Source organism: Arachis hypogaea, chromosome 18 (assembly GCF_003086295.3).
Source record: "Arachis hypogaea cultivar Tifrunner chromosome 18, arahy.Tifrunner.gnm2.J5K5, whole genome shotgun sequence".
NCBI lineage: Eukaryota > Viridiplantae > Streptophyta > Magnoliopsida > Fabales > Fabaceae > Arachis > Arachis hypogaea.
The window spans coordinates 11,170,089-11,242,177 of record NC_092053.1 but is presented as its reverse complement, the minus strand read 5'-3'; the positions used below and the strand labels follow the sequence as shown (position 1 = coordinate 11,242,177).

The following is a 72,089-nucleotide window of genomic DNA, read 5'->3' as shown; positions in this document are numbered from 1 at the left end:
TGACGAAGGATCAGTAGCGTCTCCAGCTCCACCAGTTCCACCAAGTCGGACACGACAGCTCCGGCCACCACAGCAGATCTCATCCGAGATCGACCTTCAGTTTCAGGTAACCCTCGGAACACCTAGCTAACTTAGTAATTACCTTAGTAAAAAGCTAGCGTTAGTGGAAACAAGAACAATTAACAATCCAATAATTATCACTAAATATTGGACATTACAACTCTAGTATCCCATATACTCAATTCCCCAAGTCAAGGAGTGGAAATTTACCTCATAATCAAAATTAACATTTTCACAAACACTTGGTGGGCATAATCATAAAACATGGCAAAATTGAAAAAATGCTTGAAACTATGAGCAATAAATGATCAAAATCAACAATTGTAACTCAAACAAACATGTAATAACAAAAAATCAACAAATTCATCTACTAGAAATCAAAATTGCAAAGTAAGTATATATTAACAAAGTGTCTTTAACTATAAGAAAATGTAACACAAGTGTAGTAAAGTGAAGATATAATTAAGAAATACTTACAATGGAAGCAAGCTAGAATTTAAGATCAAAATGAAAATTGCAACTTGTAATATAAACCCTAATAAAACCTTAAGAAAGTTGAGAGAAAACTTAACTAAAAAGCTTCCTAAACTATCTAACACTACTCCTAATGGTATGGTATGATTTCCTCAAGTTTGCCCTTTCCATATGAGCTCTAGGCCATCAGATTTGGGCCTCCAAAGCCTCCAATTCGCAAGCCACGTGGCTTTTTAATGAAGTCACGCAGTGGTACTTGTGCGTACGCACACTGGCCAATTTTCATTTTGTGCGTACGCACAAGTAGTTGTGCACACGGACACTCCGAAATGCTCTTCTCCTCTGTTTCTTCATGTCTTCTCCCACATACATGCTTCTCTTCCATTCTCATCAAATCATTCCTACCTATTATACCTGAAATCACCCATCAAAGACATCAAGATATTGAATGTAATATAAATAGAATAAAATTGATTAAATTAAGCACAAAAGAGCATGTTTTCATAATTAGGAGCAATTTAGGGAGATAACACAAAATCATGCTATTTAATGGAATAAATGTGGGTTTATATGATGAATTCCACTCAATTCAATTCAAAATTTATCATCAAATATAGATTCATCAATATGCCTGAAGTAATTGAGGATGGTGTGGCCCCTAGGACTGTTGTGGTGAGTTCATCATCATCATCCTCTGATGATGGATACGAGACTACAGAGGATGAGCCTTACAAGCCTCCTCCTCTTGGATATGAGATAGATAACAGCAGTAGTGATAAAGGGAAAAGAGAAAAAAAGAAAAAGATGGGGCTAAAGAAATCAGTGCTGGTAAGAGAAAAATGTATGAAGAGACTGCTGGTTATGAGACAGATGACAAGGATAGTGATGAGGAACTTAGGAACACAGATGGTGAAGGGAGAAAAAGAGTCTCAGCTAAGAAAAAGAGTGGGGGGTAATAAGGCTTCTTCATTTGGCACTAGTCCTAAAATTTTACCAAAAACTGCTAAAAAAAGAGGACCTCTAAAAAGTATTCAGGTGTTAGAAGAAGACATATACTAAGGGATGGGTTGTCTGATGGAAACATGGAAGGACGAAATTTTGGGCCTGGGCCAAATGTTGGAGGCCCAAGAGGAGGACAGAAACCAAGCCCTGTGGGCGTGACAGAGGGTGGTGACAAAAATAATGTGGGTGAAGGGCTTCATGAGTCTGGTTCGGTTCCAACCAATGTGGAGATGGATAGTGACTATGAAAAGCCGTATGAGTATGAGAGTGAGGCCTTCAACAGCCCAATCTCTTCAGAGGACGAGGGTAAGACAGCATTTGATCCATTTGATGAAGATAGTGAATATGGTGAGGTTGAGTTCAAGGTTGGACAATTGTTCCCAACAATTGAGCTTTTCAAAAAGGCACTAAAAAACTACTTTGTTTATGAAAGAAAGGACGTCTTATACATTAAGAATGAGAAGCATAGACTGAAGGCAGCATGTGCAGCTGAGGGTTATCCTTGGTTGATATTTACTTCTTGGAATTCTGCCACTAGATACTTCCAAGTGGAGACCTTATTTGATGAGCATACTTGTGCTAGGGACTATGGTAGTAACATGGCTGACCGTCAATGGGTGGCTTCTAAGCTAATTAAAAAACTTCTCATTCAACCCAACATGAAACCAAGACATGCAATGGAGCATATGATAGAAGAGTACAATGTCCAGCTGAACCCCGGAATGATCGCCAGGGCACTTAAAGTTGCTAGAGAAGTTGTAATTGGTAATTCCAGGGAACAATATGGAAAGGTGCGTGATTATCTGAATGAGCTACATAGGAGTAATCCCGGGTCACAGGATTAGTGGAGACAACCCCAGCCATATTCTTTTTCCCTATTTGATAGGTTATACATAAGCTTGGACACATGTAAGAAGGGGTTTAAAGAGGGTTGCAGACCTCTTATCGACCTAGACGGTTGTTTTCTGAAAGGGTACTACGGTGGCCAACTATTAAGTGCAGTGGGGCAGGATGCCAGTAACCATTTATTTGTCATAGCCTATGCAGTCGTTCCTAACGAATGCAAAGACACATGGAAGTGATTTTTGACACTCTTACAAGAGGACTTGGGAGAAGTGAGGCAGTTTGGTTGGAATTTTATTTCGGACCAATAGAAGGTAACATGACTAAGTTACTACGTTCCTATTGGTTGTTTGATGTTAGGTTTGATATTAACTTTTATGAGTTAAGGTTGTTAGGGTGTTATGCATAGCCTAGTGGTTGCTTGATCTTAACTTTCATAGTACCTTCATATGAGTTAAAGTTGCAAAATTATTAAGTTATATGTATGAATGGTGAAACCATGCTTGTACTCTGTTCTTGGTTGGTGCTCATTTGTTTTTTTTTTTAATTTATGATACATGAAGGGTTTGGAGTTGGCAATTAAGGAAGTAATGCCTAATACACACCACAAAAACTGTGTGCATATCTGGAAAAATTTCATCAAGCATTTCAAGGATCAGCAAACTAAACAATTGGTATGGGAATGTGCACGATGCACCACGTTCCAAGAGTTCAATACTGCTATGGAGAAAATGAAGAAAGTGAATATGGGAGCTTGGGAGTATCTTCAAAGGTTTGAGCCTGCAGTGTGGACTAAGGCTTACTTCAGTCACGGTCCCAAAGTCGACAACATCACGAAAAACATGTGCGAGTTATGGAACGCGAAGATTGTTGAATACCGGGAAAAACTAATTCTGACGATATGTGAGGACTTACAGTGCTACCTGATGAGAAAAATGGCCACACACAAGAGAAAATTGGAGGCTTATTCTGGTCAGTTGACCCCAGTACAACAAAAAAAGCTAAATGAGTTTGTCAAGCCTAGAGCCAACAAGTGGAGAGCAATTTGGGCTGGAGACAACGATAGAGTTCTTTTTGAAGTACATAGAGGAAACCACAAGGTTGGTGTAAATCTGTAGCAAAGGACATGTACTTGCAATGTTTAGCAACTCACTGGTAATTCTAACTCCTATGTAAATTCGGCTATATATTGTCTAGGGTATTATTTCCTAACTAAAATATTGTACTCTGCTTCAAGAATGCTTTGCAGGCATGCAGTTGTAACCATGTATAAGATAGGGTTGAAACCAGAGGAGTTTGTGCATAAGTGGCTGACCATGGAATCCATTAGGGCCACTTACAAACACTGCATCCAACCTGTCAACAGTGAAGAATACTGGATTCCAACTACTGCTCCACCATGTGATCCTCCATCAATAAAGAGACCTGCACACTGCCCAAAAATGAAGAGAAAGGTGAACTCAATCGAGAAAGAAATGCACACCAATAAAGAAAGGAAGTATTTTGAGGTCACATGCAGTAAGTGTGGACAAACTGGCCATTACTACAGGACATGAAAAAATGAAGCAAAGGATCCTAACTGGAGACCCATGACTAAGAAAGAGAAACGGGCAGCTAAGGGAAATGATTTGCAGATTGTAGTTGCCAATGACTCAAGCCAGAATATGCCACAGATATCTTAGGGTTCGATTTGTCATGCTATGCACATTGTTAGGGGTTTAAGTGTCATGTCCTTTAATGGTCAAGGTTTGATTTGTCTTATTTATGTTTCGTTACTCATATCGTTAGGATCAGCCATAGGAGGATTGATGCATCACTATTTCGTGGTACATTTTAGGCTGAATTGAGTGGATTTTATCCATTATTCTCACACTTATTCATAGAATTCGCATGTTTTACATTTTTCTTCCTAATTTTGTGCTATGATTGAAAACACGCTTCTTTGGCCATAAATTTGCTAATTTTAATCCTCTCTTATTACCATTCAATGTCGTGATATGTGTGTTCAGTGTTTTCAGGTTTTATAGGGCAGGAATGGCATAGAGGATGGGAAGGAAGCATGCAAAAGTGGAAGGAACACAAGAAATTGATGTTTTGAGAAGCTGGAAGCGACGCGTACGCATGGACGACACGTACGCGTGACTTGTGCAGTAGACATACGATGTGCACGTGTGGCTAACGCTTACGCGTGGCCAGTGCCGAGTTCAAGCGACGCGTACTCATGGCTAACGTGTATGCGTGACAGAGCGTCACGTGCTACAATTACCGAAAATGCTAGGGGCGATTTCTGGGCTGCTTTTGACCCAGTTTCAGGCCCGAAAATACAGATTAGAGGCTGCAGAGTGAAGCTGAAAGGGGGTCATTGAATCATTCACTCTCATTCACACAATTTTAGGTTTTAGATGTAGAATTATAGAGAGAGAGGCTCTCTCCTCTCTCTAGGTTTAGGGTTTCTTCTTTCAATTTCTCCTTAGGTTTAGGTTCAATCTTCCTTTAATTTAGTTTTCTCTTACTTTTATTTGTTTAAGCACTTTAGTTCACCTTCTTCTCTTGTTAATTTTCCTTTTTTGCCATTTTTATGTTTATGAGCTCTTGTTACGTTAGATTTCTTTTAATCCAATTCATGTTTTCCATGTTTACTGTTACTCTTTTTAATTGTTAGTCATTGATGCTTGAAAATTAGTTGTTTTAGATTTAATATTCTTTGTTAATTTATCATGCTTTTATTTTGTGCCTACCAAGTGTTTGATAAAATGCATGGTTGGATTTTAAATTAAATTTTTGTATTCTTAGCTTGGATTGAGTAATTTGCAAACTCTTGAATTGTCAAAGTCTCTTGTTAGTTGGTGATTGAAAGTTGCTAGTTGGCTTGAGCTTCACTAACTCTAGTTTTTGATTAGGATTTGTGAACTCAAGCTGACTTGCTCACTTGACTTTCCTTCAATTGTTAGAGGTTAACTACGTGAGAGCAATTTGCAATGACCATCACAATTGACAATGATAATGAGGATAAGAATTTCGATTCTCAACCCTTGCTAGGACTTTTTCTTAATTGTTAGTTATTTTCTTGTTATTTACATTCCTTGCTTATTAAACTCAAAACCCAAAAAGATACAATCTCATAACCAATAATAAACTACACTTCCCTGCAATTTCTTGAGAGACAACCCGAGGTTTGAATACTTCAGTTAACTTTATTGGGTTTGTATTTGTGACAAACAATTTAAACATTGACTGGGGCTAATTTGTTAGTTTAGAACTATACTTACAACGTGATATTTTTGTGAAATTCTTTACCGACATTTTTTCTCCGTCACATGCAGTAAGTGTGGACAAACTGGCCATTATTACAGGACATGCAAAAATGAAGCAAAGGATCCTAACTGGAGACCCATGACTAAGAAGGAGAGACGGGCAGCTAAGGGAAATGATTTGCAGATTGTAGTTGCCAATGACTCAAGCCAGAACATGCCACAGGTATCTTAGGGTTTGATTTGTCATGCTATGCACATTGTTAGGGGTTTAAGTGTCATGTCCTTTAATGGTCAAGGTTCGATTTGTCTTATTTATGTTTCGTTACTCATATCGTTAGGATCAGCCATAGGAGGACACCAATACAAATGCAGCTCAAATGGATCCTTTGGTAAATATTCTTTCACCTGTAGTGATATTGTTGATATTTTTGTTTGACTACAAAGTTGTTGTTCTAGGCAAAAGCAAGGAAAAATAAGAAGAAGCAACCTAAAACGTTTGAAAAGTCTAATCCTTCACATGATCAAGATCATGTAGATGAGATCCCCCTATCACAAACTGTACCATAGGCAGAAGAGGTAAAGTTGTATGCCGATATTACTTTTGCACTTGTTAGTTGCCACACATCTCAATATGTAACTATCTCATTTTGGTGTTTCAGCCTGCACCTGAAGCAATCAACATGAATCATCCACAACCTTAGCCCAACTTTACACCAGTGGTGAACCAGGATCAAAGGATGAAGCACCCTATTGTTAGGCCCCCAATGCCTCCCACAGCTGCTCCACCAACGGTTAACCAATCTGCTCCACCAACAATGGGAATCAGGTCGTGTGTTCCACCACCACCACCAAATAGCATATCTACTGAGACAATGAACGCAACAAGCTCTGGGATTGCTTCTAGGCTATTCAAGTTTATCCCGACTCCTGGGTTTATCCCACCAAGAAAGAAATAACATACGCAGGGATATGACATACTCATTTCATGTGTTTTGACTGTTGTTTTGGTTACGTAAACCAATGTTTATTTTGCCTGATACATTATGTCTTTTGTCACTTTTGTAAAGGGTTATATGTTGCCATGGAATGTGTGTTGCTACATTTTTAGAGCATCTTTTTATGTTGGTTGTTAACTGCAATCAATTAATATAATATATGACTTGTGTTTGCTTTTCGTAAGCCTATTGTCAACTTCATATACGTCCAACTAACAAGAATAATATCATATGAAAATATAGCTTCATTGACTCCAAACAAAATATCATAACATCGTATAAGTCTTAACATCAATTCACATAGTCATCCTCTAACTTAGTGTCCTAAGGAAGTTTGTAACTACAATTCCACAGAAAAATACAATAATGACTGAAACACTAAAACACCTATGACCATTCTGCATATGTTTGCATCTCTTAACTTGCAATTCTAAAGTATATACTCTATGCTCTAGCTCCCTCACTTTCCCAAAAAACATCTCATCTGCAGCCACATGATGATCTTCGTTTTGCTTCCCACCTTCAAAACCATTGGATTTTGAGCCTTCAACATCAAACAATGCAACGTAATCATCAAGCCAGGAAAAGTATTTACAGTGTGATCCTAAACTCTACAGTATACAAATAATGGCAAGAACATTCTAGAAGAAGTCACATTAAACAAAATTAACAATAATTCAAATCACCTTAAAGTTTGGACAACCATAAAACAACTTATTAGGGTTGAGCTTTGTAGAAGATAGAAAGAGAATCGCATTAGTTCCACAATGGCACTGTGGAGCATTGAACCTCTTCTTCTTTATCGTCTTCCGTGGTCCAACACTACCAGTAGAGCCAGTCGTTGCACTCCTGCCTCGTCGTTGCCTGCGTCTCTTCTAATTTCGCGAAAGGACATTTTACTGAGCTCTCTCATGCTGCTCATGGCGACCTAGGGCTTCACAAATTAGTCAAAACGAGGGGGACAAACACCAACTACGTATATGAAGTCTCCTTCCCTCAAAACGACCATGTTTTTTGTTGGCGTGGATAGGGACAATTAACCCCCTGACTATTGGAGGTGTCCACATCTGCAGCATTCATCCACATCAGCAAGGTAACACACGCTCACCGTGATAACTCAGCATTTTTCGTTCGTAGTTACCGGAGATTCACCTACAGGGTCCGCCTTGTGTCACGGAAATATGGAACAGGGACCGAAGTGGATTACAATATTCATCAGGGGTTGCTTTGTCATTCTGCGAAATGGTCAGGGGCTGGGTTGGTGGTTCACTCTATCAAGATAAATAATTGCTAGGCTCCATTATATTTTTTGAATCAATATATATATATATATATATGGCTCAGTTTACTTTGTTGTTGCAAATCATCAAGGATCTCATGACTATATATTTTTCAAAATATGTAACGAGTTGTAGATATTATCATATATTTACTTTATTTTATCTGTAATAACTGTATACTATTTTGCCAACGGTTATAGTTCAAATGACATAGTCTCTCCATACTCATCTAGAGGTGGTGGATTTAAATCTCACTTCTAATTTAAAATTTTTTTTTATCATTTTATAAAGGATTTGGAAAACCCTTGCTTACCTGATGAAAGATCTAGAAGCTCCCAAATGTTAGTATCAATTTCAAAATCATCCCAAAACCCTGGATCCATTTCCACATCACTGATTGATCCATTCACAAACCTCTTCAATCTCTCACTCACTCTTACCGCTCCAAATTGCTGCAATGCCGAAGGAATCTACATTAATCAAAATATAACATACAACATCATGCATTATTTTGGTTTGTTTAATTATTTAATTCTGCTTATCTATTATTTATTCTATTTGTTGTAATTGCATCTTTGTCTGTGTTTTTCTTGCTTGAATTGTATGTGTATATTTTCTGAGAAATCCCTCTTGGCAAAGATGTGGGGGGGGGTTGTTCCACCGGTGATTCGGAGGGTTGGAGGAGACAGAAAGTGAAGTGTTAAGTTAAAGTTAAATTTAGAACTTGAATACCTTAGATAACTTACCTAATTTCTAGTTTAGTTAGGTCTTTAAGTTGAAATCTGAGTGTCGAAGTTCTAGGAATACCTCTGGCTTTTCCGAGACCTTTTATATTAACAATGTGGGCACCTTTACCATGCTGAGAACCTTCGGTTCTCATTCCATACATATACCTGTTGCTTTTTAGATGCAGGTCGAGAGGCACCTCGCTGAGCGTCTGGAGTTTCCTGTGCAAGCGAAGTGTGGTTATTTTGGGATGTTGTATTTTGTATTTATGCTATGTATATATCTATATAGATTCTCCTCTATATATATTTTATGTTTATCCCTCCTAGAGGTTGACTTGGAGAAACATGTGTTTATTTTGTAGTTTGAGTTATATTTTGGGTTGTATAAATATATAATTATATACTCTAACCGGTCTTAGCTTCGCAGGTTGAGTTTAAAGCTTGATATCTGTGTTTTTGGAACTCTGATTGATTCGTATATTATGTCTTTAGCCTTCTTTTGATCTTACCTATCCGTTTTACGATTATCCATGCGAGTGTGAAACGATTTTCTGTTTTCGCTTTTACTTAACTTCTTCTTCAAGGCTCCTAGATATGAATTCTTTCAACTATATTTATATAAGACTTTTCTTTTAGAGGTCGTAATAGCTCGCCACTTTTGCCTTACGACTTAAATGTAAGGCACTGTGTGGTAGAGTGTTACATTTATAAGACCAAAGGGATAGAATAGTAACTTCACCCCCTCATTTATGACATGCATGGTTACCAAAGTAACCTTAGAAAAATGTGCAAATGATTACGAAAAGACGTAACGCTTCAAGTTCGTAAAAAAACGTCGAGTGTCCGACCTAATCCTTTGAAAGGCGGTATGCCAAACATGATGCACCAACACTACAAGAGATTAGTCCGACCTACGAATGCTTGAGCCCGACCTAATGAAGCCTGATCTCAAATAGGGACACTGTTCATACTCTAGCCGAAAAATATGGCCAGACCCAAAATGAATAAAGCCCAATTAAGATATGTGACCCAATTGGATCTACCTGACCTCATAGAGATGAGTTCCGTCCAATTTATCTAAACAAGTAACCAACCCCTACTATCTCTCCTACTCTTCTAGAAAGGAGATCTTAACAACCTCCCTAACAAGAAGGAAACGACTACCCACCACTAAAAGTGGAACTACCCTAAAAAGTGGTTATTGACTCTACCTCTACTATTATAAATATACTGACACCTTCATGTATACTTTGAACCCAATCTACTAAAAACCTATTAAAATCCTTACTAACTTAAGTATTGAAGTCCCTTACAGATACCACTCCCCACCTTCTCACGAGGAACTCGATCGGCAACATCTTGATACCAGTTGACGTCGGACGCTGTCCAAAAAATTTGGATCTCATGTTCAGACCCAAAACAACCCAGTTTCAGGTAACCCTCAGAACAAATATTATCATTAAAAATAAATAATAAAAAAATTATAAAAAAATAAAAATTATCATCAACAGAAAAAGGAAAAAATAATAATAAAAATACCTAAAAAATAAGAAGGTAGTTTTATTTGCATTATTTGTCTTGGTATATTCATGACAAGGAGAAAATGGGAGAAATTTTTTTTTTAATAATATGGTAATTTTTTTTTTGAAAAATAAATATTTATGTATTATTCATGTTGTGAATGGTTATTGTCATCATTATTCATGATGCAACATGGTAATGAACCATAAATGTTGTATATTCCCATGCATAAAACATGTGCATTCACTAGTACTATGTTACATGTAGGATTGGAAGTAATTATTATGCCAATAATAAATAATTAACCTGTAATACTATGATAATTTTCATAATATTTTGGTTAAAATGTTCAAAAGACATGATCTATTAAGCTGCAGAAAGAAAATAAGAAAAGAAAAAAATTAAGAAAGAGCATAGTATCCCCAATCTACAACTGTCAACGAAAATAATAATTAAAAAAAAATGTACATCTAACTAAAATATTGATATATCATTAATGAGTTGAACTAAACTTCTGTCAAAAATCAAAATAGAAGAATTTAGTAGGTGATATTAAAATTTGAAATTTTAAAATAGAAGAATTTCCTCGTATTTTACCATCTATTTTATATAAATTATTTCATAAATCTTTATAATGTTATTAATATTTCAGTTAATTTTTTTTTATTTTTGAAAGTTTGTATTGAAATTTTATATAAAAATAAATGATTAAATCTTTACTAACAATTTTGATTAAAAAATATAATATTTATTTTTTGAATATTCTATAATTCATCTCTTTTCGAATATAAAAATTAATATTCTAACAATATTCATTCTTTTTTAATATCAATTTTAGTTGATATTTACTAAAAAATATCTAATATAAAAATTTAACGGTAAACTTTTTAATTATAGTAAACTAATAAAAAAATTTAATGGAACCATAAAATCGTATATAATTAATAAAAAAGTTATTTATATACTAAAATATACATGTGTAGTAAAAGAATTATTATATTGTGTCACATATATAAGCCAGAGCAAAATATATATATATATATATAGTGTTAATAACAGTAACTTGTTTTTTTATTTTTTTTAAATTAAGAGTGAGATTTGAATTCGTAATTTCTAAGTGAGTATGGAAAGATTATATTATTTGAGTTATAACTCGTTGGCATATATATGTATTGTTTAATTTATTTTCAATGTGTATTTTATATTTCAACATATATTTTATACTAATAGATAATTTTAGTAGCTGATTTTAATATATATATAACTTTATTGAATAATTAATCTTTATAAAAAGTTTAGGTTCTTCTATCATGCTCCTGAAACTTATATATATAATTTTAGAAAAAGTATAGGTAAACAATGAAAATACTAAATAATGTGAAAAATGGATATATCGAATGTTCATTTTACTAGGTGTACGCATGATTATTCTAATATTAAGATTTAGATGAGTAATTTAAAGGTGTAATGTGTTTTGATTTGATTGGTAGTTGTTATGTTGTTTAAAAAAGTTATTGATTATCTAGCATTACCCAAAACTTTATGTTGGATCTAATAATGGCCGAAGAGATGATTGGAGAATTTTATTATGATTGATAGTAAATTTAATCATTTAGGTGTATAAGTCTAATAGTGATATAGGTTAGTTAAGTCAGTTAACTTATTAGTATATTAGTTATATAGTTTGTTACTAATGTTTCGTAAAAAATAAGTAGCCAACGAATTATAGGTCAAATGACATAATTTATTTATACTTACTCAGAAGTCGCAGCGTTATTTTATATATGTTACTTTGACTTGTATGTGACACAATAATAATAATAATAATTAGTTTTAATATTTATTTTTTTTATCCTCTCTTCATATCATAAATACTAATATAATATCAGGAGCCTTTTTATTGATTTTTTTTATTCTATTTTTTTTTACTACCACATGTATATTTTTTATAATATATTGCTTAAAAAACTCAAAAGACATGATCAATTAAAAAAACAAAAAAAAGAAAGAAGGTAGGAGGAGCATTAGTAGCCACAACCTCCAACTGTCAATGAAAATAATAATTAAAAGATATTTTTTTGATCATCTCTTCATATCATAAACATTAATATGGTATAGGAACCCATTTATTGATTCTTTTTTATTCTATTTTTTTTAATTTACTACCACATGTATATTTTTTTATAATATATTGGTTAAAAAGTTCAAAAGATATGATCAATTAAAAAAACAAGAAATGAAAGAAGGTAGAGGGAGCATAGTAACCCCAGTCCCCAACTGCCAATGAAAATAATAATTAAAAGAAAACATACAGCTATCTAAAATATTAATATATCATTAATGAGTTGTACTATACGTCTTTTAAAATAAGGGAACTTAACAATAACTCAAACCAGATATTTTTAGATTGAATAACTAATCCTTATTCATATATAAAAAAGGTTTAGATTTTTTCATCATTGTCAAAAGTTTAGATGTAATTTTATGTTTGACATGATGACAGTTGAAGAGATAATTAGAGAATTTTATTATAATTGATAGTAGGTTTAAATTCTTATACATTTAATTTGTTTTTTAAATTGTACTCTGACAAAATTTACAAAATTAATAATTAACTGTGATGCTTTAGATTTGGTTTTCATAAAAAAAATCCAAGTGAATCTGCTCTTGCCATCCACCACAGTAAAAAAATACCTATGTCCTTCATTGGAAAGGACAGAAATAGGACCCCAGATATCCATATGAACTAAGTCAAAACAATCTTTTATCTCAGTCGTACTAAGATTAAAAGATAATTTCTTTTGTTTTGCAAAATGACATGAATCACAAGGAAGTTTTGAAAAATCTATAAAAGGATAATACTTCTTCAAAAAAATCAATTTATGCATGGGTATGTGTCCTCATCTAAGATGCCAAATGTTGTTGTGCTCACTGTGTGAATGTGTGGTGGGATGAGTAGTAGTCGTAGTTGCTGCCAATGAAGCTTGCTTTGTTGGAAGAGGGGGAAGTGAGAGAATTTTGGTTCTCTACTCATTGTATATAACCCTTCTATACACTTAGCAATGTCAATCATCTTTGATGTAGATCGATCTTGTATCTCATAACACTTATCATTGATTAATAGTTGACAATATAAGTTTGAGGTTAACTTTGACACAGAGATCAATTTAAAATCAAAAGAATGAATGTATAAAACATTTTTAAGAAAAAAATTTTTAGAGAATGTGATTGTGCCAATGATGGTGCTAACAATTTTTGTCCCATTTGACAATATCACATTGATTGGAGCAATATTTTGAAAACTTGCAAAATCTTTTAAGTCAAAAGTCATATGATCTGTTGCACCAGAATTAATGATCCATAGTGCAAATTTTGGAGTGATAATACTCATAATTCTTGTATTAAAATGTAATGCAATGATTTTACCTGGAGTGGAAGTCTGAATCGAATTAGTCAAAATTTGAGTTGCATTATGAGGTTGTTGCTGCACACTTTTGTCTTTGATCAACTCTAACAAGGCAAATCTCTGCTGTGGAGTGAACCCAGATCTTGATATTTCAGTGTTCTCTTGGATACAATTGAGTTGGGATTGTTTGTCACTGAGTATGATCACGTGATTGATGGTGGTGTTATGTTGCTGCTTGATAGAAATGGGAGGAGTACCCATGCTTCTTATAACATATATCTTCTGTGTGGCCTTGCTTGTTACAATGAGAGCAAGCCAATGTAGCTCCACGGCCTCTACAATGGGAGGATCTGTTTACCATGTTCGCCATTTTGAGAAATCAATTAATCACAGAGTAATAAGAATTCAGATCTTCTTCCTTCCAACTCGTTGATCGGAACAGCTATGTTCACCAAGAAAGAATCTTGCGAAATAGTCTCTCGTCAAACTCTATTGGATGAGTTTGAAGGAAGAAGTAAGAATGGAGAAAGAAAATGTCGAAACAAAAATTAGGGATAGAAAGAAAATGGCAAAATTGGATTGGATCTCAATTCACAACTTTTTTTTTTTAATTTGATTCACAGCTTGGTTGCTCTCAATCGCTCACCGCACCATGAAGAAAATCTCATGTCCTAAACTATTCAAGCTGTAATGTTGATGGTTTGATGAACCAGAAGGGATTAAGAGAGGGAGAAAAATAAGTTCTTCTCATTGTTGAAGAGAATGAAAATTTTTCTTAAAAAATATTTGTTGAGTTATTACACATTATATACTATGTACTCTGTATATACTCTCACTACAAAATAATTACAATGGTAAGCCTATTATTGATAAAGAAATAATTTAGGTAACAATAAGTCTAATAGTAATATATGTTAGTTAAGTCAGTTAACTTACCCTATTAGTATATTAGTTATATAGTTTGTTATTAATGTTTCATAAAAATTAAGTAGCCAACGAATTATAACTCAAATATCATAATTTATTTATATTCACTCAAAAATCGCAGCGTTATTAGCAAAATATATATATATTACTTTAACTTGTATGTGACACTAATAATAATAATTATTAGTTTTAATATTGATTTTCTTTTCGATCCTCTCTTCATATTATAAACATTAATATGGTATTAGGAGCTCTTTTATTGATTTTTTTTATTCTATTTTTTTTACTACGGCATATATATTTTTTATAATATATTGCTTAAAAAATTCAAAAGACATGATCAATTAAAAAAATAAAGAAAAGAAAGAAGGTAAGAGGAGCATAGTAGCCACAACCTCCAACTGCTAATGAAAATAATAATTAAAAGATAACCGTTTATTGATTCTTTTTTATTCTATTTTATTTAATTTACTAGCACATGTATATTTTTTAATAATATATTGGTTAAAAAGCTCAAAAGATATGATCAATTAAAAAAATAAAAAATGAAAGAAGGTAGAGGGAGTATAGTATTCCCAGCCCCCAACTGCCAATGAAAATAATAATTAAAAGAAAAACGTACAGCTACCTAAAATATTAATATATTATTAATGAGTTGTACTATACGTCTTTTAAAATAAGAGAACTTAACAATAACTCAAACAAGATATTTTTAGATTGAATAACTAATCCTTATCCATATATAAAAAAGGTTTAGGTTCTTTTATCATTGTCAAAAATTTAGATGTAATTTTATGTTTGACATGATGACAGTTGAAGAGATAATTAGAGAATTTTATTATAATTGATAGTAGGTTTAAATCATTTCGATGTATAAATTTAGCAATAACATAAATTAGTTAAGTCAGTTAACTTCCTCTGTTAGTACTTAATTATATAATTTGTTACTAATATTTCATAAATAACAAGTAGCTGTTACTTGTCATATATATATGGTGCTCTTCTATATGAAATAATAATAATAATCATTAGCTTTAATATTGATTTTCTTTTCCCTCTTTGTATTATAAATATTAATATGGTATTAGAAGTTTATTTTTTATTTAAATATTAATTTCTTTTCCTCTCTTCATATCATAAACACTATAGTCACCAAAAAAATAAAAAAGTCACAAAAAAAATACTAATATAATATCAGAAATTCGTATTTTTTTTATTATTGATCCTCTTTCTTCTCTTTATATCATAAATGGTATCAGGAGTTCATTTTTTAATTTTTTTTATTCTATTTTTTTATCGTCACCAGTATAAATTTTATAATATATGAGTTAAAAAAAAGTTAGAAGAGAGCATAGTAATCTCAACCCCATAAAAAAATAATAATTAAAAAAAATATACAACTAATTAAAATATTAATATCTTTAATGAAGTGTACTACCGTCTGTCAAAATAAAAAAAATTAAGGAGATGATATTAAAATTTAGTGTTTGAATGAATAAAATTTATTATTTAACTATTAAAAAAGGTAAAAAAAATTAATTTTTAATTTATAATATAAAAATTAAAAAAATTTTAAATAGTTAAAATTTACTAAAATAAATAAATTAGACAAAAGTTGGACCTAAATATAAAATGCCATATGATTGATATTAAAATTTATGAGGCCAAAAAGTGTTTAATTTATCATATTTCGGTCTTCATTTCCTTACAAGATTTGCACGAAAATGAAAAGGAAGATGTTCTAGATTTTAGACTAATTTTTATATAAATAAATTAAATATTTTATTTATTAATATATATAATTCTAAAAGTATTTATAAAATTTTTAATATTATTTATTTTATTTATAATATAAATGAGATAATTATAAATTTATAACGAGATAAGTTTGAGCAGTTAGTACTAAAAAATAAGCGATTTTTTTATTTCACTCTTTAAAACAAGCGATCTCTTCACTATTTTCTTTATTTATTTCATTAATTACACGCTTTTTTTAATTTAAATCAATTTAATTTAATCTATAATTTAATTTAAAAAAAATTATATACTCTTTTTTGAGTATTAATTCAAATAAATTAATTTTCAACAGTATACTGATTTCCAAAAGAAGACTTTAAATCACTAATTCTAGTCTTTTAAATTGTTTTTTTTTTGAAATAATTAATCTTTATTTATATATAAAAAAGGCTTAATTCTTTTATCTTTGTCTGAAACTTATAAATATAATTTCATGTTCGACCTGATGATCGTAGAAGAGATGATTGGAGAATTTTATTGAGATTGATAATAGGTTGAAATCATTCAAGTATATAAATTTAATAGTGATATAGGTTAGTTAAGTCAGTTAACTTATTCTGTTAATATGTTAGTTATATAATTTGTTACTGATATTTTATAAAAAGCAACTATCCGTTACTAGCACTTTTTATATATATACAGATGGTGTTATATCGTATATGTGACACAACAATTATAATAGTTAGATTCAATATTGATTCTTTATCCTCTTTTCATATTATAAACACTAATAAAGTTATTGATAATTTTGGTATTTTATTTTTAATAAGTTTATATTCTGTGTTAAGCTAAGTGTGAAAGTGAACTTTTCTCCTTTTATGATCATACCAACTATAGAAAAAAATTGTATCCAAAAAAGTTGTCATAAGTCACATCATAACTATTCATAAAAGAAAAATATAAGTAAATATGATATCCATAAACCAAATTAGGTATAGTTGCAATATTACATTAAAGTAATATACTAGGACTACACTATAAAAAAATGATTTAGTGTTGGTTCAAACATAAAATGGAAAAAAGATATTGATTAAAGGATTTCTTAAAATCTCTCAACTCTAGACCCTGACCAAAGGGGAAGATGAAATTAAAATTTATAAAGCCAAAAAGTGCTAGCTCCACAGCCATGAACTGATTCATTTTTATTATATGTTGATCTTTATTTTTTTATTGGGTTTTCAATATCATAAGCGATGTAAAGGTGCTCTAGATCTTATAGTGGGTTGTACTCTTTAATAACTATTATGTCGTGTGTTATGTATCCGTCTTGTTTTATCATATACTTTACATTTATTTATAGGTTCAATTATTCCATAAATTTGTATAACTTTATTAATGTTTTAGTTATGTATTTTTTTTTTAAAAAAAGTTAGTATTGAATTTTTATATTAAATAAAAATAAAGCAAGTACATTCTTATTGACATTTTTTATTTTAAAAAATGTAAATATTTATTTTTTTTAAATAATTTATAATTTATGTTCCATCAAACATAGAAGCAAATATTCGAAAGAATGTTCTGCTCTTTTTTAATAGCAATCTTAGTAAAGATTAAAGTATAAAAGTTTATTTAATATAAAAATTCATTTACAAATCTTTTAATTATAAAAACTACTTAATAATAAAATCGTATAAAATATTTAATCCTTATTTATAAAAGAAATGGCTCAATTAAGTTTTTCCATTATTGTATGTATGAAACATATAGATGTTACTGACAACTTGATTACCCATGCCTTCATTGGCTGTCTACAACAACGCCGTTTGGTCATACTTAACGCTATTGCCGTGGTTTCTTTAAACAAAAAAAAAAAGACTTTGGCAACAAGTTAATTAATCGGATAGCAACTTGCTCTGACTCCAAGGCTATAAATGAGCACATGCATAAGCAAAGATGAGACATCCATCACAAAGTAGAAACTAACTAATTAAGGAAATTCAGGAGAAAAACAACAGAGAGAAAGCAGCAAAGCTTCACAAGTAGCGATCAAAGAAAAGTGAGATTATAATATTACCTCTCTCTCTTCACCTTGTTCAATTATTTGGGGTTTTATATATGTTAATTGTTCAATATCTCATGCCATTTATTTGTAGATTATCAATGATGTTTGAATAATATATAACGCCATTTGCATTATTGCAATTTACAAAGTTTTCTTTTGTGATGAGGATTAACAATGTTTGTGCAAAGTCTACAGCCATGATGAAAACTTCAAGAACTATATAAAGTTATAAACAAGTGTTTTTTATTATATTGTTCTTTAATATATAGTACTGTATTGCCTGCGTTGCCAGAGTATTTATCTAATGTAATAATCAGAATTAGTATATATCTGTTATAATTAACTTTTGAAAAATATTAAAAAACCATCAAAATTTATTATTTTTAGTTAATAATTAATTATTAATATTTAAAAATATAAGTTAAAAATATACTATTAAATTATTAGACTAAAATAATTAAATTAATAATTAAAAATATTAAAAAAATAATATATTAATATATTAATTTTTTTACTTTCTACAGTATTTATTTTATGGTAACCCAAAAGTGTATTTTAAATACAACGTGATATATATATATATATATATATATATATATATATATATATATATATATATATATATTAAGTGATGCACGAAAATTCTGAAAAAAAAAAGTTTATAGTTAAAAAAATCTGCATTGATTTTATAATTTTATGAGTAAATGCTCAATTCAATTTGTGTTTATTTTTTTAAAGATTAAGGTGATTTCTGTCCTAAAAAGACATTTTAATTCTTAAAAAATTATTTTAGAATAATACGATTTTTTGTTAAAAAATCTATTAAATAGTAATAAAAATTAATATCGTAGAATTTTATTTATAATTTATGATGTTTTAAATTTTTAGAGACTATTAATAAATTTTATTTATATTAGTGACTAATTTTGATAACTAATTTAGTGTACACATAGCATAACCCGAGCTCACCGTTGCTCTCCAAGCAAAAGAAAAATTTAGGATTTCAGCAAATAATCATATTACATATACATAAAAATTAGTTATTAGTATAAAATATATATTAAAATATAATAAAATATATATTAAAAATTATTTTAAATAATATATATTTATATATAAATATATAATAATTAACTTTAATAGTTAATTTTACATTTAAATATAATTTTTTTTTTGGGCAAAGGCAGAAGAGAGAACTAGAATTGCATAACCTACACTTATATTACCATGTATTTTACTACTAAATTCATATTATAATTAAAATACTTTATTTACATATATATATATATATCGAAAATATTTGGTAACCAAAGAAAATCAGCCAAAAACAACTATAACTTACCTTATTTAGTATTCATTAATTGTTACGACAATTAATAAATGTTAAATAAGGCAAATTCTAGCTGTTTTTTTGTCTACCTATATATAACTTTCTCAAAATCAGATCTATTATTATCTGTACCTTTACTAACTGATGTACAACTATCAGAACAATGAAGCATCTTCAAAATATTTCCAAAGAGAAGAATGGCGGGTTTGAGAATGATGACGAGAACTATAATGCTGCAATGCCGGTGAGCCCTATGGCGCATTATTTCAACAGCTCTGCGCTAAATGTGTTTGTTCTCTGCGTTTTGGAGAGCGAGATTCCAATAGACGACTCAAAGGCCATGCAACTTCTTGAAGGCTTGCTTCTCCCCCTCAACCCACGCTTCTCTTCTATCATGGTAATATAGTAATCTAACTACAAATTTATTAGCTATTAATGCAAACAAAAATACTATTTGTACACTAAAATCAGCAACCAATGTATTTGTGTATAAGTACATGTATAGTTTAATTTATTTTTAATATGTATTTATATTCTAGCATATATTTTATATTAGTAACCGACTTTAATAGCTGATTTTGGTGTACACGTACATAACTCTAATGCAAATCATACAAATACTAATCATTATTAACCATGTCGCTTTACTACATTTAAATACAAAGCATGTAATATGTTATATATCTTAATTTAATTTCTCTAAGAAAATAAGCTTTTCATTAGAGTAAGGATGTAGTAAGTCAACAAAACATATCTTAATAATTATGACCTATAAATTAGAGAATATTATAATAAATAATTGGATATCATATAACATAGGGGTGGCAAAACGGGTTGAACCCGTTAGGTCGACCTGCTAAACCCGCTAAAAAGACGGGCCAGGTTAGGATTTGGAGTCCGCCAAATTAAAAAAATCCGTCAAATTCGCACAGCCAAATTGACGGGTTTTGGCGGGGCGGGGCGGGTCTGTCGGGCCGAAGATTTTTATTTTATTTTATTTTTATTAAATAAAAGAATGATTATTATTATAAAATTAATAATTATAGAATTTTTAAATATTTCTTTTTGTTTTTATTTTTATTCTTCTTTTAGTTATTAACTTTATTTATTTTATTTTAAAATTTCATATATTTGCTCAAATTATGTGACTTATTTTTTAAAATAAAAATGATTCTATTAACAAATATCATTTTGAACAATTTTATTGAAGTTAAAAATTAAAAAAATATAATGAAAAAAGTTATATTATAATTTGACTATTTTTTATTTGTATTTTATTTTTTAATTATTATTTTTTGGTTAATTTTAATAAATTTTATTTAAAAAAAAAATCAAGTAAACTAGCCCGCCAATCCACCAATCCACCATAAAGTGGAGACAGGTTAGCATTTTGGACTCATCTTAGTTGACGGGACAGACTTAGACGAGACGGGATGGTTTGGTGCGGGGCGACCCGCTTTGCCACTCCTGAGTCATAGCTATTAGAGGCAGGATTAGAGTCTAGAGATATCTATTGTAAAGCTGGAACACTAAACCAATTCCGGCAAATAAGGACGCAGAATGACAAATCTTCGCAATTATTTAGTTCAGCTCATGAGATCTGGTTGGATCTGACTCATCGATTTAAACAGTAGAACGACCGTCGAATTTGAAGACTTCGCAAGGAGCTTATCAACTTGAAGCATGGTGCGATTTCTCGATTTTGCAATATTTCGCCAAACTCAAGTGTCTTTGGGAGGATATATCTCTGCCACTTCAGTCCAGTTATGCGTTGCACGAGAATTTCTTGCTCATGCTATGAGAAGTATGTTTTGGTGCTTCTAATGGGATTAAATCCTGTTGATGCGTCCCTTACCAAACATCTTTGAAGTTTTCTCGTTTTTAACGGCTTCTTTTCTGTGAGTAATGAGGCACAACTAGCGATTCGCACTGAAGAATAATGCACCAAATCTGCAAGAAGAGACAAGTCTTTGTGCTAACAACTTGTAGGTTATTTGCTAGGCCATTTTAGAATTGAGATCGGGTGAATTTAATTCAATTTTTAAAATTAGTTCTAGATATGAGAAATAATGCTCAACTTTATAGAGACTTTATTCTTAATAAAGATGGGATTTAGAATAGGCCATTTAATAAGTGTTACAAATTGCAAGATTATCCACCAAATTGCGAGAAGCAAGGACATGGAGTAGTGAGAATCGATGATGTCCGAAAAAACAATATGAATAGTTATTTCTCTAACACATTTTAAATAAAGACTTATTTTTATTTATTTTATGTTATTTTTTTAATTCACCAAGGATTGAACTTAAGACTTTTTTAATATAAAATTCTAATATTATATTATAATATCATATTTTTTAAAAAGTTAAAATAATAAAAAGAGATAATATGAATGGTTATATTTCTAACAATGTTAATACATGTTATTAAGATATTGGTAATACTAAAGAGACTAAAAATTAATTAGAACTTTATTTTATTTAGCATTTATTAATTATTATAATAAGATATTCTTCTATCAATAAACAGAAATAGACAACTAGTCAATAATTCGAATGAATTTGACAGATCGAAGGGAAGAAAGGAAAGAAGCAATGGAAGCCGGTTGAAGTGAATCTTAAAGAACACATCAAGGTTCCAATATTTCCAAGATCCAACAACCCAGCCAAACTATATGATGATGATTTTGATGAATATCTAACAAAAATAGCTGGTCAAGAATTTCCACAAGATAAACCACTTTGGGAAGTACATATAATTAAGTATCCAACAAGAAATTCTAAGGGTGTTTTGGTTTTCAAGATGCACCATGCTCTTGGAGATGGATACACCCTAATGGCCTCGTTGCTCTCATGTGTACAAAGAGCAGATGACCCTTCAATTCCCATAACCTTTCCTTCAAGCAAAAAATCAGCGGAATTAGATGATGATGGCAATAGTAATATTAAGATGAAATCCATGCTTAAGAAATTACCTCAAACAATATTTTCGGTGATTAAAGGTGCATCTGACTTTGGGTGGAGTGTGTTGAAAGGTAATTTGCTTGTTGATCATGAATCACCAATTAAGTCAGGGCATGAAGATGTGGGGTCTAGACCTATTGCTATCTCAACTGTCTGTCTCTCTGTGGATAGCATCAAAGAAGTAAAAAATAAGCTCAAAGTGGTAAGTGGTAACTGATTTTCCATTCTCTTAATTGTCCTTTTTTGGCGTCTCCTTTTATATATCTACACCCTTGTTAAATTACTAGAGACAGAGACACAAGTATACCAAGAAGAGTGGGGTGAATCATTATTTTATATCTCCTGAAAAATTGTGTTTGACAAAATGATTCTTGAATTTAAAAGAAAAGTTTTAGGCGATTAATATTTTTTATTTTATTTTATACTTAAACTAATACCAGCTAAAACTCTTAAAAATCACGAAGAAGCTTATAGTAGTAGAAAAACTCCTTTCTTGCTAATTGCTATGGGGTGTGAAACCCTTTCCTATTTTTTTAATTTTTGTTTTCTTTTTGGTTTTGTGTAAAATTTATTTTCCAGTTGTTCTCTCTATTAAACTGTTGCAAAATGTTTTATTTGCCTGCTGATCTCCAAACCCCTGCCATAACGGCCACAAAGTGGCATATAGCGGCATTTTTAAAATAGATTATTATTAAACTGCCGCTACCTGACAGATCTTTGTAATGATAAAAGTATGAATTTAATTTTGATACACTATCACTATAAAATAGTTTTACACATGTATTTAATTACATAATATTATATTAATAAAAATAATTACTTTTTACATTGACTACATAAATAATTATAAAAAATAAATGTAATTATACGATTGTGTAAAATATTTTATATTATCAGTATATCAAAATCAAACTCTAAAAGTATTGACTCCTAGTATTCTTCAATCTAAAAGGCAAACTCATGTTTTTAACATATCAAGACTTTTTACAGAATCCATTGACTTATATTATTTTGTTGTAAGTGCTAAGGTATTGAGTAGATCAGTTGTTGCCATTTTTTAAATTCATGTCCCGCCATTGAAAATTGAATACTTATTAAAAAGAATCTTACAAAATTATTAAATTAATAATAAATAAAAATTTAAATAGATACATGTCCAATTCTGATTAGTGGGACATGATCAATAGTCATTTCCTTCCGCTATTAACTGCTTATGTATACGTAACATGGCACGTTAGGACATAGGAGCCACATGTTTGCTTTTTTAATTCAGGGTCATTTTGTCAAACTCAATTTTTCTTTCACCAAAATTATTGTCTTGTACCCTACAAAGAAAAGAATAATTCACCTTGTTTAAAATTTTCTAATTAATTATTTTGTGGAGATTATAGATAAACTATAAAGTACGCAATTATTATTTCATTAATCTTCGCCTATATATATTATTTTATATGATAATTTCAGAGCATAAATGATGTCCTAGTGGGCATGATTTTCCTTAGCATTCGGTTATACATGGAAGCAAAGAATGAGGAATCAAGCAAAGCAGATGCAACAGGATTAGTGCTGCTTAATACAAGAAGAATTAGAGCTTACAAGTCAGTGAAGGAGATGCTTGATACTAAAACCAATTCAGGGGCTTCATGGGGAAATCAATTTCAATTCATGCACCTTCCTATTCCCAAAATGAGTGACCATTCCAATTCATTAATAAACCCTCTTGAATTTGTTTTGTCAGCCAACAAAATTATCAATAGCTTGAGAAATTCTCTGGCAATACCACTCAATGGTGTGCTTTTAGGCTTGGTTGATAAAATCAAAGGCCCAGAGGTTTGCATTTAGTACCCTCAACTTTACTTCTTATTAATTTACACATTGAATTTGTTTATAACATTTTCTAGCATTTTTTAATCCTAATTAATTTTGTCCTAAGGCATTGATTTCACACATACATTTTTTTAGAAAACATAATGTAATAATAAACTCTAGTGTGGAAATAAATCTGGGAAGATTTTTGACAAAGGTTTTTCTTTTTATGGAGATAAAGTGACTATAATGTGTTGTGAATATATAGGATATCTTATTTATTATAAGCTCGATATCTCAATTTAACAAAATGAATTTATTTAAAAATAGATTATCACACTTCATACTCATAGTAAGCAACATTTCTAGTTTTTTAATAATAGAGAATTTTTCTTATTCTTTTTATGTATACTTATTTAAAGACACTTCATCTTAATTATTATTATTACTACTCTTCGTATTAATTAAGGTTGGGTTAGATCATCAGGTTGCGGCAAAATATGTGCACAAAACATTGGCAAATTCAAGCCTTAGCATCTCACACATGGTTGGACCAGTTGAAAAAGTGGCTATTGATAATCATCCCGTCAAAGGTTTTTACTTTATGACTGTTGGTTTACGTCAGGTGCATGCACATCATACATCTTATTTATATAATTAATTTGTGTAGAATATGTTGCAAATATACTAATTAACCTTTTGTTTTCAAAATTTGATGCAGAGTCTCACGGTGACAATATTAAGTTACATGGGGTATTTACGCATTGGATTTGGAGTGGAAAAAGATTGGATAGATGTACACCATTTGATTTCGTGTTTCGAGACTGCCCAAGAAATGATTCTGAATGCTGCAAATAAAATATAATCATGTTTTTTCAGCAAAGTGCAAAAGCATTATATATATGTCTGTGTGTGTGTGTGTTTGTATGTATGTTCTTCTTATTATTGTATCACTAATAACTATGGCTCGTGGTTCTACAATTAAATAAAAAATAATTAAGTGCTGTTCTCCCATGCTAGTTCTAATTTCAGTTTTATTTTGAATTTTATAAAAATATTTGTAAGACTATATATTATAAATAGTGATCTGAAATTAAAAGTAAAATTTGTTCTTCCAATGTTTAGTCTTATTTGATTTAAAATTTTATATTATTTTTAATTATTTCATCAACATAATTATACGAGTGACAAAATTTTATTAGTTCTCCGTCAAGATAATATTGTATCTCTAAAGTGATATCGGTTTTATTTCATTATAAATCAACTTCAATGCAAATTTTAAATTCTAAATCAATTCACTTTTTAAAAATATAAAAATGATGATACTAAAAAAATACTCTATTAGAGATGCTCTTACTAACTACTTCTATCATATATATTTGAAAATAGTGCTTTCTTTTGCAAATTTTTTAGATGATATTCTTTTCTTCTCTAATTTTTTATGATTAGAATAACTTAATTTAGTTATTTCATCAAAATATTTTTCAATAATCATTATAATTATATATAACTTAGTAATAATTATTTAATCGATTCAAACAACAACAACAACAACAACAATAATAATATTATTGTTGTTGTTGTAAATAAACTTTATTTATTTTTGTAAGAGTTTTTGAGTTGAATATAGTTTCAGAGAGAAAAATAGAGAAAAGAGTATATCTTTTTAACACAATTCAATTTATGGTATGTCAAATAATTATTTACTAGAGGAAATATAAGGAGCCAATATATGTGTCGTACAATGCATATAATGGAGTTAATTTTAAATTAAAATTAAAGTATCGGATGTTTATTTAAAAATGTTCACATATACTTATTTTAGAATAGTAAAGGTGTATTTGTGTGAGCAATTTTAAGTATTTTAAATTGGATGTTCGATTCAGTAGGATATCAGATGTTTATTATCCCTGGTATCCGAATGGTTATTCTGGATAGTATGGATGTATTGTGTTTGATAAATTAGTAGTATTTTACGCTGGATGTTCGAACATGTACAATAGCGGATGGTTAATTTTTCATATTGAGCCAAAGAACACTACAAAAAAAAAGGTTAAAATGGCATTAATATTAAGGCGGTTTTAAAGAACCGCCATAATATCCAGCCATTATGGCAATTTTCGTTACTGCCGGAATTGGCTTTGTATATTTTGGCGGTTCTAGTGATTAGGGCGGTTTTGAACCGCCGTTTTCCCATGTATATAAAATAAAAGAACTGCAACACCTCCTCATTCAACGAAACACATTCGACGCTCTCATCTCCCTTCTATCTCTCCTTTTAGGGCTTCTCCTCTCTCCGCCATGTAAAGAAGCTCTCCGACAACGCCGTTCTTCCTTCTAGGGCTTCTCCTCTCTCCGCCGGTTACAATCCCTCCAGGTACCTCTCTCTCTCAAGTTAAGCTGAAACAGTTACTTCTCCTCTCCGACAAATGCTATTTTATTTTGTTTTTTCTGTTAGTGCTGTGGAGACGAAGATTCAGGCGAGAGGCAAGGCTCTGGTGGCTAAACCTCAGTATTTTGATTCCAGAAGGCACCGATTTCTTCGTTTTTGTTTGGGTTAGGGTTTCAAAATTGTTTTTGGTGCTGATTTATGGGGATTTTTGTTTCTCTACAGCTCCGCGATCGGGTCTTCCGTTGAAGCATTGGATTGATGTTGGTGCGGGGGTGATTGACGCCGATTACAGAGGACTGGTTGGGGTGATACTGTTCAACCAGTCGACGATCTCAGGTCTTCTTTCGTAACTTTACCCCTTCCTCTCTGTATCTCTCTCTCAACTCAGATCTTCTATTGCTTACTTCTATTAAGGTGTTTCTCTGATCTCCGATCTCAGATCTCAGAAAAAATCTGCCATAGCTTAGTTTCACAAAGCTTACATCCTTATTTGCGTTTACTTATTAAGGTTTGGATTTTTTGTGTTTAACTTTCTATGCGTTGTTATCTTCTTAAGATTATTCTGGATTGTTTATATTTGCGCTCTGTCTATCTGAGATGGCTAAATTTTCTTCTCTTTTTTTCCCTTGCAACTCTATAACTGACATAGTCGGCTGTTAGGAATTAATTAAAGTGGTTACAGTTAGCTAGTTAATTTGTTAGGTGCTTGGTTGGTGATGTAAGGAGTTAAGAGTGTGCTGTTGCAAGTTAACTAGATGATGGTGTTGGTGTAGTTGGCATAGCTTTTCCTCCCTTAAATATGAACTGTTGGCATCCATTTTTACTTAAATTTATTAGTGATGCTGAACATTCTGGTTGTGTTTAAAATATAGGCACTAAAGAAAACCTTTCAAGAAATTGGATCACGATTATACAAGATTTCTTGGGTTCAAGGTAAGTTATTGTGATAGTTGAATTGTCACTTTTTAAGAGCTTTTGATGGGTCTGACTTTGCTTCTTTTCCATCTTGTAGCAGTCAAACTGTGGAGGTACAATTTCTTCATAAACATCTCAATGATCATGATTAAAATAGCTTCATAAAATTTAAGTTGGAAGTTAAACAACAAAAATGTTCAACATGCAGGAATTAACTCATCAAGTAAGGCTTCTATAAATGTAGCTAACAGATGTACATCAGAGACTGAGGTGCAACTTTGGAGCTTTTGGTTGTTAAAGTATTTCTTTTTCTTCTTGATGTTATCTTATTGCTCTCTAACTGAATTATTGTTGATTTGACCTAGGCTTAGTTATTTGTGACCTGAGTCATTTTTCTGTGGATTAGTTGTGCTAGTAAGTGATATGGTGACTAAAATATTATAAATTGATAAATAATCATATAAATGGATGTGTTATGTATTGTATAGCTTTTTAGTAATGATTAAGATAAATCCACCCACAGTCCATTTGTATCGTGTCACGTTTTATACAAATCATGAAGTTGATTTATACTTTGGATTTTGTCACAATTTGACCACTATTTAGTATTTTGAACCGAAAATATATTGCTTTACTAGTCGACTTTTCTCGAAAGCCCCAGATTTTCTTTGTTAGCAGTTGGGTAGAGCTTGCTTAATAATTTGAATATTTCCTGTGATTTAAAATGGATGACAGTTTTTTATCTTTTAATTCAGAGTCTTCATAGCAGAAGCAGTTGCCCTGATTGCTCCTCCCAACCCCCATAGCAATAGACACACTGCTACCTCTTCTGTGCACATAATAGATTGCCATTTAGATATGAAATCGTACTCAAGCATAGCATTAAGATGGTTCCAAATCCAAAATGTATAAATTGATATTTTGGTTTATTCATATGGACACTTGTTGATCACCCTTCTAATGTTGGCATAATTGCAGTTTCCTGTTCTTGGCTGTATTGCTGTATTGCTGTATTGCTGTATTGCTGTATTGATCATCCATTAACGTGCATTTTCCTCCACGATCTGTTTCTCAGTTTGCGTTCTAACTTCTCACTTCTAGATCTGTAACTAAATTCACATCCTCTGGTTCTAATTACTTCAATGATTGTTATATGCTAATTGTTCTAATTACATTAACTCTTAATTATTGTTTTTAGCATTTCGCCTTTAATGCGGCTTTGATAATTGGCTCGATGCTCCTTATCGCTTATTTCTTCCTCGTAGTTTCATGGAAGTTCTATTTTGGTTCATTTCTTGTAATGTGTTGTTATCAAATTACCAAATTTAGGGTTTTTCTTTTCTCAATTTTGGTTTTGGTTCCATCCAATTTTGATTTTGGTCCACTTCCTGTAATTTTTAATTTTGTGATTGTGCCACTGTTTTAATTTTGGCTTTTAATTTTTTATTTTTTTTGCTCATGCAGAAGTACATAAAGCAGAACACTGACGTGACTCTCTGTGCACTCGAGATAGGTATCAATTTTCTTCACTTCTCTACTTTCTTTTGTTCGTGCACCTTATTACCTCATTACTTCCTTTTCTGTTAGGTTCCATCAAGAAAATAAACGGTTTTTGAAGTTTGATCTATGACATTTTATTATTTTTAATTTATGATTTTATTAACAAAGGATATCAGAGCTTTTCTTTGTATATTAATGTAGGGAGTGAGTAAGTTCTAATAATAAAAGAGGTTTAGATTGTGACTTAATTTGTTGGAAAAATGAATGAAAACCATATTTGTATATATATATATATAGGTTTAAAATTTGATTATGAAATTGATAATTCATATTGCTTTGTACCCAGGGAAGCAACCATATCAAGAATCTGCAGGTATATATAATTAGGTGCTATATGGCTTAGCTTGCATATTGCATGTTAAAAAGGTAATTAAAAAGCTTTGATAGTAGTTGTTATTGTCTACTACTAATATACATCAAAAGCTAATTAAAAAGCAATGATGGTTGTGAAAGATTTGGAGAATATATTATTAAGATTTCATTCCTACGAAAATATACTGAAGTATCTGATTTGTTTAATAAATTGAGTTTGCAAATTTTAAGGCTGGAGTGGTTAACCTTTTTGGTCTATATTCTCAGCAAAGGGAGCCAGATTGAGCCAAAACCAGGTACTAATTATTAGTATTTTAAGGTTTGTACTATTTGTTGATGGAAATTGCGAGAGAAAGTTAGTAAAATGGATTATTTATTTTATTATTAATGTTAGTTCTTTTTCTTTTGTTGTATTGATTGTTAGGAAGAGTGGTGTTAGAGGATCTTAATCAAAGTAAATAGGGCCTTTTGTTGCTGAGTGGAAGTTGGAAAAAGCAAAGATTTCTTTTTGTTATTTTTTTTAAAACTATTGGCCTTTTGTCATGAAAACAAAAATTCAATCCATATTTGAAGATCATTTCATTGTCTTGCATGTTTCTTCTTAGCTATTGTATTTTGTCAGAAACTGAAAGTATAGATTAATCCATAGAAAAAATTGTGTTCATATCTAGACACTTGCTTGGTTTAGAGCTTCTTTCTTCGATTCTGTTTGATCAGGAGTAAGCATTGCAGATTGTATTTTGTTCATATTTAGAATTTTGAAGACTTTACAGGAGAATTCTTCCGCTACCTTAATCTCATTGCAGACACATTAAATGGCTTGGAGGATCGTGATGGTAAGTTGGAGACTATATAAGAGTGCAAGAAATCGTATTATTTTTTGCCACATAAAAACTCAATACTTTTGATTATATTTCAACTTGCCTGTTTCTTATGTTGGACTTCTTGTTTAATAGCTATTGCGAGATTCGGGACAAGATGCTTATCAGCTGTCAGTGTGCATGATAATACTCTGGAGAATGTCGAGACGTTAGATGATGCACAGGCTAAGTTTGATGATATCCTTGATTCTCCTTCTATTGATGTAAGTTTTATTTATTTTTATATTTAATTATTTATGTATTTTTTTCAAATGAATTATTATGTCTGAAACATTTTTGTATTTGTAACCTGGACAAGTTTCCAAGCAAGTGCACAGTAGGTAGTCTTTGGTTTTTATTATATATAATAAGATGTTAGAGTGAGAGAGAAACGGTTTAAGTGTTGAATTGTGAATAAAATAATTTTATTTTTTTAATCCCTTTCCAATAAGAATAACTCAGGAGACACAAGTAGTTATTACTAGTTTAGTTATAAGAGTTAATAAGAATAAATGATTGATAGCGGACAAATTTAATTTTGTTGTATTTGTAAGATGACCAAGACAATACACATATATAAAATCGGAATTGCTTAGTATGTTATCTTGAAAATAATTATTGCATATATAAAGGGATAGATGAATGGTGAAGAGATACAGAAGTGAGTTTAAGAGGCGGTTGTATGAGTAGACTTTCATTTTCTTATCCCAATCAGGATAGATATATAATTAAGCACATGGAGTTGGGAAACAAACAACAATGGTGATTGGTGAAATTGATTGTTTATGGTAATGTATGTGTGTTGGGCCCACGCATGCAGCAATATGTAGTCCTTGATATCTATGGCTTTGGAAGCTTTAAAACCAACAGGTAATATGTAATTTTAGAAGTGCATCCACTAGACTTCATTAATGGAAGATATTGAAATCACCCTATGCTTGTTTTCAATTCTTTGTAACTCATTTTCAGCCTATCATGCTCTGCAGCTTTGAGCAGTTTTGCATTAGTTTCTTTGTAACTCATTTTCAGCCTATCTATGGCTTACTCATGAAGAGGTAATATTTTTGGCTTAGATTATGACACCCTACTGGTCTGAAACTAATTTGAAACAAGCTAATATATTATGCAAAACTGAAAGGCCCAAGTACAATGAAACTTCAGGGAAGCAGCAAGGAACTTTGAGTTCCTATTGTGACAATGGCAAAAGAAATAAAACAAAATCAGTCAGGGTGCCTCCAAAGGAAGGTTAACATGCTAAAAATCTTGCCACAGAGAGGAGATGAAGGTACAAAGAGTTGGTATTTCTTTGGTACTTGTTTATTCATCATAGACCTATTATGACATTTTTAACATGTTCACCAGATGCAAACAGAAGTGAATCATATAAGCAGAACAGAGTTCTTGCTTAAGGTATGCTGGGAGCAGAAGCCAAGTGGGTTTTCAAGGTTCATGGAAGCTATAAATTCATTTGGATTTCAGGTGAAAAATGCCAATATGACCACAATTGACGGAAAGGCTCAGATCATTCTAACAGTTGAGGTAAATATGTAATGTTTTATATGTTATGTTTTAAGTTACAGCTAATACACTAAGTTTAAAATAGATCCTTAATAACTAATTCCACCTTAAAGTCTATTTAACTTGTGTTAGTGTTCTGTTTTTGGCATATTTCATGTCTCTTTATAATCTCATGATTGCATCAGTAATGGATTGAGGGCATATAAAAGGAAGGGTGGAAGACAAGCACATTCAGGATGTCTCAGCTCACAAAATATTAGTTAGTTATACAAACTCGAATGATGATAATTAGGGTAATATTGTGGGGTGTCGTGCCGCAAACCACCTGGGCAATTTGTATATCTGAATTTTTCTTCTGTATTAAATTTATATATATATTTTTTATTGGGATGCTGTAAGCCATTACAATGTACTTCTGATTGTATTCTTGGCCTTGCTAAGATAGTGGTTCAATTCAAGTCACTCAATCATGCATTATCATTTAATTTACAAGGGTCTTTTTTTATATATATTTTTAATAACTAAAGTCACGTATAGAGATCCAATTTATAAGTGCAAAAGGTTTTATTATTTTTATATTCATTTATAATATTTTATATATTATATTAATATTTTATTTATGAGCTATATAATATTTCATTTATGGATTATGATTTTTTGTTATTATAAAATTTTAATCACAAAATTATTTATTTAACGCGATAAAAATGACGGTAAAAATTATTTTTTTAAACGATAAAAAATGTCACTATCAGGGTAAAATGGCGGTTCAAAAATGCCATTTTAACCAACTAAAATGCTATTGTCAGGGTAAAAATGGCGGTTCAAAAATGTCGTTTTAACCAACCAAAACGCCACTCTGTCAGGGTAATAACGGCGGTTCAAACCGCCATTTTAACCTATCTAAAAATCGCCATTTTAACCATGGAAATAATGACGGTTTGAACCGCCGTTTTAACCAACCAAAACGCCACTATGTCAGGGTAATAACGGTGGTTCAAACCGCCGTTTTAACCTATCCAAAAAACCGCCATTTTAATCCTGAAAATAACGGCGGTTTGAACCGCCGTTTTAACCTATTCAAAAACCGCCGTTTTAACCCAGAGAATTGTGGCGGTTTTCAGAAAACCGCCGTAATAACCCGAATGGCGCCCAGAATTACGTCACTTTACGAAACCGCCATTATTGGTAATAATGGCGGTTCAAACCGCCGTAAATATCCAAAAAACCGCCGTTTTTACCAGAATTTTTTGTAGTGGAATAAGTCCATTGTACACATTATATACTTACTTCATTGGCTCTCTAGCGGAATTCTATTTACTATTATTGATAATAATAAAATATAGGAATGACGCACGGGATACAACCAATAATTGTATATAAAAAAATAATCTTAAATTTAATCAGCATGATTATCAATTTTTTTTTCATTTATTCCATTTTCGTTGTGCAAGTAAGTTATTAAGAAAAATTAATTTTCATTAGGTTAGATGAAAATTTTCATATATATTTTAAAATATAATGACCTTTTGATGTCAACATATCTTTGATTCAAATTTTGTGATATTGTAGGAAAGATTATGAAAATGCAATCATAAAAAGCAATATATATATATATATATATATATATATATATATATATATATATATATATATATATATATCACATGATTTTATACCTGAATTTATTCATATTACTTACATTTTATTTCCATCTTAGTTATATTTAATTTCAATGTATTTAATGTGAATTTAGGAATTAAAATATGTTTTTATTTTAAAGTCATTCCTTGTTGTAAACAATATACTTTGAGATTCATTATACTTTCATTTTGTTCTCACTGATGACACTTAGGTATTGTAATATTTTTATTTACTCCTGTATTGTACGGATGTTCATGATTTTGGATGATTAATATATACGGTTGGCTATATTAAATTTTAACGGTTTATTAAAAAAGTAGATAGCTATAAATAAGAATGAGAATTTTAATTGTAGTGTATGAGTAATAATCACTTGTGTAGTAAAATGTGATTTTCACCAAAGTTTTATTTTCTTTTATATTCTCTTGTGTTTTTAATTTTTTTTTGTTAAATATTGAGAATTAGGATGATTTAGTTTTAACTCGAGAGATTTAGTAAATTCGAGTGCCAGCACGATAGTGTTGGAGTGTGTCCAAGACGTGATAATTTGGTATCAAAGCAAAATTCGAAAGAGAACACAAGTGGTTTATGGGTATGGTTTCTAGTGTAATTATGGAGTATGTTAAATCTCAAAGGAAAAGGGATGTTACTCATTTTCAATGTGAAAACAATAAGTATGTTCTTAAAGTGAGTTAAAAAGTAAGAACTCTAACTTCTTAGAAGAGAGAGTTTTTTTTTTTTTTTTTGTTGAAAAATATCCTATCCTCTATGGATGAGCGCTTTCAAAGGATAAAACATGACAAGGAAACCCTTAAACTCATTGTTGAGTTTGAAGTACTAACAACATATTATAAATGATGACTAAACATTTTTATTGGATTAAAAGCCAATTATATGTGTGATTAGCAAGGTTGTGAGAACCGGACCGGTCAATAAACCAGTGAGGTCACTAGTTCAATGGTTCACTGGTTCGACCGAGGTTCAACCGGTTTAATTAAATATTAAATAAAATTATTAAAAAATCTAAAAAAATAAAAATAATTTTAAATATATAAATTCAATAATTTCTAACTTAATAAAATTTAAAATTTCACATAATAAATTATCCATAAATTAATATTAGAGGTTCACAAACAACTTCAAACATCAAAGTTTATAACTAAACAACTTCATAGATCATTAAGGAAGAGAAATATAGTGATACTAAGAATTTGAAAAGTGCCACGTTTAACTCTTAAGTAGCAAGTTTAAAAACAGAGCAATTTCTAGAAATTTGGGCAGCAAGTAACAGCAAAATATAAGCACATGAATCCAAAAATTGCAATTAACATGAGAAAAGCATGAATTGCATGTACAGAGGCAGCATCAAACTTAATTTCACAAGTACAGTTCAGCAGGGCAGCAGGTAGAATCAAGTCACATGAAACAGAAACAGCACAGCAATGATCACACCAACATCTTTCAGCAAACAAGCAGTGTTAAGCCATATTGGATAATCAAGAACAGAGCAATTATCAGGCCTAGAATCCTCTAACCACTACCTAACAGCATATATATCTATCTATCTAACAAACAGAATTAATCAGCAATCTAACTAAAATTAACAACAGAATTAATAAAAGAAAGTAAAGAAACAGAACAAGAAGCAGGGATGAGGCAGGGGACCTGGAATGTAGCAGAGACAGACTAGGAAATGGAAAGGGGAAGAAGAGCAGAAGTAGTGCCGCCCAGAGTTGGTGGTGGCCGGCTGAGCTCGCGGCGGCACAGAGAGTGGCGCGAGCGGCGGAACGATGCAGGGAAGAGAGATTCAGCTTCTCTCTGTGGCAGTGACGAGAGCTGGGGGGCAGAAGCGTTCAAAGGGAAGAGGAGAGGCGAGAAGAGAAGAGGGAAGGTAAGAATGGTGGTCAGCTTGCCGGATGGTGGATCGCCGGACGGAGAGCACGGAGAGAGAGGAGCGGTAAGAGTGGGGTGAGAAGAGGGAAGAAAAATAGGTAGAGAGGGAGTGATTAATTTAGGGTTCAGCAGCTTCGTTTAGTTTACTAGTTTAGCCTTTCTTTCTTTTTTTTTTTAAAGAGACAAAATGACGCAGTTTAGGGGTAGTACTTTCAAACCAAAAACTCGCTAAAAAACCGGACGGTTCTGTCGGTTCACCAGTTAACTATCGGTTCGACCGATTTTTTTCACAGGTTTTTTGCTAAGCGGTTTCTGGCCTTACCCGGACTCGCTAGGTGATCGGTTTCTGATTATTCTGGTTGAACCATCCGGTCCGGTTCAATTTTCAGAACCATGGTGATTAGTTTGTTTAAATATGTAGAAAATTAATATAAAGTAAATTGGCCCAACAACTAGTTTCTGGGTGAATAACAAGCAATCAAAGCCCAACATTGGTTCAAGCACTCATATCATTATATTTGATCCAAAGAAAGAATGGCTAATCTACCAGAAAAAAGGAAAGAAAGAATTTGGCCCAAGAACAAGTAAACAACCCAAATAAGTGATCCAAGTCCACACACTTACTCACTCTAGTTGGTTGCAAACTAAATAATAGAACCATATTTTCATTTGAACTAAACCACAAAGCCATCGAACCAAATTCTTTCTTCTCTTTCTTCTCTCTTTTTCATCACCCACATGAAATCACAGAAAAAAAAATAAGAAAAAAGGAGAAGCTCTAATTAGGGTTAAATCAAAGTACAAAAAGTGGGTTACCAATTCAATAAAAAAAGGAAATCAAAAAAGTTAGGGCTAAAGGCAAAGATTACATTCGAAGGACTAATCACAAAAAGTATTTTTAAATTTATGCTTCATTGAAGCTTGTGGAAGAAAACTTCCTCTCTACATACACCGAATCGGAAAGCTCAAGGATTTGAAGATTATGGAGCTTTACAAAGAATCAACGGACAAGAAAGTAACTTGGAGGCAAAGCATAAATAAAGGGCTCGGATTCAAGAAGAAATTTGGAAAAAGGATGAAAGAGAAGATAGAAGGTATGGATGCATGTATGGTTCAATCACTGCTTCTACTCTATCTCTCTTCTGTGATGGCGTTGTTGCTGCTAATTTTTGGAGAGAAGAAGTCAAATGTGCTGAAGCAAAGTTTCAATTTTTGGAAGTTTTACTCTTCTATTAAAGGGGTAAACGACCAAGGATTGGAGTAAGGAGTGAGAGCACAAAGTTTGGAGTAAGGATCGCATATATTCGTGCAATTAAAGATATGTATGATGGGGCCACAACTAGTGTGAAGACTCAAAGTGGTGTGACAGAGGAATTTCCTATTGGTATAGGATTACACCAGGGATCATCCTTAAGTCCATACTTATTCACATTAGTCTTGGAAGTACTTACAGAGCACATCCAAGAGCCTGTGCCATGGTGCATACTTTTTGCCGATAATATCGTCCTTATGGGAGAGTCAAGGGAAGACCTAAATAAAAAGTTGGAGTTATGGAGAGAAGCTTTAGAAGTGTATGGTCTGCGCATAAGCCGTAGCAAGACGGAATATATGGAATGTAAGTTCAGTCCGAGAAGGGAAAACCCTAATATAGAGATGAATATTGGAGAAAACGCCCTACGAAAAGTTAAAAGTTTTAGGTATCTTGGGTGCATCATACAGGATAATGGAGAGATTGAACATGATGTAAATCATAAGATCCAAGCAGGGTGGTCAAAATGGCGGAGTGCATCTGGTTTTATATGCGACAAAAAAGTGCCTTTAAAACTTAAAGGTAAATTCTATCGCACCGCTATAAGACCGGCTATGCTTTATGGTACGGAGTGTTGGGCGGCTAAAGGGGAGCACGAACATAAGCTGAGTGTGGCAGATGTAACACCCTACCATACTTAATCTTATGCTTAAGTCATAAGACTGAGATAGTAAGGTATTACGACCTCTAAGAATAGTAATATATATAATAATAATAATAATAATAATAATAATAATAATAATAAAGAAAAAGATATTTAACTGGGAGCTTTAAAAAAACGGGTAAAATAAAATCGCAAAATAAAAAGCACAACGCTCAGGAAAGGATTACTTGCGTGCTAAGAAACTTAATAGGAACAAGATAAAGATAAGCAAAAAAATAAAGGACAACCAAGGAAGCAGCATAACTAGCCCTGACTCATCCTGCGAAGCTTAGGATGGCTAGAGGGTATATATATACATATAAACATACATAAGTGTTCTCAAAATATCCCAAAGTACCAAAATAAACTTCTAACTCTCCCTCAACCTCTAAGAGGAGCAGCATACATAAGTTACTTGGAGAGTAAGCTAAACATATATATACATATATACAGCCAGAAGCCAAAATACACCCAAGGACTACTTCGCTTTCCAAGATCCAGAAGCCTAGCGAGGAGCCTCTCGACGTGCATATGAAAAACAACAATATAATATGGAATGAGAACCGGAGGTTCTCAGTATGGTAAAAGTGCCATGCGTATAATAAATAGGGTCCTGAGAATGCCATAGGCAATCCTAGAACTCCGTTATACAATTATCCAACTTAATTACTAAACAAAAACCATAAACAGGGGTAGGTATTCTAAATCTACCTAACTTACTGAATTTCAATCCACACCTATCACCAAACCATTTCTCCATTTTCTCCATCCCTCCATCATCCATAATGCAACAGGAGCAAACAACCAAACAAGTTCAAGCACAAGTAATGAACAGATAATACAAGTAGCAAATATACAAGTAGCAGGTGATATATATCAATTAGGAATTCCCAATTAAGGCATATCAAACAAAGCACACATATGCATATGATGAATGTCTATCCTACTGGTCATGAGCTCACGTGTCGGTTATTTTGCCAGAACCCGACACATCTGGTAGCTAACCCAGACATTGGTCTCTAGGTTGCGCATCTCCAGGAGGATCATAAACGAAGGAGAGTGCCTTTCCACATTGAAGGAGTGTGCCTTTCCACGTTGCAACCAGAGAAGAATGTGGGGGAAACAATACGAAGGAGAGTGCCTTTCCACCTTCCCCACATCTGCATCATGACAAGAGAGGGAACTTCCGTCCTCTACTTGCCATATCGACCATTTCGACCACACACAGTCATTCCCAAATCTCATCATTTATCATCATCATTTCCTTACATTCGTTCTTTATAGCCATAACAACATGTATTCATTTAGCTTTCACATCATTCTCTTATAATTCATCACGTTTACCCTTTCCGGGTCCCGACCAAACCATTTATCAAACTCTTCTCAACCTCTTTAATATCGAATAATCTTAACATCAACCCAACTCTAACATTAAATCAATCACATCACACGAAGATTAAACTTTAACTTCTCGAACTCATGACTATCACTAAGACATCCTCGACATTCTATTTTCTTTTCTGTTTTTAATATAACAAATGAACTCGGAATTACGCAAACTTTATGTCCAGGCGTTCATCTTGAAATAAGATTTCTAACAAATCAAAGATCATAATTTTTTGATTTCTCTAGTCTCAGGAATAAAGGAAAAACCGTGACTTCTCTGCAGTGCATAAAACCAGAAAAACAGCAGCAGCATGTGATATTCAAAATTCAATATAAAATCCAAGTTAAATCCAATGACTTTAAAAATTAATGTAGTTAAACTTTACTTATCCAGGTTTCTTTCTCAATTAGTTCTGAGTTAACACCATTTTTAATGAAGAAGTTACATTACCTGAAAGTTAAGTAAAAATAAGTCAAAATCTGTTTTAGAAACCAACAAGCTTAGTACCTTTCAATTTTAATAACTTTTATTACAAAACTCCAATTAAGCTAAATTTTGGTTTTGGAACTCCTAGATTATCCAAAAACAAGTGTATCTTAGTTGCAACTCAATCGCTATTCAATTCTAAGAGTTACAAGTATTGGAAGTTGATGCATAGCTTGCTGAAATCTGTTTCTTTTTAGCTTTGACTACCAATATTCAAAAATTCACAACTCCCAATCCTCAACTCTTAAAATTTTGAAGTTTTATAGTAATAAATAAAATTAATCAAATTTTATAACAAAATTGGTTTCGCTCCAAAACTCAACTCGTAGAAGTCGCAGCAAGACAAACAAGTTGCTGCCCTGTTTGACCTTTTCTGCTGCAGGACAGATTTAACAACCTAACTTTAAAAATTTTCCATAAATTGTATATTTAACAAAAAGATCCCAAATTTTTCAGTTTAGTTCTTTATATTCCCAAGTTTAGCCCAAACTTGGTCTCATGTAATTCCGATCATTACATAATTAGTTACAGCATATGCAATACCACCACAACACAACTCTACATCCTTATTAACAAACACCAATCCTAATCCATCATAAATAAATATAAGAGCACATCATTAATAACTTCCAAACCTCATAATTCCAATATATATCCACCAAAAAATATATTCCAACAACATTACAAGGCTAATCATTAAATACAACCAACAATTCAACTTATCATATGGTTCCTCTAACCTAAGTTTTCACAACACCGTAAATATTAAACGTGCGAAACTTAAACCATACCTTGGCCGATCACTTAATTCACCCAAGGCAGCCTCTCAACACAAAATTACAGCCCCTCCAAGCTCAATCAAACAGCCCCAAAGTAAGCCTTGGTCACCAACAAATCTCCAAGTAATCCCAAATCAATTCCAATGCATAAACACCCACTTAACCTACACCTAGTACATATATATATGTTCCAAATCAGTTTTCTATCACAATTACAAGATTGAGCTAGGGTTAGGGTGTTCTTACCATACTCATATGCTCAATAGCTTGAGCCCACAAGTTCCGGAAGCTAACTTGAACCTAGAACATAGAAATTGGACAAGATTCACCATAGGTTTTCAAGTTTACCCAAGAAAGAGGGATAGAAATTTTGAACTTAATAGAAAGCTTGCCAGTGAAATTGTTCGGATAGAAAGGTAGAGCTCGACGCGCTGAGCGCGTGGTCGCGAACAGTGCGGCGATCAGAGCCCGGACAGAGGAGTTACGATGGTGAGAAGGAAAGGTGAGGGTTAGGTTTCTTCTCCTCCCCCCTTGCTGTGTGTTTCATTGCTTTTGTGAAATGGAAAAGATGAAGCTACTGCTTCATTTATGTTATGGGTCCGGTTGGACCAACGGGCTCGGTTTGGATCTCGGTTCAACCGGTTCGGCCTTTCCGGTCCTGGGCCAAATTTTTGAAATTGGTATCAAAATTCTCGTTTCGACGAACTCTATCCTATTTTGATATTAGTTTTGTATTTTTAGCTTTCCTATTAAAAATTCAATTTATTAGCTAATAATTTACCGATTTTAGCGGAGTTTACAGCAGAGATGAAGATGTTGAGATGGATGAGCAATCATACGCGATTGGATCAAATAAAGAATGAAGATATAAGGGAGAGAGTTGGAGTAGCACCCATTGTGAAAAAGATGGTTGAATCGCGTCTTAGGTGGTTTGGACATGTGAGAAGAAGACCGATAGAACATCCAGTCAGGAGGGTGGATGAGATGGAAGATGGACAAGGGGCGAAAGGCAGAGGAAGACCTAAGAAGACCATCCATGAAGTGGTCAAACGATATCTACATGTAAATGGTCTCTCTGTAGACATGACACATGACAGAGCACAATGGCATCATTTGATTCATGTAGCCGACCCCACTTAGTGGGATAAGGCTTTGTTGTTGTTATTGTTGTTATAGAGCTATTCATTCTTCTCCTTCATGGTTCTCAATTGAATATTATGTTTTCTCAATTTAATCTTTCTTTGTTTCAATGGTAAAAGACATTACAGTAAGGAATGTAAGAAAAAGTAATTAGTGGAAAAAGACAGAGAGAGTTAGACTTGGAAAAAGCCTATGTTTATTTCAGAAATTCTTTGTACGATTTTTTATTTTGTTTTCATGATCCTGAGAAAATTTTTTTACAAGTTGGGTGAGCACTTTACAGTTGAAAACTAGGGTGAGTTTCTAGTCAAATATGGCTTGGGTAGGAGCTGGGTTTGTCTCAGATAGGATTGGGTAAAATTCTAGGAAAATTGATGAATGTAATCTTGTTCAAAGATAGTGAAATTCTGTCATGGTTGTGATGGAGACTGGATGTAGACTACATTGCATTGAATAATTGAACCAGGATATATGGCTGTGTCACTTCTCTTTCTCTTCTCTATTTCTAGTTTTTCACTTTAAGAGACAAAACAAAATAATCTCCTATTCATTCTATCCAACTTAACGTCACAACTACCTGCATTGCACTTACTTTTGCTCTGGCTCTTCCTTCAATGAGAGACAAAATAAAATTATCTCCTATTTTTCATATGAAGCAACTCAATAGAATTCAAAAGTATTCATCTCTAAGATTACTCAAACAAAGTTAAAAGAGGCCTAAATTCAACCCTTTTTTCTAAGCCACTAATATCTATCACTTATGTGTTGGAAGAACTAAATGCTTTTAAGGAAAGCATGTTCCAAATGGAAGAAAAGTTTAAAAATGTCTTGAAGTTATTTGAGGAGGCGAAGTCTCGACCTACTGTTACAAGAAAGGTGACATAGATTGATCTCCCAAAATTCAAGAGTTAAATAGTAGATTCAATGAGGAAACCATGGAGCTTTTGACTTTAAGTACTGCTTTGGACCCTAAAATCAATTTTAAGTTGTTTAATATTCAGAATATATGCAAGTTAGATGAAAAGTTTTATCCTTCAGATTTTTCTGATCATGAAATGATTCTCTTGAATGCTCAATTGCAACATTATGCATTTGATATACCGAATCATCTAAAAGATGTTGGGACACTTTCTGAATTATGTCAAAGATTGAAGGAAACAGGAAAATCAAGAACTTATCATTTGGTTGATAGACTGATTCGCAATGTCTTGACTCTTCCAGTATCTACAGCAACAACAGAAAGAGCTTTCTCGGCAATGAAAATTGTTAAAACAAGACTTCGGAGTAAAATAGCAGACGAATTTCTTGCAGATAATTTAGTCATTTACATTGAGAAAGAAATTGCAGCTACTTTCAGTACAGATTCAATAATAGATGACTTTGAATAAAAAAAAAATGTCGAGCTCAATTGTCTATGTAAGTTGTAAATTTTAATTTATTTTAGTTCTAATAATATTGTTACTAATGTTTTTATTGCATAAATTATGGTTGTGATTTAAATTATTTACATGAAGGTTGAAGCATAATACATTTTTTTAATAATTTTGCAGAAAACGTCTAAAGAAGAATTGAATAGTAATTGAAGATTCTAAAAACAAGTATGTAACAACTTATATTTACAATATTTGAAATTAGTTTTGAGATATTTGTGTTTAATTATTTTAATATACAATATGTTCAGTTATCTTATAAAAAGTAAATTTTAAGTTTTAGTTGTTATTTTTAATTAAAATTATATATAGAGTTACTTTTAACTTTTTTTATTAAAATAAAAAACTAAAAAGAATATTGGCCCCTGATAAATATTATCTAGCTTCGCTCCTGCATTCACTAATACTATATTATATGTAGCATTGGAAGTAATTATTATGCCAATAATCAATAATAATTAACCTGTAATGCTGTGATAATTTTCATAATATTTTGATTAAAATGTTCAAAATACATGATCTATTAAGCTGCTGAAAAAAATAAGAAAAGAAAGAAACTAAGGAAGAGCATAGTAGTCTCAACTTCCAACTGCCCAACGAAAATAATAATTAAAAGAAAGCGTACATCTAACTAAAATATTGATATATCATCAATCAGTTGAACTATATCTCTATTAAAATAGAAAAATTTAGTAGGTGATATTAAAATTTAAAATTTTAAAATAAAAGAACTCCCTCCTGTTTTATCATCTATTTTATGTTTATTTATATAAATTATTTTATAAATCTTTATAATGTTATTAATATTTTAATTACTTTTTTTTTAATTTTTGAAAGTTTGTATTAAAATTTTATATAAACATAAATGATTAAATTCTTACTAACCATTTTAATTAAAAAATTTTAATATTTATTTTTTGAATATTCTATAATTTCTCTTTTTTAATATAAAAATTAATATTCTAACAATATTCATTCTTTTTTAATAGCAATTTTAGTTGATATTTATTAAAAAATATCTAATATAAAAATTTAATGCAACCATAAGATCATATATGATTAATAAAAAATTATTTATGCATTAAAATATACATTTAGTAAAAAAAATAAAATCAAAGAAGAATTAATAAACGGGCTTCTGATATTATATTAGTGTTTATGATATGAACAGAGGATCCAAAAAAATTAATATTGAAACTAATAATAATTATTATTGTATCACATACAAGCTAGAGTAATATATATATATATATATATATATATATATATATATAATAACGGCTTTAAATTAAAAGTGAGATTCGAATCAGCAACCTCTAAGTAAGTATAGGAGATTATGTCATTTGAGTTATAACTTGTTGGTATATATATATGTATTATTGTTTAACTTATTTTTAATATGTATTTTAGTTTATATTTTAACATATATTTTATACTAATAGATAATTTTAGTAACTGATTTTAGTGTATATTTAATTTTATTAAATAATTAATCTTTATAAAAAGCTTAGATTCTTCCATCATGCTCTGAAACTTATATATGTAATTTTATGTTAGCCCAAATAATGAGATGATTGGAGAATTTTATGTAACTTTATATATGTTACTCTGACTTGTATGTGACACAATAATAATTAGTTTTAATAATGATTTTCTTTTCGATCCTCTCTTCATATCATAAACACTAATATAGTATCAGGAGCTCTTTTATTGGTTCTTCTTTGATTCTATTTTCTTTATTACCACATGTATATTTTTTATAATATATTGATTAAAAAATTCAAAAGACATAATCAATTAAAAAAACAAGAAAAGAAAGAAGGTAGGAGGAGTATAGTAGCCCCAGCCTTCAACTGCCAATAAAAATAATAATTAATAAAAAATTTTTTATCCTCTCTTTATATCATAATTATTAATATGGTATCAGGAGCCCGTTTATTGATTCTTCTTTGATTCTATTTTTTTAACTATCACATGTATATTTTTTTATAATATATTATTTAAAAAGCTTAAAAGATATGATCAATTGGAAAAACAAGAAATGAAAGAAGACAGGGGGAGCATAGTAGCCCCAGCCCCAACTGCCAATGAAAATAATAATTAAAAGAAAGCGTACAGCTACCTAAAATATTAATATATCATTAATGAGTTGTACTCAATATTCTTTAAAATAAGGGAACTTAGAACAACTCTAACGAGATATTTCTAGATTGAATAACTAATCCTTATTCATATATAAAAAATGTTTAGATTCTTTTATCATTGTCAAAAGTTTAGATGTAATTTCATGTTCGACCTGACAACTGTTGAAGAAATGATTAGAGAATTTTATTATAATTGGTAGTAAATTTAAATCATTCAGGTGTATAAATTTAACAATAATATAAGTTAGTTAAGTCAGTTAACTTACTCTGTTAGTCATATATTACTAATATTTCATAAAGAGCAAATAGTTGTTACTAGTCCTATATATATATATATATATATATATGGTGCTCTTGTATATGACGTAACAATAATAATTATTAGCTTTAATACTGACTTTCTTTCTTCTCTTCATATTATAAATATTAATATGGTATTAGAAGTTCATTTTTTTTAATATTGATTCCCTTTCCTCTTTTCATATCATAAATACTAATATGGTATCAGGAGTTTTTTTTTATTATTGATTCTCTTTCTTTTTCTTATACCATAAATGGTATCAGAAGCCTATTTTTTAATTTTTTTATTCTATTTTTGTATGATCATCTGTATAATTTTCATAATACATTAGTTAAAAAGGTCAAAAGACATGATCAATTAAGCTACTAAAAAAAAAAAAAAAGTTAGGAGAGAGCACAGTAATAGCTCCGAAAAAAAATAATAATTAAAAAAAGTACAACTAATTAAAATATTAAAAAATTATTAAAAATAAAAAATATTTTTTAATTTATAATATAAAAATTAAAAAATCTTAAATAGTTAAAATAAATAAATTAGGCAAAAGTTTGACCTAAATATAAAATGCCATAAAATTGATATTAAAATTTATGAGATTAAAATGTGTTTAATTGATATTAATATTTTTCCTTGTAAAATTTGCACGAGAAGGAGAAGGAATATGCTCTAGATTTTAGACTAATTTTTTTATAAATAAATTAATTATTTTATTATATATGTAATTTAAAAAGTATTTATAAATTTTTTAATATTATTTATTTTATTTATAATATAAATGAAATAATTATAAACATATAATGAGATAAGTTTGAGCAATTAGTATTAAAAAATAAGCATTTTATTTCGTTCTTTAAAATAAGCGATTTGTTCCCTTTTTTATTTATTTCATTAATTATAGGCTTTTTTTAATTTAAATCAATTTAATTCGATCTATAATTTAATTTAAAATTTTTTTATGTACTCTTTTTGAGTACTAAATGTGTTAGTTGTTAAGAATATGCTTATCTCCAATGGAAGATTTCAAATTTCTAGTCTGTTAGATCATTTCTTTTATGAATAATCAATCTTTATTAATATATATAAAAAAGACTTAAGTTTTTCCATCTTATAAATGTAATTTCATGTTTGACTTGATGACTGCGAAAGAGATGATTAAAAAATTTTATTGAGATTGATAATAAGTTTAAAAAATAAATTATCATTTGTACTCATGAAATTTAAGGTGATTGTTACGGTACCATGATAAATTCATACGTATCGATATATTTAAAATACGGACGAGTAATAATAAGCCATGTGAAATTTATTTTTTATATCAGCATTTAATTTTTTATTTTTTAAATATATATTATATCACCACTTTTATTAATACACCCCTTTAATTAAATTAAAATAAAAATATATTTTTTATTTAATTTTATAAAAAGTCTTAAACATCCTTTCTTTTTTTGATTAAATAAAAATACTCTTTTAAATTAATCAAATTTTTGAATTCAATTAATTCTAATTTTATAGTTTCAAATAATTAAAATAACAAAATAAAAACATATTAAAAAAACAAAAATTCAAAATTATTCTTCATCTATGTTAAAAATATTAAAAAAATAAAAAATCAAAATTATTTTTCATCTAACTTCCCTCTCAGTCATGCCTCTGAAAGTTTCAGTATTCTTCATTTTCCTCTCTCCTCTTTCCATCCTCTCTCTCTCTCTTAACCTTTTTCAGAAATCTCCTTCTCTGAAATCCGTCCATCGAAAAGTTCAGAAACTTGCCGTCGTTGGAAGATCAACGCTTCTCCGTCGTTACCTCGGGGTTCGACTCTAGGATTCATACTTTGGGATCTGATTCGTGGAGAAGGATTCAACACTTTCCTCTCAGCAGCACTGCGTGTTGTCCTGGAAGATTTGTGAGCAGCATGCTTAATTGGTTGGATAAGAATCGGTTCATTGTTTCTCTCGATTTGGCATTGGAGTCGTATCGACGAATTTCACTTTCTGATTTCGGAGGTAACAATAGTGATGAGTTTGAATTGACATTAGAGGTCTTCAAGAACAGTTTATGTGTTCTCTCAAGCTATAGCCATTTCACTGATGTTTGGATCCTGAAGGATTATAGAATTGCAGTCTTGGACTAAGCTGTTGTGTGTACCTGATTTGATATATTATCCTGAATTCCTTGGATTCGATTTCAATGTTCCGCGTGCTACGAGGGCGATTTGTATTTCCGACGAAGATGATGAGATACTATTGGAGCTGTGGTTGGACATGGAGCAGAAGTTTGTTGTCTACATCGAGAAATTCGGCGGCCGCGTAGCTTCGGAGGTATATGTTGAGAGTTTGATATTGCCTTGTTTATTATGATGCATTTTGTTGTTACTTGCTGCCAAGGTTTTTTGAAGAATCTGCACATTTTTGCTTGTAGGTTTGTGAGAATTACTGAAAGCAACGTCACTGGTATGCTTGTTTGATTTAGCCTTGAAGAAATTATATTACTTTGTCATGGTTATTAACTTATACTCTATTATTATATGGAGTATCCCATAGAGTCCAAAATCTGTTAACCAATTCTGTTAATGTGAGTATATAGATAGATAGGCTCCCTTATGACTTAGCTTTTGTATTCATCTTCAATTGATCTATGAAATCATAGATGATATTCAGTCATTACAATATGTTTAATTTCTAATGTATTTTTGATAATGTAACAATATGTTTTACAACTTTAAACCTTAGTTTGTGAATCTTACTATTTTTACTGTGAATTACTCCATTGTTAATGATTCTGTTCAGATTTCCTATATTGATAGCTTATATGCAACCTTGCAGTTAAATCATATTGTGCAAGTAATACCTGCATTGATTTTTTGTTTATACTCTCTCTAACATGATCTCAATTGCAAGAACCCTAAGGTCATTCTTTAAATTTTTTAATTCTATCATGGGAATGGTAGGCATGTCAATGATCATTTATGGTTTATGGATAATCAAAATTTGGCTAGAAGAAAGAGAAGATGTACCACCTACTTTTGAATTTGTATCTGAGACATGGTAATCAATTATACTTCCTTTTATGTATTTATTTTATTCTCAAAATAAATCTTCCTTCTGTTATCAATATCATTATTCATTAGTAATAAATTAATAATGGCATTAGTACTAATGATTAGAACCATGTTATATATTAACTAAATTAGAGCTTTTGATTTGTAGTAGTGGTTTATGCTCCTATGCTTCACTTTTTGTTGCAGGTTTGCTTATACTTTAATTTGCACTGGTGTTTTCATGTGTGTGGTAACATGTCTATGACATATGGCAGCAGATAGCATGAATGGTTATTGTCTTTCATGTGTATCCTTTTTCATTGCTTATGTAAAGTGTATACGATAGAATGGAACAGTTAACAAATCGAATCACACATAATACTTCTCAATTTTGTGATTATTATTCTTGTAATTAAGTTATCAAAGAAAATATTAAAGAAAAAAGACTTTTTATTGGTCAACTAAGTGGAACATTTGGCTTGCTGCACTTTCCATAATTTTGAGATTAATGGCCTTAATTCAAAGCTAGTATATGGTGAGCATGATCATAATTCTTCTGCTGGAGGGTGCAGTAACAGCAGACATTCTCCTCAATTCTGATTGGGAGAAGGTACTCTCAATACTCATCATGGCAATGATATTTCTTTTTCTTTTCCATTTTTTTCAACTGCTAATGCACTTTTCAGGACTTGCCGGAGGACCCAACTGGAAAATTCAGCGACTTCAAGGATTTTGTGGAGTCAAATTTTGATGTTTGCAAATGGATAATGCTAGTGATCATCTCAGCACAGGTGTATCACAAACTTTTCGAACATTATGCTCATCTAACTTGTACAGAGACATTTCACTTGTGCACTTTAGAAGGTTTTAAGTTCTAAGTCTTCACTTGCAGGGATTATCAACCATAATTGCATTGGTTCTAAAAGCTCATGGTCCTGATCCTAACTATGACAGTGATTATGATTACTATACTCGGTCAAGGCTTTCCCTCCTTAACCATAATGCTTAGCCACCACTTTTTGTTCCTGATGACTCTCTAAATAACAACACATGCTGGGATGAAGGTACCCATTATTAACATTATTTAGATAGGAACTATTTTTCTTTTCTTTCCCTGATCATGATTTTCGTTTTAAAACTCTGGTAGGCAAATACATAAAGAATACAGTTGCAACTTTTCCAAGAGTGTGAAGTGGAGATATAGAGATATTAGTATAACTATATAATAATGTTGAAGCAAACTCAGAAACTTGACGAGGCTGTGGAGCAGAGCTATGGGATTTTATAGCATTTCATGCTGTTTATGCGAGTTAAAAGTTATAAGTGTACCTTTTATTAATATACAAACCGGGTAACAGACGTCTTGGCAAAGGAGGGACTTGCAACAATGGAGTCCAATTCTTAGATATCTATCCTGTTTCTGTAAGGCTAATTTTAGCCGATGAAGTTAGAGGGGATACCTTACCTGGAACCACAAATGTAATGTAATTTCAAAAAAAAAAATTGCTCTTATAGTTGGAATTAAGAGAGAATTGAATGGTTAAAAGTTGTAACAAAGCACAATTTACATTGCTCACTTCTCTCTCTGCTTTCTCTTTACCCTAGTAAGAGATGCAAAATGATGAACTAGCTAGTGTTTTTTCTTTTACTGAAAAAAAGAAAACCATAAATCCACATCAAATAAAATGTAATGCAATACAGAAAAACCACCTGACATTGTGTCAAGATACATACATTCAGTCGAAGATAAAAAAACAAGTGTTACTGAAATGGTACATACAGAATTAAAATGAAAAGGAACAGAATGTGCAAATCTCTTGTTAATAAGTAATTGGATTTGGATCTGTACAGGATATACAAATGAGCTAAGCTACATACAATTTACCAACATATCAACTTCACCACCAACCCAAAACAACACAGGACTGGATATTTCTGGTAGAAGTGGGAAGCAAACCACTGCAACTCTCTATAGATATATAGATATAGATATTTATAATATATATATATATATATATATAAACTAGATTTTGCAGAATCCGGGTTGAGCTTGGGCTTTTACGTTGCTAGAACTCCAACTGGAAGGGAATTAGTATCCACCCGAAGACAACATCATACATTAAAATCTGTCTGTTGCAGTCACACTTATCGTTACCTTATGTGAGAGTCATAGGCCTCAAAAAAGGAGTCCGGAACAACCAAAGGCAACTTGTCTATGTACATATAAAGCCTTCTAAGATTCTCCCTTGTTACTGTTGCCATATCTACTATGTCTCTCCTGTCGGTGAAAACCCAGAGATCGCCAGAGTTTACCCTCTTCAGACTGTCTCGGCAAAATGGGCATGACTGAGAGATTGTTCGCCTGCAAAAGGATACACAATTCTTTAAGCATCGTTTAACTGAGAGAATACATAAAGAGCACAATTCCAGAGGCACAAGACAACAGCTAAAATTTTGATAACCGGGCTACCGTGGGAGTGGGGTACAATAAATGCAACCTGGAGATATGAAGTCCCCGTTAGCCATCATGCACAGGGTACAGGGAAACTTTTGACCCAGATGCCAGCCCCACCTTGTTTGTTCAAAAGGCTAATTCCGCAACTCCTGTGACCTCCAGGTCACATGCCAGGTTGCCAGCAAGGCGTACCATCCAAAAATACGTCTTTTATCTCTCCATATCTCTCCATATTACTCCATTGTTAAAGAAATACTCCATACCCCTTCTCTGCCAAGGCCTTGCTCATAACCTTAACAATGATTTCCTCACGCAATCAATAGCCTCCTGTTGATTTTCTCCTTTTTCTTCTCCTCTTCCCTTATCAATTCTTCCAAGGTTGAGTTTCCTCCACCACTACTCTCTTTTCTCTTCAAACTATTTCTCGGATTCCTTTCCTTGTATTTATCTTCCTCATCCTCATCAAACACAGCCTTCTTCGATGAATTATCAGAATCATTAACAATGGAGTAATTCACACTAAAAACAGTAAGATTGACAGATTAATTAACACTTATTCAACAATTATTCAACCCATAACAAGTTCACAAATTAACTAACAACAATTATTTTATAAAAGAATTACCTAAAAGCTAGAAGCCCTAGAACAGAGCAGAGCAGATCCTGAGCAAGAGGGGGACAAGGGCACGATCGAAGGAATGACAGGTGGAACAGAGATAGCGTCGGCGATGATGGAACAGAGCTGCTCGACGGAAAAAGGAGGCGAGCCCGGCGACGATGGAATCGAGCTGCGTGATGGTGCTTTCAAAGCTGAAACAGTAGCTGCATGATGGTGGAACAAAGCTGCACGATAATGACGGTGGCTTCGAAGCTCGTTTCGGCGACGGCGGTGGGAGATGGACGGAGGTGAGGGAGTGAGATCGATGACGGAGAGAGGAAGGAGGAGCTCGAGGGTGATGGGAGAGATGGGTTCGCGTTTAGCCGTTGTGTGGAGCTAAGGTTGCTGGGTTGGGTAATTGACTAGGTTATCCCAACAAAACGATGGCGTCTTGCGTGCGACGCAGAGACAGATGAGAGAAATCGAGGAGCGGAGAGAGACAGAGAGAGAGGATAGGAAGAGGAGAGAAGAAGATGAAAAAACATGAAACCTTCAAGAGGCATGAATGAGAGGGTTTCTGAACCTAGATGAAGAACAATTTTGGTTTTTTGTTTTTTTTTAATATGTTTAAGATAGATGAAGAACAATTTTGATTTTTTGTTTTTTTAATATGTTTTTGTTTTGTTGTTTTAATTATTAGAAACTATAAAATTAGGATTAATTGAATTCTAAAATTTGATTAATTTAAAAGGGTATTTTTTGTCTAATCAAATAAAGGAATGATGTTTAAGTTTTTTTTATAAAATTAAATAAATAAATGTTTTTTATTTTTATTTAATTAAAAGGGTGTTTTAGTAAAAGTGGTGATATACTATATATTTAAAAAAGAAAAAACTAAATGCTGATGTGGAAAATAAATTCCACATGTCTTATTGTTATTTGTCTATATTTTAAACGTATCGGTACGTATGAATTTATCATCGTACCGTAGCAAACAAACGCTGATAAATGTACCCACAAAAAAACGAAAGTAACTTTGTACCCATAAAAGATAGATTTTTACAGACAAATATATCCAAACCTTAAAAAATTATTTAAAATTCCCAATTTGCCCTTTAAATATAATCTAATTTTAATTTCTAATTTTATTTTCCATCTTCTCTTCCCCAATTCCAAACCCTACGTCCCTAGCACCGCTCTCATCTCTTGCTACCACCATAACCATCAACATCATCACCACCACCACTTCTGCCGCCATTTTACTCAATCCCATCTTCATCATCGTTGTCTTCAATCTCATGCACCTCAACAACATCATTATCGTCCCCCTCGTCTTCATCTATCTCCTCCCCAGACTCATTATCCTCTTCATCAATTATGAAAAAAAAATTCAAACTTTAAAAAAAATAGGCACCCCACAAATCAGTAACACAAAAATCAAAGTGAAGGAGAAAAGGACCCGTGATTGAAAAACGCAAATATGAACGCTGTTGGTAATATTTATTTGTCAAATAAACGTTCTAATTTTTAATAGCATCTCTCTCTTTCTCTGAAAACAATTATTCAATTAAGCTAAGCAAACGAAACACCCATCTTTGTACAGAAGAGAGAGAGAACAAAAACAGCATAGAGACAGAACCATGTCTGCTTTTGATACCTTCAGCGTCGACTCCGATCACCACCAAAACCACGCCGACGAAGACAACTTCCCCAGATACGGTGGCTACTCCAGCTTTTCCGGCGGCAATGTCCCCGTCGTTGACCACACTTCTCCGTCTGCTTCACTGGACATCTTCGAGTTCAACGATCTGGATCCAAGCTACTCCCAGTCTCCCTTCGAACCGGTGCATGTAGTAGAAAATGGTAACGACAACGGCTACCACGACGATAGTGTTTTCATCTCAGACGAACCAGTGCTTCCACCGCCTATAGAGATGGGATCGGAGGAAAGTTACGCCCTTCGTGAGTAGCGCCAATGAGAAGTGAGAAATGATGAAAAATTTGAGAAATTTGGAAGATTCAAAAAACCTTAATAAAGATGGGGTTGTTGATGTTGACCGTGAGAGGAGAAAGAGGCTGTTGAAGAAGAGGCAGAAATGTCGAGAAGGAAAAACGGTGGGTCGAATCGACAAGTCAACGGATTCAAGGTTGAGCCTGTTGTGGCCTTGTGGGGGATGATGTGGAGGAATAGAGGGCAGTTTAGAAATTTTAAATAATTTTTTAGGGTTTGGATAGATTTTTCTGTAAAAATCTATTTTTTGTGGGTACAAAATTATTTTCGTTTTTTTATGGGTATATTTGTCAGCGTGTTAAATTTTTATGGATACAAATAGTAATTTATTCTAAGTTTAAATCATTCAAGTATATAAGTTGAATAGTGATATAAGTTAGTAAAGCCAGTTAACTTATTCTATTAGTATGTTAGTTATATAGTTTGTTATTGATGTTTCATAGAAAGCAACTAATTGTTACTAACACTTTTTATATATATACATATGATGTTATGGCATGTATGTGACACAACAATTATAATAATTAGATTTAATATTGATTTCCTTTCCTCTCTTCATATCATAACACTATAAAAAAAAATGATTTTTAGCGATAAACTTTTAGTGGCAATAGTATTATTACCACAATTTCTTTTTTTTTAAAAACAATTTTTTTACCGACAATAATATATTTACTATTAATATTATAACTTATAATGGCATTTAAACTATTGCCACTAAAAATATACTAAAATTTTAAAATAACAAAAACAGCTGAACCTGAAACTCTGAAACATCTCCCAGCTCTTAGCACCTCACTGCTTTCCCTCACTCAAACTAATCTCCCAGTGCCTCATTTTCTCTGGACTCTGAGAACCACGCACCGTTCATTCCATCTTCATCGCTCGAATTTCTTCCCACTTTTCATCTCAGTCTGAATCGTGATCTGAATCCTTTTCTCAAACAAGCTTGTGCTAATTTCGATTGAAATCTGAATCCTTTTCTCTTCCAACCTAGCTTAATTCTTTCGTAATTTTATAACTGCAAGTTCAGAAATTAGTGTTTACCTAGTTTTGAATTTTCAGAAACAAAGGTTCAGAAGAGAAGACATAGCTGATGTTTAGATCTTGTAGCGATGCCCAAACCTCTGAGATCGAGAGAAACCGCCTCTTCGCGAACAACGCTGTTGCTGTAACACCACACTGTCGCCGGTCTTACGCGTAGACGCACAAGATCGTCACCGCCGGTAGATCTTCTCCCTTTATGTTTTCGATTTTTTGTTTTTTATTTTATATTTTTTCTAATTCTGAAATTCAGCAGGATTTTGTTGTTGTTGTCACCATAGCCGATGGCTGTTGCTGCTCCTCTATTCCTCTTTGGTGGCCAAACTTGTTGCTCGTTGCTCGTTGCTCCTCTGCTCTTCTATTTCTCCATCACGAACAGAGCAGCTAAGTGAAACAATTTTGGTTGAACTTTTGCATTTGTGTCTTTAAGCATCCGACCTGTTCGACGAAATGCTTCATCCATCTAAGGAAATCAAGGTAAACCTTTATGCTTATTCCTTTGAGTCTCTATCTTAGTGTATGTCAAGTTTCAATTGTAGGGTTTGTGTAATCATGAAATTCTTATTCATTTGCTTGTAAACATAATATTTGTCTTGCAATATAGTTTGAGTCATGAAAATGTAAAAGCTTATTACGAGAAAGAATAAGGTGTTACATATATTCCTAATTTATATGTTCAATTAATCCTCTGCTGTTGTGTGTAATAATTCTTTTGTACTTTTATTTTAATTCTTAAAAGCAAATCATTGTTTCTTATCCTAATAATAGGTAAGAGATATAAAGGTAGCATATAGGATTGAATTGAATAGGAAAGTTTATTATTACTATAGCTAACTAGTTTATTATGTAATTGAAGTTAAAATGAACAAAACTTGAAATAAAATAGTAATGCAGACTTCAAACACGTTTGCTTTGCTTCATTTGATTTGGAGCTTTGACTATAAATAGAACAATGCAAAATGCTTTTGGTTAGCTGAGTGACGTGTTTCTTCTAGCTTTTATATGGATTTTTCAGATAGACATAGAAATCAAATCCTACAGAATGCTATTAGTTATTTGCCATGGTATTGTACCTTTTCTCTCATATATTTCAGGGTGAATTCAACTCCGGTAAATCAACGGTGATTAATGCACTTCTTGGGGAAAGATACCTGAAAGAGGGAGTTGTTCCAACTACTAATGAGAAAGAAGTAAGTCGGTTAATTTCTTGATTCTGTTTTGTTTCTTCCTTGTCCTGTACGAATATCACAATTTTTATATTATAGACTTACATAATATATTCTATGCAATTGTATATGCTCTGAGTAATTCTTTTACATTCTTTTTGAAAACAGATGACAATTGTTGATACGCCTGGAACTAATGTGATTCTTCAGAGGCAACAACGTCTCACAGAGGAATTTGTACGACGCACTGACTTGTGACACAAGATTACCGATATGCCAAGCAGGACTTAGCTGCAGTGAATGGTATTGTCAATAGTGTAAATGATTTTGCAATGGATATGGAAACCAAGAGCCTTTCTTGGAGGAGACAAACTTCTTCTTTGGTAATTGGTATGTTTTAAGTTCATAATTTTTTTAATCATAACAATTTGTTTCCCTCTTAATTGATTTGCTATTGATATGCTGTGGTATATTACCAGATTGAGACTACAAAATCACGTGCTGTGGAGCTCATTGAATCTACTCTACTATTGTCAAATCTTGATATTGTTGCTTCATTTAATTATTGGAGGATATTCCTTTTCCTCTTTTTCTTTTTTATCCTTAAATTGAAAATTTAATCATTAAAATAGTTTATTATAGCATGCACCAGAGTCCCTTATTTCACTGTTGCCTTGCTCATCATTGGCATTGCCCTTGGTTCCATAGGTACCTTCCCCTCTTGTCTTATTATAGTTGACCTTTTCTCTCAGTATTTATCTTTTAAATTTCAAGCATTAGGTTTTTGGTTTCAAAAAGAAACCCATATGGGGGAAGTTAATTTTTGCTGGATAAGGATAGGCTGCCTTGTCTGTGTACAAAGGGGTGAAGAAAAAAAGAGAGGAGACAACATATTTGCCTACTTTGCCATGTCATTTGGATCAATATGAAAATGATCAAGACGAACTAAGGAGTTGTTTTTGGGGGATATGGGGGGATCTAATAATCTATACACTGTTTACATAATAAGCATCTATTTGCCTTTCATTTTTTTATTGGAGTAGAAGTGCATGATTGATTAATTGTTAACTCCTGAACAGAGTAGGGTACTCATCATCGGCTGGGAAAGATTGGGGATGGAATTCGTATTTGTAAATTTGTTCTCTTTTTATTCAATTTATTCTGGAATTTGAGCACTTGCTATTAAAAGAAAAACAAGTGCTTTTCATTTTACTGCTTTGAAACATGCGTATTGACATGTTGAAACAAGGTCATTAAAACCTCTTTTTTCTCCGCAGAGAAGAGATGGTCTAATCTCTTACCATTTGTCGTAGGAGTTAAGGATGTGACATCCCTTTCTTCAAATTCCAGCTTTCTCACAAGCTGATATCGTCCCTCAAGCTTCACTTGGTCCAATAATAATGGTAATGAAGGCATATATTATTAGTTGTATGCTTTATATATTTTCTAGGATTCTTTAAATTTTTTATATGTATAAATTAAAGTTTTCAAACGTTAAGTAGTCCTTTATTTACACATATATTTTAATCTGCATAGTTTTTATAATAATATACACTCATTTTTCAACAATTTTAGGTTGTAAAAAGCAAGTTCTTATAGCTAACTTGTATAGGTTTATCTGGCTACAGGGAATGCAATGAATAAGGGTCAGGCAGCGAAAAGGGATTGCTAAAGTTTTCCTGAGCATTATTTTATTACTTTCTTTTTTCCACTGCCATCACTTTAATTCTGACGTATAGACGTATACAGTTATCATGACGGAACAAACTATATACGTAAGCCCAAATTCAAATACATGTTTTGTGAAAAGCTTTCATAACATAAAGATATTTGTTCAGGCTTGGAAGTGATTTTAGCTTTGATTGAATGGTGTTACTGTTTATTACTTTCTGTTAAAACTGAGATGCAGAACTAGCTAGGATGTGGATTGATGGAAGATAGTATTAGTTATTTAGATGTATGATCTGATTTGTTTCTTATCTGCATGTGATTCTTGTCATATTTTGCTGAAGAGTGTTCTGATTGAACCAACAGGTAGAAATACTGGCATCGGATTAGCTTTCATGGCCGTAGCCAAGGGTTACAAGGTCAAAATTACAATGCCTGCTTCAATGAGTCTCGAAAGAAGAATCACTCTGTTGGCTTTCGGGGCTGAGTTGGTTCTGACAAACCCTGCAAAGGGAATGAAAAGAGCCCTTCAGAAGGCTGAAGAAATTGTGGCTAAGACTTTCAATTCCTACATGCCTCAGCAATTTGTGTATATAATGTAGATTTACTCTTAAATCCTTTTTTTTCTTGTAGTATTTGTGTTATTTAAATTTGTATTATGTTTTATTAATTTTTAAGAGAAATTTTTGTATAAATATTTTGAATTTAATAAAATATTTTATTTTATAGTAATTAATTTTAGTATATTTATATTATGTACAATAATAATAATTGTTGGTAAAAATTTGAAATTTTAGAAAAAAGGATAGTGTTTCGAGGGTTACCTGAAACTGTAGGCCGATCTCGGATGAGATCTTCTGTGCTGGTCGGAGATGACGTGTCCGGCTGGCTGGTGGCGGCCGGAGCTGTTGTGTCCGACTTGTTGGGCTGGCTTCACTTCTGATCCTTGGTCACCGGAGGGTGGGGGGTACCTGCAAGAGACTCCGATACTTAAGTTAGCACGGGTATTAAGCAGGTTCTATTGTAGAATCAGAGTATGAGTTATACCTGGGTGCTCCAGTGTATTTATAATGGTGTGGAGTGACCTTTTTAGATAAGATAAGTTAGTTATCTTATCTTATCTTTGGGTGAGGTCAGCTTATCTTCAAGGGAACCGCCCTTATCTCTGTAGGCTCGGAATGCCTGTGGATTTGGGTCGTGTTCCTCTATTTGGGCCCTTTATTGGGCTTTCTTGTCGATTGGCCGAGCTCTTTAGAAGAAGAGGTTGGATAGTCTGACCTGAAGAGGTCGGTCGCTTTGTCGCCAATCATCCCGGGTCGGATAGCTCGACCCAGGGTATGAACAGTGCCCCTGCTTGAGCTCGGTCTTCTTTTTTGAGGTTGAGTCCTTTGACTTCAGTCCTTCTTTAGTGAAACCGAGTTCAAGCATTTTGTCGATTTCTTCCTTTTGTAGAATCTTTTGAATGTAGAACGTTTTCCTCTAAAAGTGCACGCTTTTATACCAGTGCCTTGTTCTTGGGAACGTGCGAGGGTTTAATACCTTCATTAATTGGTATTAATTGCCCCGTTTTCCCTTAGCTTTTTATTTTGAATTTCACAATCAAAAATGGTTTCTCTTCTCCGCTCTTCTTCGTAACTTCTCCCTTTACTCTCTCGCTTTCTGTTTCTTGCTTAGAGTTCGAAGGGTGGCTCTTTCGCCTGTCGCTTTTGCTTTTCTGCTTTCCTTTGCGGCTTTCTCCCATTTTCCCAGGTTTGGTTCTTCTTCCTTTCTCTTTCTACGTCACTTTTTGTGTCTGTTTTGAGAAATTTTTGATTTTGCTTGGAGAAAGTTTGGATCTTTCTGCCTTTTGCTGTGCCTGATCGTTGTGTGTTCTGGAATTTCTTCACCGTTTGTGTGAGTTTTTTCGCCTTCCCTGCTGCTCGATGCTTTTTAGGGTTTTTTTCATGTTGCCGTCATTTCTGTTTGTGCTTCTGATGATGGTTTTGGAATGATGATTTTGTTTGATTCTGAAAAAAGGTTTGTGTCTTTGACGATTTCCGCTTGGCCTGTCTGATTGTTGGTGATGCTTTTTGCTGATATACTGTAGAAAGATAGTGGCTTGGATGACTTTTGTATTTTTACTTTCTTTGTTTCATTTGAAACCTTTCTTTTCTTTTTTGATGAATGCTGGGATGTAGGCTGTAGGAATTTCTTGAAACTTTGCTTTGTTTCTGCCTCCAAAGGATGCCCCAGGACTTTGGTTTGAGTTTTGGGGTTTTCCTTTTCTGCTTGTTCGCCTGTGTCATTTTAGTCGAGTTATTTTGCCCCTTGTCCGAGATATTTTTAGTAATCCAATCTTCTTTTCTTATTTGTAGGATTAGTCGGCGTCATGTCTTCTCGCAATAACATTGTAGAGGTGTCTTCCAAAGTTCCCGAGGGGATGTCCGATTGGCTGGACTCCTTTGTCTTAATGTGTGTCTCTGTCGTGGATGCTGAATTTTGTGTAGAGCTGAGGAAACATCATAGAATTTGTGGTAGCAGTACTCAGGAGAGGGATTATGAGCTTGTAACTCCTGACTCTGATGAGAGGGCTTGTTTTCCTACTTTCGTCGAGGGGGAATGTCCCTTCTTCTACGTCTATGAATATTTCTTCAGCCAGTTGGACGTTACTTTTCCTTTTACTACTTTCGAGACCGACTTGTTGTGGTCATATAATATTGCTCCATCCCAGCTTCATCTGAATTCCTGGGGTTTTATCAAAATATTTCAACTGCTTTGCCAAGTGTTAGGCGTAACACCTTCTGAAACTCTTTTCCTCTATCTTTTTGTCTCGGCGAAGCCCGGAGGTTCTTCCAAAAAGAAAGCTTCCTGGGTTTCTTTCAGATCGGCCCAAGGGCATAAAGTTTTTGCCATGTATGATGAGTCCTTTAAAGATTTTAAGAATTATTTTTTCCGAGTCCGTGCTGTTGAGGGGGTCCGCCCCTTTTTTTCTTGATGAGAATGACGAGCCTGCTTTTCCTCTAGAATGGCAAAAGAATGTGAGAATGCCACGTTATACATGGGAGATGCTTAGTGAGGTTGAACGGGCTTTTGTAGTTGTTCTTGAAGATTTGTGGGGGGAACCACCCCATATGGATACAAAAAGATTCTTGAGTGATCCATCTTTGGTTCGAACTGCTTTGGGTACTATATGACTTGTTTTTATACTTATTTCTGAGCTTTTCCTATGTTGTAACTCGTCATTTATGGTTGGTTATGTATTTTCAGAGATGTCGAAAAATAATGATTCCATGAAGGCCTACAAGAAGGCGAAGAAGGCTGCTGCTGCTCAAAACATCTCGGCCAAGGCGGCCGGAGAGGGATCTTCTCAAGTTCTTATGAAGCCGCCCGTGCCAAGTTTTCCTGGGCCGAGGAAGGTGATCCCCACTCCTCGAGTTCACCTGACTGATCCTCCACAGACTTCTGCCATTGCTTCTGGTGCTCCTCCCAACAAGAAACAGAAAACAATTGAGGCCTTTAACCTTGACGCCCCTGATTTTAATGCAATCGAATTCGTAGATCAATAAATCGGTTCCTACGGTACCCTCCCCATGGATGATGTGTCAATCCTTCGCCATCTGGATTTTATGACCCGAAATAGTGTTAAAATGGCATATATGGGGGCTGCCCTGTACCGAACTACTTGGAATCTTCCTCTCCATGCTACCAAGGAGTTAATGGAGGAGGCTAAACAGGAGTTCGACCGAATGAAAGGCCTGAAGGAAGAGCTTGAGGTAAAGGTAGCCAGGTTGGAGAAGGATCTGGAGAACAAAAAGGCGAGTTCCCTTGCTCTGGCAGCTTCTGTGCGGTTGGCCGAGGACACGGCATTGAGGCATAAGGACAGTTATGTGACATCTTATCGGGAGGTGGTGCGCCTGACGGAGGAGTTGGAGAATGCGCGAGTGATGGTCTAGAATTTCTTCTTATAGAAGGAATAACTTCGTTGTAAGCATAGTTCCAAACCAACAAAAAATTCCCACATCAAAAATTTTGGTTTTGTCACAATTAACAAACCCCAAATGAAAATTTATCGGAGTATTTGGACTCCGGGTCCTCTCACGAAGAGTTGCAATGAAGTGTTTAATTATTGGCTATGAAAATGCAAAAAGGGGGGGGTTGATTTGATATTTGACAAGAAAACATAAATGACAAGAAAGTAAAACAACAAAAACTAATAAAAGAAATAGTAAGAACTCTTGGCTAGACATAGGTAATTGAGATCACCATCCTTGTCTACATACCAAATATTGATAATTATGAGAGGCCAACCCATTAAGTCTACTTCCAAAGCCTTAAGTACGTAAGATCTACTCCTAGGCTTGAAGTACGTCAAATAGGCTTGATCACATCCACCCATAAGTCCTAACCTATCTACTAATTAGCTTAGTAGTGGGTTAGCGTCAATGAGCTTCAAATTGATCACACAGGGTTCTCAAATCACCAATTCAATGAGACCCAATGACTCAAGGTCACTCAATTTCCTTAGCCTAGGCCAAGAGCAAAGAAAACTACTCAAAAACTAGAGGAAGCATTTTAACAAACACCTAGAGTGCAAGAAAATTAAACATCACAAAATGCAAGAATTAAAAGAGATCCTACTATACTTGGAAGGCATAAAAGCAAGCCATAGTAAATTTGTGACAAGAGTAAAAGCTAACAACAATTGAATGTAAGAAATCAATAACAACAATCAACGGAAACAAGATCTAAATGAATTACTTCAAATTACACTAAAAGAAATTAGGATGAGCAAAAGTAGATCTACAAACAAAGTAGAAGAAAATAAGAATTAAAACTTAGATCTAAGAACTAAACCTAATCCTAATCCTAATTCTAGAGAGAAGTGAGAGCTTCTCTCTCTAGAAACTAAGCTAAAGCATAATAAAACTATACTATGACTAAGTGTGTTGACTCTCCTTCAATCCTTGGCTGAAATAGCATCAGAAATGAGTTGGGTTGGGCCCAAAGTACTTCAGAATTCGCTGGGAGCGAATTCACTTTAGTGGGCCATGGCAGAATCGGTGCGCGCGCGCAAAGTGCGCGTGCGCCCCTTATTTCTAACGCAACTGAAACCGCCTCATTTGGACCTCTGTAGCTCAAGTTATGGTCGATTGAGTGCGAAGAGGTCAGGCTTGATAGCTTTACGGTTCCTTCATTTCTTCATGAGTTCTCCCACTTTGCATGCTTTTCTCCTCACTTTTTTTTTTCATCCGATACTTGCCCTATGAACCTGAAATCACTTAACAAATACATCAAGGCATCGAATGGAATTAAAGTGAATTAAAATTACCAATTTTAGGGCCTAAAAAGCATGTTTTCGCATTTAGGCACAATTCAAGGGAGAATTACAAAACCATGCTATTTTTATTGAATAAATGTGAGAAAAGGTGATAAAATCCCCCAAAATAAGCACAAGATAAATCACGAAATCGGGGTTTATCAAATCTCCCCACACTTAAACTAAGCATGTCCTCATGCTAAAATCAAGAAAGAAGCAAAGGGACATCAACATTTATTCAATGCAAACTAACTACATGCAACCTATCTATATGCAATCTAACTACATGAATGCACCCACTTAGTCAAAATAAATCAATTTCCAAGAATACATATACAAACACAAGGGCTAAGGCAATAGCAATCACTCAACCCATAATTGAATTGAATTATTAAAAAGATTTTACAAACTTGCAAGAAAAGAGATGATCATGAGTGGAAACATGTAATTGAGCAATCGAACCCTCACCGGATGTGTATTCGCTCTAGTCACTCAAGTGTATGGGGTTGATTCACTCAATTCTCCTCTAATCATGCTTTGCAAGATTTATTTTTCATCTAACAATCAACAATTATTTCATGCATGCATACAAATATCATGAGGGCTTTTCCATAGGTTGTAATGGGGTTAGGGTCAAGGTAGGATGCATATGGTCAAGTGGGCTTGAAATTTGAATCTTTGATTAACTTAAACTTCCCACCTATCCTATGACAACCTATACAATTCTAAACAAACCTAACTACCCATTCTTCACTTTTCACACACACTCATGCATTCTCTTTTGATTACCACACACATGCATTGACTTTTATTGAACCTTGACTTTGGGACATTTTTGTTCCCTTTTTATTGCTTTTCTTTTTCTTTCTTCTTTCTTTTCTATATATTTTCTTTTTTTCTTTATATATATATATATTTTTTTTCTCATTTTTATTTTTCTTTTCAAACTAAAATATATACAAGAACATCAATGCATATGGTTTACACATGATTAATACATGAGTATGTTCCCAATTCCCAAGATTCTCAACACAAATACAAAAATACACTTTTATCTCTACCCAATGTTCCCAATTCTCCCAAAATCAAATGATAAACACTCTCACTAGCCTAAGCTAGTCAAAGATCCAAACAAGGGACATTTATTGTTTTTCACTTAGGCTTGTAATGTGCTACAATTAAGAACAAATGGGTTAAGCATAGGCTCAAATTGGTTATCAATAGAAGATAAAAGGTAGGCTTATTTGGGTAAGTGAGCTATTTGAATAATGGCCTCAATCATATAAATGCATGTATACACAAAATATTGGACATATAGAATTAAACAAATCAAAGATTACAATCATAGGAAGAGAATAATGCACACAAGAATGAAAATAAGTGGTTCTATATGATGTAACCACACAATTAAGGCTCAAATCTCACATGCTTGTGTTCTTAGCTCAAGACATGATTCACAAAGTATATAATTCAAGCAAGTTCTAAAAAATTTTTTTTTTCAATCAATCGATTGGGGTGGGGTGCCCTATAGATAAAATCCTTGAAAAGTATCATGATTTTGACTAAGCTTAATATATACATATGCAAAATAAGAAAATGCGACTAAGATTCCTAAAATGAAATGCAAAAGTGTTGGGATTAGAAACTTGTCACCCAGAAATGCCGAGCGGTCGGACGACCTCCCCACACTTAAAAGTTTATACCGTCCTCGGTGCATCCAAAGATGAACAGGGGTTCGGCGACTTCCCTAGTTGCTACCTTCAGTTGGTAGGTCAACCGGTGCTGCATGTTCTTCTCCCACTTCTATTTTTGCTTATGGTGCATCGATCATGAAAAATAAAATAAACACCGTAAGATGAGAAAATACAAAAGCAAGGAAGCGTGAATTGTTGGAATGAGGTAAATCACTAGAATGGAGTGGGTGAATTGGTGTGACATTGATGAAAAATAGGTGTGTGGGTTCTAAAATTGCGTGCGGTTTAGAACACACACACACACTAGTATAAAAAAGCTATGTCACATTTACACAAAAGAAAGCATACACTTCACTCATTCTAGTGTGCTTGAGATACTTCAAAAGACTTGTAGGGTAAGGGCAACCAAACGAGTAGTGAAGAAGCATAAAAGCATTCAAGCAAAAATCAAGCAATTGTGAAATTGGATAATGCATGGACATTAATTGATATGTAAGTAAATTTTATGAACAAATTGGTATAGAGAGCTCACACATCAAACAATGACACATATTGAAGTTGTTGTAACACCTAAGTGACATAGAGGTGAAACACATGGATGCTATGGAGCTTAGGAAAAAGAAGATAGAAGTGAAAATCAATCACATAGCAAGCATGGTCCACAAAGCTTAAAAAGCTCAAAAATACGTCACTAGGTAAGCTTTCGATCCAATTTCACAATTTTACAATCTCAATGCATGAAATAAGTGATGTGAATAAGGGTGAATTATAAACAAGCATCACCTAAAAAAATGCAATGATAATATATAATTGCCTAACGATGGATGATGAATGCATGGTGGCCAAAACATGCAATTCAAAAGAGTTAAGAAGCTTAAAGGCAATGTAACATTCACTTGGTGCTCACAAATGTTCAACATAAAAATTCAAAACCAAGTAATAAATTACAACCTCAACAAAGGAATCCAACAATGATGATAACAACGATGATGTTAAACTAACATCTCATTAGTAATAAGCAGCAGTAAATGGTAAACAAGATTAGTAATCCAACACTTATAATGGAAAACAAAAATTAAACTAACTAACTAACTAAAATAAATGGTGTTACATGATGTTTGGTAGTGTTGGATGATGTTTGAAGGGTGGAAAGAAAAGAGGAGAAGAGAGAGAAAGGAAAGAAATGGAAAGATGAGAAGAAAAGAAGGTGAGTGAAACAGGGCAATCCACGCGTGCGCGTCATGTGCGCGTAAGCGTGGATGGATGAAATGGAAGCGACGCGACGCGTGCGGCACGCATGCGCGACGGTGGGTTATTTCGAGAGTGGCGCGTCCGCGCAAGCTGCGCGTGCGCGTACCTTTGGGCACAAAGTTGGCACACTCCAGGCACAACTCTCGGAAAAATGTATGGAGGGGTGGGAAAACTCAATCCACGCGTACGCGTACATGGCGCATCCGCGTGGATGGTCGAAAATGCTTGAGGCGCGCGTACGCGCCAGGTGCGCGCACGCACGGGTTGGTGCTCTGTTTTTCAAAAATTGTTTTCTATGTTTTTGCACCAAACCAAGCATTCCAAACCTCCAAACGACTACCAAAACATCAATAAACCTTATTTAACCTACTAGACTCCCAAACAAACTTAACAAATCAATTCAAAACATGAAATTAAATCTAAATTACCAATATTTACAAGGAGGAAAAGGGAAAGATGTTACCATGGTGGATTGTCTCCCACCTAGCACTTTTGTTTATTGTCCTTAAGTTGGACTTATGGGGAGCTCTTCATTAAGGTGGCTTGTGCTTGAATCCATCCTTGAACATCCACCAATGCTTGGACTTCCATTGTGCTTCATCATTCAAAGTTAATAACTCCAAGCTTTGATGGAGTTCTTCACAAACCATAGGCTCCCAAAGTTGGTTTTCCTTGTGCGATCCGGGATCCCACACTTTGTTTTCACACCCGTCCTTGAGTTGATCATGGTGATTTCCTCCGGGTGGCAAGAGAGATGAATTCTCATGAAGGCACCAAACTATCCTCCTAGACCCATCTAGGTGAGCACTACTCCAATCTTTATATCTCATGTTTGATGTATCAACCATAATGAGCCGTGATTTGCAACGCCAACCACGAAACATCTTTCTTTTACGCTTCATCCCACAAAGCATCCTAAGTTGGCCATCCGTTTCAAGCAAACCATATTCAAGTGGGATAATAAAGCTGATAGAAATGAGTTTCAACCACTCAAATGAAGGTGTAGATGGTAACCTAGGCAAAGGTGATTCCAAAGGTCTTGACAAAACATATTCAATTCCCATCCTCCTTTTTCTAAGAACTTCCACCTCTTCACAAGATCTCTTAATTTCAATCCTTTGTTCAACAATTTTATCTAAACCTTTTCCCTTACTCAAATCACAAATGGGAGGACGAGAGAGATTTACCTCCATATTGCTATCAAATCCAATGGGGGAAAGTTCTTCATGTTCAAAGGATTCTTCACCACTAAGACTTGGTGCTTGATCTCCATCACCAAGGAAACTCAATGCTTGGTCTATCCCATCCAAGACTTCATATGGAATATGCCTTGGAAGGTGTGCACTTTCCTCCCTAGCATCAATTTCAATCATCTTGGAGGGGTTTTCTTCAACTCTATGTTCCCAAGGAGGTTCCGAATCTCCTAAGTCTTCAACCACTTCTTCCTCTTGTTCAATAATCCCTACCTCCTCCTCTCGTTGCATGTCTTGCTTTAACTCCTCTTCTTCACCTTGAGCTTCAAGTTCACTCCCTCGCTAAGCTCCTTGGTTGCTCCTCCACATTCCACAATAGAAGTGCCTTGATCACATAGGCTTAGGCGGGATGAGACTATGTTGCTAATGGCTTCTACCATGATAGCCGTTTTTGCTCTTAACTCCTCAAATTTCTTTTTATCCTCCTCGTGTCGCCTTAAGAGATGAGATTCAAGATCTCTCAATTCTAGCATGAAGGCTTCATCGGGGGGTGATGGTGGAAGAGAGGGTTCATTGTTTGAGGGAAAGGTATTATAGTCGGGAGGTGGTTCTTCTTGGTAGGGTTGTGGCAGTTCAATATTCCCCATTCTTTCCACTTGTTGTACAAAACACTCCATGGTTGCTTGAAATTGATCCAATGTCTCCTTGAAACGATCCCTTGACTCTTGTTCTTCTTGGATATCATGAGTAGGATCATATAACTCTTGGATTGAAGGACATGAGTATTCTTCCATGGGAGGTTGTGGTGGAAAGTGGTATTCATCTTGTGGTTGGAAATTTTCATACATTGGAGGTGGTTCATCTTGAAAATGTTGATGTTGGAATGGTGGTGGCTCTATGCGTGGCTCATATGATTGTTGGTGTGGTGGGTATGGATTAGAGTCATATGAAGATGGTTGGTGAAAGGTGGCTTGTGAGTATGGTTGATGGTTATGTTGGGGATATGGCTCATAGGTGTATGGTGGTGGTTCTTGGAAGTCACAAGGGGATTCACCATAACCATTGGATTGGTATGCATCATAGAATGGCTCTTCTTCATAGTGCGTTGGTGGAGGTTGTTGCCATGAGGATTGATCATATGCATATGGCTCCTCCCACCTTTGGTCATCCCATCCTTGATGCACATCTTCATTGAAGTTCTCATTTCCTACAACATAGTTGTAATCACACTCAAAGCCAAAGTGAGAATTCATAGTGAAAGAGAAAATAAAAACAAAAGCTAACAAGAAATAAAGAAAACTAAGTCCTACAACTAGCAAAAATCAACAAACAGACCAAAAATAAAGCTATTCACAATATATACAATAACCAATAACATAACACCATTGCAACTCCCCGGCAACGGCGCCATTTTGATGAACGAGTTTTCGCTTGATGTTCTAGAATTTCTTCTTATAGAAGGAATAACTTCGTTGTAAGCATAGTTCCAAACCAACAAAAAATTCCCACATCAAAAATTTTGGTTTTGTCACAATTAACAAACCCCAAATGAAAATTTACCGGAGTATTTGGACTCCGGGTCGTCTCACGAAGAGTTGCAATGAAGTGTTTAATTATTGGCTATGAAAATGCAAAAAGGGGGGGTTGATTTGATATTTGACAAGAAAACATAAATGACAAGAAAGTAAAACAACAAAAACTAATAAAAGAAATAGTAAGAACTCTTGGCTAGACATAGGTAATTGAGATCACCATCCTTGTCTACATACCAAATATTGATAATTATGAGAGGCCAACCCATTAAGTCTACTTCCAAAGCCTTAAGTACGTAATATCTACTCCTAGGCTTGAAGTACGTCAAATAGGCTTGATCACATCCACCCATAAGTCCTAACCTATCTACTAATTAGCTTAGTAGTGGGTTAGCATCAATGAGCTTCAAATTGATCACACAGGGTTCTCAAATTACCAATTCAATGAGACCCAATGACTCAAGGTCACTCAATTTCCTTAGCCTAGGCCAAGAGCAAAGAAAACTACTCAAAAACTAGAGGAAGCATTTTAACAAACACCTAGAGTGCAAGAAAAGTAAACATCACAAAATGCAAGAATTAAAAGAGATCCAACTATACTTGGAAGGCATAAAAGCAAGGCATAGTAAATTTGTGACAAGAGTAAAAGCTAACAACAATTGAATGTAAGAAATTAATAACAACAATCAACGGAAACAAGATCTAAATGAATTACTTCAAATTACACTAAAAGAAATTAGGATTAGCAAAAGTAGATCTACAAACAAAGTAGAAGAAAATATGAATTAAAACTTAGATCTAAGAACTAAACCTAATCCTAATCCTAATTCTAGAGAGAAGTGAGAGCTTCTCTCTCTAGAAACTAAGCTAAAGCATAATGAAACTAGACTATGACTAAGTGTGTTGACTCTCCTTCAATCCTTGGCTGAAATAGCATCAGAAATGAGTTGGGTTGGGCCCAAAGTGCTTCAGAATTCGCTGGGGGCGAATTCACTTTAGTGGGCCATGGCAGAATCGGCGCGCGCGCGCAAAGTGCGCGTGCGCGCCCCTCAGCGCGAAGTAACATATGGCAAATTTTATATCATTTTGAAGCCTCAGATGTTAGCTTTCCAACGCAACTGGAACCGCCTCATTTGGACCTCTGTAGCTCAAGTTATGGTCGATTGAGTGCGAAGAGGTCAGGCTTGACAGCTTTACGGTTCCTTCATTTCTTCATGAGTTCTCCCACTTTGCATGCTTTTCTCCTCACTTTTTTTGTCATCCGATACTTGCCCTATGAACTTGAAATCACTTAACAAATACATCAAGGCATCAAATGGAATTAAAATAAATTAAAATTACCAATTTTAGGGCCTAAAAAACATGTTTTCGCATTTAGGCACAATTCAAGGGAGAATTACAAAACCATGCTATTTTTATTGAATAAATGTGAGAAAAGGTGATAAAATCCCCCAAAATAAGCACAAGATAAATCACAAAATCGAGGTTTATCAGCGAGCTGATTACTCCGAGCTCCAAGGTCATCTTGTTGGAAGCGTAACTACTGCCTATGAGAGCTTGAGGGAGTAGGTTCGGATTATTGCTCCCGAGGCCGACCTTACTCTTTTCAGCCTGGATAATGTTGTGAGGGATGGTAAGATTGTCTCTGATGACCAGGATGATGATGATGTTGAACCTTCCCCTGTGTCTTCTGCCAAAGTGTCAGCCTCTTTAGTTCCTCCAGTTGTGTCTGACCCAGATTGCCAGATTCTGAACCGGGATGATGGAACCGTGGATGCTGTCCCCATTCAGACTCGGCCTCCTTCTCCCCATACTGATGCTGCCGGGAAGGCTCCCGATCTTTGCTGATTTCTCTTTGGATATTTGTGTAGTTGGCCCGGCTTGTGGGCTTTGAAACTCTTTATTTGTAGTTTGAATATTTTGCTGACTGTTGATATTCCTTTTGGTTGCTTGTTTAGCAACTTCTATCTTGAAAAAACAACAAGTAGCTTTTATGCTTTTGATCCTGACCCCGAAGCTTTATAATATTGTATTTCATATTATGCTTGTTTGTCTTAGCATTTTTTTGAAAATGTCGGAGCCTTCGGTCTCTTTGAATTGGGCTGGATCCTTTGTGGTCGTGAAGGGGTGGTTCCAACTTGTTTGTTGGTTTTCTTGCTTCTTGCTTGTATCTCTATCGATCCATAGCCGATTTCTTTGCGTTGGTCCTCTTTCTAGTTACTTTTGCATTCCTCTGTCTTGGGCCTTTGTTAGGTCTTTTTCAGAGACTACTTTATAACTCTTTTTGTGGGAGGTCGACTTCTTTATGTCGTCCTTTTCCAAGTTATTTTTGTAATCCTCTTTTTTGGACCTTTGGCAGGTCTCTTTCAGGGATTACTTTTATAACTTGTTTGTAGGGGACCGACTTCGTTAGGTCGATCTCTTCTAAGTTATTTTTGTAATCCTCTTTCTTGGACCTTTGTCAGGTCTCTTTCAGGGATTACTTTTATAACTTGTTTGTAGGGGACCGACTTCGTTAGGTCGATCTCTTCTAAGTTATTTTTGTAATCCTCTTTCTTGGACCTTTGTCAGGTCTCTTTCAGGGATTAGTTTTATAACTTGTTTGTAGGGGACCGACTTCGTTAGGTCGATCTCTTCTAAGTTATAGCAATTCCTCTTTTATAGGGTTGGCCAGACCTCTTTCCAGGGATTTGCTGATAACTTGGGTTGACTTGGTCCGACTTCTTAACGTCGGCCAGTCTTTAAGTTATTATTTAGCAATCCATAAGACCTCGTCAGGTTCTTTTTCGGATCACTTTCGATAACTTCTTACATTATTCTGTGTTCATCTTTGCCGATTTGTAGAAGGTGGTTTCTGTCTTTGTTTGGTCGAACTTTAGATGAATCACGTTTTCATCTTTATTGGTCTTCCATCGTGATCGTGCAGTGAATCTGTTTTTCACTTTCTGCCGATCTGTTGCTTTATAATCGGGCGATGAATGCTTCAGATTAATGCGTCTTGAGAATTTGTAGAATATCTAAAATATATTTTATTCAAAAGGAAATGCAAATATATACATGCGGGAGTTTTTCATCCCTTTCAGTCGAATAATTTCTGAATCTCAACTTGGTGCCTCATTAAAAAACCTTTTCAGGAAAAAGAGTGCCCCTAGATCCGAAAGGTCAAGAGTTCGATCCTTGGTGAACCCCAAAATCAGTTTAAGCTTTTGGAAAGATGTTTATTATCACTAGTATTCGGATGGTTATTCTAGATAGTATGGGGGATGTTCATTTTGTAACTCAATAGGTTGCATGCGTGCCATGATCTGGGAAGCTCTCGTCCTTCGAGTTCGGACAGTCTGTAGTAGACCTTTCCAAGTACTTCTGTAACTCGGTAGGGTCCTTTCCAGTTTGTTGCCAGCTTTCCTTCTCCAGGTCGAGTTATTCCAATATCATTTCGGATTAGGATGAGATCATTCTCAGTAAAACTTTTTGGCACTACCCTTTGATTATATCTTGAAGCCATTCGGCGTTTTAGCGCTTCTTCCCTGATCCGAGCTCTTTCTTGGACTTCTGGAAGTAAGTCGAGCTCTTCTCTTTGAAGTTGAGAGTTGGCTTGTTCATTGTAGTGGACCACTCTAGGGGACCCTTCCTCGACTTCTACTGGGATCATTGCCTCCACTCCGTACGCTAATCGAAATGGTGATTCGTTTGTGGTAGAATGTGGTGTTGTTCGATATGCCCAGAGGACTTGTGGGAGTTCTTCGGCCCAAGCTCCCTTTGCTTCTTGCAGTCTCCGCTTCAATCCAGCCAATATGACTTTGTTGGCAGCTTCGGCTTGTCCATTGGCTTGAGGATGTTCGACGGAGGTGAACTGGTGTTTTATGTTCAAGTCGACAACTAGTTTTCTGAAACCTGCATCTGTGAATTGAGTGCCATTGTCTGTGGTGATAGAGTGCAGGACTCCGAACCTTGTGACAATATTTCTATATAAGAATTTCCGGCTTCTTTGAGCAGTGGCGTTGGCTAGGGGCTCTGCCTCGATCCACTTTGTAAAATAGTCT

General features: G+C 33.4%; 4 protein-coding genes and 2 long non-coding RNA genes across 10 annotated transcripts; 5 read left to right on the top strand and 1 right to left on the bottom strand.

Moving 5' to 3' along the window:
* Positions 1–1,616: 1,616 nt before the first annotated feature.
* On the top strand, positions 1,617–3,935 carry LOC112769562 (uncharacterized). The gene is made up of 3 exons (XM_025814070.1): positions 1,617–2,327; positions 2,943–3,479; positions 3,525–3,935. The coding sequence occupies exons 1-3, from the start codon at positions 1,617–1,619 to the stop codon at positions 3,933–3,935; spliced, it is 1,659 nt and encodes a 552-aa protein (XP_025669855.1).
* Positions 3,936–22,029: 18,094 nt separating this feature from the next.
* Positions 22,030–25,402, top strand: LOC112769394 (wax ester synthase/diacylglycerol acyltransferase 4-like). Its single transcript, XM_072224764.1, has 5 exons — positions 22,030–22,056; positions 22,188–22,784; positions 24,047–24,412; positions 24,876–25,013; positions 25,110–25,402. The coding sequence occupies exons 1-5, from the start codon at positions 22,030–22,032 to the stop codon at positions 25,251–25,253; spliced, it is 1,272 nt and encodes a 423-aa protein (XP_072080865.1). The 3' UTR covers positions 25,254–25,402.
* A 1,096-nt stretch (positions 25,403–26,498) lies between these two features.
* LOC114925762 (uncharacterized) lies at positions 26,499–32,430 on the top strand. Its single transcript, XM_072224763.1, has 15 exons — positions 26,499–26,531; positions 26,671–26,765; positions 26,847–26,944; positions 27,003–27,126; positions 27,662–27,713; positions 27,793–27,808; positions 27,904–27,965; positions 29,160–29,208; positions 29,542–29,568; positions 29,835–29,863; positions 30,322–30,403; positions 30,524–30,651; positions 31,501–31,712; positions 31,790–31,966; positions 32,131–32,430. The coding sequence occupies exons 1-13, from the start codon at positions 26,499–26,501 to the stop codon at positions 31,675–31,677; spliced, it is 972 nt and encodes a 323-aa protein (XP_072080864.1). The 3' UTR covers positions 31,678–31,712; positions 31,790–31,966; positions 32,131–32,430.
* A 14,295-nt stretch (positions 32,431–46,725) lies between these two features.
* LOC112769395 (tetraspanin-19) lies at positions 46,726–49,714 on the top strand. Of its 5 annotated transcripts, none has more exons than XM_072224415.1 (9): positions 46,726–47,104; positions 47,206–47,419; positions 47,520–47,551; positions 48,049–48,145; positions 48,346–48,445; positions 48,668–48,748; positions 48,825–48,929; positions 49,031–49,202; positions 49,286–49,714. In XM_072224415.1, the coding sequence occupies exons 5-8, from the start codon at positions 48,407–48,409 to the stop codon at positions 49,145–49,147; spliced, it is 342 nt and encodes a 113-aa protein (XP_072080516.1). In that variant the 5' UTR covers positions 46,726–47,104; positions 47,206–47,419; positions 47,520–47,551; positions 48,049–48,145; positions 48,346–48,406; the 3' UTR covers positions 49,148–49,202; positions 49,286–49,714. The 5 variants fall into 5 exon arrangements, with proteins under 5 accessions (XP_072080516.1, XP_072080519.1, XP_072080518.1 ...); XM_072224416.1 differs by having other exon boundaries at positions 46,823–47,104; positions 47,214–47,419; XM_072224418.1 differs by lacking the exon at positions 48,049–48,145.
* Positions 49,715–49,948: 234 nt separating this feature from the next.
* On the bottom strand, positions 49,949–51,113 carry LOC112769561 (uncharacterized). Its single transcript, XR_011875981.1, has 2 exons — positions 50,637–51,113; positions 49,949–50,500 (listed from the first exon to the last, which is right to left on the bottom strand). It is a non-coding gene; the product is annotated as an uncharacterized lncRNA (long non-coding RNA).
* A 2,799-nt stretch (positions 51,114–53,912) lies between these two features.
* Positions 53,913–57,812, top strand: LOC112769396 (uncharacterized). Its single transcript, XR_003186499.2, has 8 exons — positions 53,913–54,428; positions 54,503–54,723; positions 55,341–55,436; positions 55,581–55,802; positions 55,892–56,120; positions 56,690–56,815; positions 57,041–57,187; positions 57,447–57,812. It is a non-coding gene; the product is annotated as an uncharacterized lncRNA (long non-coding RNA).
* Positions 57,813–72,089: the final 14,277 nt, after the last annotated feature.

What these genes read in the sequence shown, in the direction of transcription:
- LOC112769562 (XM_025814070.1), top strand. Translation starts at nt 1,617, where the DNA reads ATGGAAGGACGAAATTTTGGGCCTGGGCCAAATGTTGGAGGCCCAAGA. An exon ending in CCAGGGAACAATATGGAAAG is followed by an intron (nt 2,328 to 2,942) that starts GTGCGTGATTAT and finishes TGATACATGAAG; the next exon opens with GGTTTGGAGTTGGCAATTAA. An exon ending in TACATAGAGGAAACCACAAG is followed by an intron (nt 3,480 to 3,524) that starts GTTGGTGTAAAT and finishes TGCAATGTTTAG; the next exon opens with CAACTCACTGGTAATTCTAA.
- LOC112769394 (XM_072224764.1), top strand. Translation starts at nt 22,030, where the DNA reads ATGTTAATACATGTTATTAAGATATTG. An exon ending in TACATGTTATTAAGATATTG is followed by an intron (nt 22,057 to 22,187) that starts GTAATACTAAAG and finishes TGAATTTGACAG; the next exon opens with ATCGAAGGGAAGAAAGGAAA. An exon ending in TGACTGTTGGTTTACGTCAG is followed by an intron (nt 25,014 to 25,109) that starts GTGCATGCACAT and finishes AATTTGATGCAG; the next exon opens with AGTCTCACGGTGACAATATT.
- LOC114925762 (XM_072224763.1), top strand. Translation starts at nt 26,499, where the DNA reads ATGGCAATTTTCGTTACTGCCGGAATTGGCTTT. An exon ending in GCCGGTTACAATCCCTCCAG is followed by an intron (nt 26,766 to 26,846) that starts GTACCTCTCTCT and finishes TTTTTCTGTTAG; the next exon opens with TGCTGTGGAGACGAAGATTC. An exon ending in GATGTACATCAGAGACTGAG is followed by an intron (nt 27,966 to 29,159) that starts GTGCAACTTTGG and finishes TTGCTCATGCAG; the next exon opens with AAGTACATAAAGCAGAACAC.
- LOC112769395 (XM_072224418.1), top strand. Translation starts at nt 48,407, where the DNA reads ATGGCAGCAGATAGCATGAATGGTTATTGTCTTTCATGT. An exon ending in ATGGTTATTGTCTTTCATGT is followed by an intron (nt 48,446 to 48,667) that starts GTATCCTTTTTC and finishes ATTCAAAGCTAG; the next exon opens with TATATGGTGAGCATGATCAT. An exon ending in TCAATTCTGATTGGGAGAAG is followed by an intron (nt 48,749 to 48,824) that starts GTACTCTCAATA and finishes TGCACTTTTCAG; the next exon opens with GACTTGCCGGAGGACCCAAC.